The 72,089-nt window shown below is 40.8% G+C and overlaps 1 long non-coding RNA gene across 2 annotated transcripts; it reads right to left on the bottom strand.

The window, feature by feature from the left end:
• Positions 1 to 15,205: 15,205 nt before the first annotated feature.
• LOC142358878 (uncharacterized) lies at positions 15,206 to 50,743 on the bottom strand. 2 transcript variants are annotated; one of them, XR_012761917.1, is made up of 7 exons: positions 50,550 to 50,743; positions 45,371 to 45,454; positions 43,113 to 43,243; positions 37,414 to 37,461; positions 36,430 to 36,512; positions 35,271 to 35,447; positions 15,206 to 15,798 (listed from the first exon to the last, which is right to left on the bottom strand). It is a non-coding gene; the product is annotated as an uncharacterized LOC142358878 (long non-coding RNA). The 2 variants fall into 2 exon arrangements; XR_012761916.1 differs by lacking the exon at positions 50,550 to 50,743 and adding an exon at positions 46,788 to 47,624.
• Positions 50,744 to 72,089: the final 21,346 nt, after the last annotated feature.

Here is a 72,089-nt window from a genome sequence, read left to right as displayed (position 1 = left end):
GTCCACCCCTCGGTCACGAGCCCATCTGTATGTCGCGTCTCTTCCTTGGTGGCCCGAGGTGTCATGGGTCCACCGAGCTATAAATAGTTCACCCTTATGTTGCCAGTCCAGATCCACCTGAGCCACTTCAATCTTAGCAGCCTGATCTACCTGGTGGTTGTTTTGAAGTTCCTCAGTGGCCCGACTATTAGGGACGTGGGCGTCCACGTGACGGACATTTACAACCAACTGCTCCAGACGGGCAGCAATATCTTGCCACAGTGGCACAGCCCAGATAGGTTTGCCTCTGCGCTACCAGTTGTTCTTCTTCCATTGCTGCAGCCACCCCCACAAGGCATTGGCCACCATCCAGGAGTCAGTGTAAAGATAGAGCACTGGCCACTTCTCTCGACTGGCAATGTCTAAAGCCAGCTGGATGGCTTTCACCTCTGCAAACTGGCTGGACTCACCTTCTCCCTCGGCAGTTTCCGCGACTTGTCGTGTAGGGCTCCACACACGGAGGGCATACTGTTTATTATCTTCTGGCAGCTTGTTACACAGTGTGGCCTCTTCAGCACATGTCACCTCCTCCTCTGGCGATGCTCCAAAATCTTTGCCTTCTGGCCAGTCCATGATTGCCTCCAGAATTCCTGGGCGACTGGGGTTTCCCATTCGGGCACGCTGGGTGATCAGAGCGACCCACTTACTCCACGTAGCATCGGTGGCATGATGCGTAGAGGGGACCCTCTCTTTGAACATCCAGCCCAGGACCGGCAATCGTGCTGCTAGGAGGAGCTGTGATTCAGTGCCAACCACTTCTGAAGCAGCTCGAATGCCTTCACATGCTGCCAGAATCTCTTTTTCAGTGGGAGTATGGCGGGCCTCGGATCCTTTCTATCCCTGGCTCCAAAACCCCAGGGGTCGACCTCGAGTCTCCCCTGGTGCTTTCTGCCAGAGACTCCAGGTTGGGCCATTCTCCCTGGCTGCGGTGTAGAGGACGTTTTTAACATCTTGCCCTGACCGGACTGGACCAAGGGCTGTGGCATTAACTATCTCCCGTTTAATTTGTTCAAATGCCTGTCGTTTCTCAGGGCCCCATTCAAAATCCTTCTCCCGGGTCACGTGGGACAGAGGACTTACAACTTGGCTGTCATTTGGGATGTGCATCCTCCAAAAACCCACAACACCTATAGAAGGCCTGTGCTTCCTTTTTGCTGGTTGGTGGAGCTGCTATTTTGTTGATGACATCCATTGGGATTTGACGGCGCCCATCCTGCCATTTTATTTCCAAAAACTGGATCTCTTGTGCAGGTCCCTTGACTTTACTTCGCTTAATGGCGAAACCGTCTTTCAGAAGGATCTGAACTATTTTCTGCTCTTTCTTTCTCAAAAACTTCCTCCACTGTGTCACCCCATCCAATGATGTCATTGATGTACTGCAGATGTTCTGGAGCTTCACCCTTTTCCAGTGCAGTCTGGATTAGTCCATGGCAAATGGTGGGACTGTGTTTCCACCCCTGGGGCAGTCGATTCCAGGTGTACTGGACGCCCCTCCAGGTGAAAGCAAACTGTGGCCTGCACTCTGCTGCCAAAGGGATGGAGAAGAATGCATTAGCGATGTCAATTGTCACATACCACTTGTCTGCCTTTGACTCCAGCTGATATTGAAGTTCTAGCATGTCTGGCACGGCAGCACTCAGCAGTGGTGTGACTTCATTCAGGCCACGGTAGTCTATTGTCAGTCTCCACTCTCCACTAGATTTTCTCACTGGCCATATGGGACTATTAAAGGGTGAGCGAGTTTTGCTGATCACTCCTTGACTCTCCAGCTGGCGGATCAGCTGATGAATGGGGAGAAGGGAGTCTCGGTTGGTACGAGACTGTCGCCAGCGCACCGTTGTGGTCGCGATTGGCACCTGTTGTTCTTCAGCCCTCAGCAACCCCACAACGGAAGGATCCTCCGAGAGACCAGGCAAAATGGACAGCTGTTTAATTTCTTCTGTCTCCAAAGCAGCTATTCCAAAATCCCACCGATACCCCTTTGGGTCCTTGAAATACCCTCTCCTAAGACAGTCTATGCCAAGGATGCACGGAGCCTCGGGGCCAGTTACAATGCGGTGCTTCTGCCACTCCTGCCCAGTGAGGCTCACTTCAGCCTCCAATACACTCAGCTCTTGGGACCCCCCTGTACTCCAGAAATGCAAATGGACTCTGACCCTTTGAACTCTGATGGCATTAAAGTACACTGTGCACCAGTGTCCACTAAAGCTTTGTACTCTTGTGGATCTGACGTGCCAGGCCACTGAATCCACACCGTCCAATAAACGTGGTTGTCCCTTTCCTCCACCTGGCTGGAGGCAGGGCCCCTCTAATCCTGGTCAGAGAATTTGCTGCTCACCTGCTGTAAAAATGACTTGGAGGTCCCCTCCAGAGGATTGGAATCAAGATCAAACTGCCTAGCTGGTCTGGAGAGCTGATTGCTGGAAACTGGAGCAGCATTTTTCCTAACAGAATCCCCTTTCGTAGCTGTTTTACCTCGCAACTCACGCACTCGTGCCTCTAGACTTGAGGTGGGTTTTCCATCCCACTTCCTCATGTCCTCTCCATGGTCACGTGGTATATAGCCTCTGTATTCCCTCTCCTGAGCAGAGAAACACTTACCCCTAATAGCTGAGACACTGGCCCGTACAGGTGGGGAGGAGGACATATTCTTCTCTAGTTGCTTGACCAGTTTCTCCACAGCTGAGACAAGGGAGGAAGAGAGACTTTCCTCATATTGCCGGAGCCTGACAGCCACCTCATCCTCTGTTGGTGCCTCTTTACCTTTCCAGTTTACAACTGCCAGTGAGTTGGCATATGAGGATGGTGCGCTCCACACAAACTTCCTCCGCATAGATGCTGAGCACCAGACTTCATCTGGGTCTGTGGGTACCTGCTCATCGTCTGGTTCATAGTAAACCAGCTTCCGCACAGCTAATTCCCTCAAGTACTGAATACCCCTTTCCATATTGGTCCACTTGCCAGAATAACATACAAAATCATCACTGAAGGGGTACCTCTCCCTCACGCCTGAGAGAAGTCTCCTCCAGAGGCTCAGGACTTGTTCCTTTTTCCCAACGGCCTTGTCAATGCCCCCTTCCCTGGCCAGGGATCCCAGCTGCTTGGCTTCCTTGCCCTCTAACTCCAAGCTGCTGGCCCCGTTATCCCACCACCGCAGCAGCCAGGTGACAATGTGCTCGTCAGGGTGGCAGCTGAAATCTTTCCGCATGTCTAGCAGCTCGCTCAGGGACAGGGATCGGGTGATCATCTCTGTCTCTATCTCCTGCGATGACCCTGGCTCATTGTCGTCCCTTCCTGAGTGATCTGCTCTCTTTGCGTCTTTCTTTAGTTTTACAGGGGCGACTGCTACTGGCACAGGTTGGTCATTGGGCTCAGCTGCGATGCCTGTGGCTGGAGCTGGGGCTGAAGCAGCTGCCGTGCCTGCTGGGGAAACCGAGGCAGACCCTGCAGCTGTGGCAGCGGCATTGGTGGTGCTGGTCGGGGGGGCTGTGACTGCCTGTTGGGCTGGAGGTGTTGCAGGGCCGGCCGGGGGGGCAGCGCCAGTCGCAGTGCCAGCCACTTCACTTCCCACCCCCTTCCCCTTTAGGGCACTGAATCAGGTTGAACAGGGCTCGGTAGGTGTGGGCCAGATCCCAGCACGTTGCGGTGATTTGTGTCTCTCTCGAGTTCCCAGGGTGGCAGCACACTTTTTGCAGAGATTTTACGAGATTGTCCAGATTCTTCACTTGCTCAGGGGTGAGTTTAATACACATCGGGGGTGCCCACTGCTCTAGACACCTGCCCATGCTGTCCCACACACCCAGCCACTCACAGCTATCCAGCCCTGGGGCAGGTCTCTGCATGATGTTCTTAACTACTTGTTTAACCCTAAACAAGACCGAAAACCCATTCAGGAGGCAGAACAATAGGACCGTGCTGGCCTGAGCATTCCAGGGGTACCAAAATCCGTTAGGACCAGCCTGAAGGAGAGAGGGGGAGCAAAAGAGTGGGGGGAGGTATCCCCTTCGGTTTTCCCCACAGATTGGGTTTGATTATTAACAAATTCTAAGACATAAGATCCGAGGTATGGAAATGACCGCAGTGCCGCATGCAAATACAAGCCTAATTTCATGCACATTGATGTTATCATGTCATAAGTCGATATCGTACAGTAGAGCAAAATCATCATCCTGGTCCTCTTCCCCAAGGTAAGGAACATCATGGCAGTGAACAGATACAGCAAATAAGGGTTCATACACCACAACTATCTGATCAAACACAGAAACATTTTTACCGGTGACTACTTAACTAGCACAGTAAATGTGTATTAAAAAAAAATTAATATACATCTAAGAAAGCCATTTTTACACACGTTGTTCAGCCCTGCTGTTATCCCTGCCCCACACTTGGGCGCCAAATGAAATGTTCTGGTTTGGCTGCGGCCGGCAACAAAAGTGCCACGTGGCCGCCCCTCCCCCCGCTGCAGTGCGGAGGAGAATGGAAAGAAAGAGGCAGAGACTGGTGGGTCGGGATAAGGGCAATTTAACAGAACAGTAAACAAAGGGAACAGGAACAACAACGATACAGATAAGGCAAAAACACAACACAAACCGCACGACCCACAGAGCCATTCTCACGGACCGGACCAGTGCCGCGTGCTCCTGAGCCGCGAGTGAGTTCCCCCTGCCCAGCTCCCCCCCCACCGGAACCCATCGTGACAGCACATGGTATGGAATACCCTGCTCTGTTTGGCTAGTTTGGATCAGCCCACCCGGCTGTGCCCCTTTCTGGATTCTGGTGAAAATTAACCCTGTCCTGGCCAAACCCAGGACAATCACCCACCCTCTCCGTGCACCACTGATTTTCAGAAGCATTTCACATTTCCTTAAGTAAAGATCATAAGTGATAAAGTGCTGTTATTTCTAGGCTGCGTTTCCTCACACCACTTCTCCACCCATTTTTAATGAACCACTGCCATCTAACTTTTCAGCTTGCATTCCTTCCTCACACCTTTTAGCAACTTGAGGCTGCAGCCCGAAACTACTTGTGGAACAGTAAAAGTATTAATATAGTCTTCTGTCTATGAATATACTCAGATGAGAAAGCCATACCCCCTGACCACTCAGCATTGTATCTCAGCCTGTGGAATTTCCTTTCACTACTTCTTCACCCGTTGGTTCTTGCCACCTGTGTCAATATGTTCACATATTCATAAATGGTAGAGTCCTAATTTAATATCACTTCATAAAAAGCACTTTACTTATGGAAATTTGAGCTGTCACACAAAGAAATAGCATATACTGCTTATCAGCTAATTGTTAGCTAACTTAAACTTTGTGATAACACTACACATAATGAAAATAGTTCAGAGAATGTTACTTAAAAGCACTGGGAGTTGGGGGACTGTTTTACAGACATCTGCTATTTACAAACAGTTCTGCCCTGTTAGTCTGAATTTTTTTTTGCACTCATAACCAGTAACTGATGCAGGGCACATGTCTTCAGTAGTCTAAAAAAATGCCTGCAGTTCTGGCAGATGTATCCAGCATTGTACACTAGGTAGCTATGGTCCTGATAGCAGGAGAGCCACCACAGAATGGACCTTAGGACAGACTATGCAGCCTCAAAGCCTCAGAATAATTTTGCAGTCCATTTCACCACAGACTGAAGAGCTATTATCAGAGTCAGAATAAGCTCATTCAAAATTAGATGAATTAATTTTCCACAAGCCACAGAGATTCTTCTGGACTGTAGGGCAGAAATATCCTGAACAGCTACCAAAATTTACTTGTAATGGCTTTTGACAAATTCTTCACTTTTGAGCAAGAACATTTTGAGCCACCATGATTGTTACTTCAAGGTTCAGAACAATGTGCCTGGGGAGCTGGTCAATGAGGAAGAGAGATCTGTTTCAGGCAGGTAGTGTGAGGAAATCTTTATTTCTGGGTTTGCTCTTGCTGGCAAAGACAAATAGCATATGCTGGTCACTTCTTCTGCTGGTGAAGAATTAACCTTTTGAAGGTTTTGTTTCTTTTTTCCCCAAAGTATTTGCTTAGCAAAGAAAAAATCATCAGAATTGACAACGATGTTTAGTCAAGTCCTACCACAGATTCTTGGGCAGTAATGAATAGAAATAAAAATATTTCCTTTGTTTGGAATCGGGAAATTTAAAAAGAACTGAGCAAACTGCTTGACTTCTTATGAAAGAGGGAGGGTGGGATGAAGGAAGAATGGGAATGACTGCTTCATAAATTCTTCCTTTAGAAAGAAGCTATGCCAGATTCAAAAGCATGACGACACAAGGCTGTTTAACACAATAACGTAACATACTTAAAAAAAACAAAAACATTGAAATACATTGTTGGATGCAACAGGTAAGGTTTATGAATGTTACAAATATTTCACATAAATAATTTTCAATAGTGGCCTTAGTTGACTAAACTTACCTTTACAAACAAATGACAATTTATTTTGTGTGTGGATTTATTCCTTCTGTGGCATATATTTTTAACTGAGAGGTGCTTCCCTTTTTTTACTATCTATTCTCTTACTTAACCTCTTGCAAGGATTTAGTGCATTGGCAAAAAAGTTTCCATATGTTTTGTTAATATTCTTATATTTTGTGATTTGCTAAATCCTACACTAACGGAAGAGGAGGCATTCAATTTGATCATTCCAATAATGTATCTGTTCTATGCAGCTTTTCTCAGCACAGGTCTTTATATGCCATTTTAATCAGCTTGGATTATCCAGGTGCTTCTGAATCTTCAGATACATTATGTCTGGAGATCTCCAAACCCTGACATTTGCATAGAAAATCAATTTGATAGTAAGAGCTTAACCGAAATCTGTGTAAAAGAAAGACCAGTTATGTTATGAATTCCCCTTGGTCCATTTTTTGACTTATAAAATATGACAGGGAATATAACACCTAGTTTGCTATAAAGTAATATATTAAATAATTGTTGTCTTTAATTACATCACTGTTTTCTGAGACGCAATCTCTTTTCAATGATTAAGAAAAGGCATAGACAAAACTAACGACAGAGTGACAAAAGCTGGAGAAGAAATTCATATACACAACAAAATATATGGCCTGAAATTCCTACTAGGTTGTGCTATGTAGTAGGTGAGTAAATTATAACCATCAGTGCCTTCATTTTGAAGTATGTGTCTAGTTTGGCATTTATACTATCTGAGTTCATTGAAAACAAATATTATGCAAATCTTATTAGAGTACTATTTTGAATATTTGGGGGTAAAGTGTCCCCATCACCAATACAGTTCAAGAAATATGGAACTTGTGTGCCTTTTGATGAATCTATGAAGTTCTTTGGATGCAGTATAGCCTTTAAGTTCCAATATTTGTAAGCAGTATTCTAACTTTTGCAAATTCTGAACCTCCATTGAACAACTTTGCTGTAAATGGCCAAGAACCAGCGTACTGTTATACTAAGCAAGATGACAACTTCTTAGGCTTTAACCTTCCAAACATTTTCCTTGGTTTTTATTCTACTTATTAAGGTAAAATGGCACTGGAAACCTAGCAATAGTATTAATAACTTTTAAAAAATGAATGCCATCTTATTTTCTCTCACAAAATGCTGTTTGTATTATCAAGATCAAACATTTTAAGTTTAAGCAAGATATCTTTAACATTATTTACAGTGTATCTAAGAATCAGGTGAAAAATGTTTGATAGTTAATGGAAATACATCCCTGAGACTCCTACATATTTTGTGTCAGGTCACTGCAGTGCAATTTGTCATGCTGTTCATTTACAGCAGTGAATCAGAAGTAAAGATAATATTTAAAAGTGTGACGTTATTTAATTGTTACGTTTTAATGGCTTGTCAGTTTAATAATAGTTTTTGATAAGTAACTTTAAGACAAGGAATGCTTTGTAAAATTGCAAAACCTGAAAGGTTATCATGACAATCATTCCACATAGTTCCTACACAGCTGACTCCGAGGATGCTTCCTGTAGTTTACTGGTAGTTATCATATGAGAATCTCAAAGCTGTGGAGGGGCTGTGCATCAGATGTTTGTCTATATTTCTTTGCTGTATGCTGCAGCAAACTTTCTGGGTATAAAAAAAAGATTTGGTAGCTGCTCCACATCTAAGGAAGGATTTACATATCTACTGTGCTTTGAAAACAGTTGTGCTGATATCTGCTTATGCTTATATATATATTATTTTTCAGCAAGCAGCACGGCAAGTCTTGCAGTGATTTAATTCTGTAAGGTTTTTTTTTATTAAATTAGTGGGCAGAGTAGATCAGCAAAGATTCTGGAATCTGTGCACAAGGTTACAACAGGTTATGCCAGGCTGCTGCGCTGCTACTAAATGAAGGCTTCTGATATGGCGATCTGAGAACTCTGAGTCTGAGTTTATAACTGTAATGGGATGAATTAGCAAGTGTTAGAAGAAAAGTGTTAGAAGGGAAGGAGAAAGATTTGTATGTCATTGTTAGGGTTTTAGCCAGCTACTACAGACACTGCTCTTAATCAATGTGTTCCAAAGCTTGTTACATTTCAGCCCAATCCTCCTAAAGAAAATTTTCTTAAACCCATATAGATATGTGGTTTATAATAGCGATCAATTCTTCAAGTACTGGGTTTCTAGAAAAGATTTCACAAAGACCAACAGCAACAGTTAAAAAGAATGAAGCAATTTATGGTAAAATATGAATAACAGGATTTCTTGACAAGATCATGAAGACTTATTTTTTTCTTTTTGGTATCTGAAAAAATCAGAATTCTTATTTTGTATTTTTCTTAAGTTTTTGAGCCAGAAAATAATTATTTCATACAGATTCTTGACTCCAGTATTATCCAATGAAAAGGAGGGAATATAATTTTCCAAAGTGGGATTTTTCCAGGCTAATTTTCATGACAGATTCTTGCTGAAAAATATGGAAGTCTTCAAGATATGCATTTCTGTTTGTAACTTCTGTTGCATTATTCAGTCAGAAGTTTTTAAATGGCAGTAAGTACAACTGTTTTCACTATAAATACTGCATCAACAAGAGCTGTTCCTGTAACTCAGGGTTACATATTTTAAATTGCTATAAAAAGAAATATAACACAAACCTTTAAAGACTCCTATTCTTTTTTGAAATGTCCCTGAAGCTGCAGCAGCAGCACATAGAACAATAATTTTTTTACTGTCTCGCACCAGAAGCAGTACGAGTTGAAGTGCTTTCCGAATGTGTGTATTTGGTCCCATGTCAATATCTACAGGTTATCTTCTAAGCCTGGGAAAAGTACTGGTGAAAAATCAGACGTGCAGCGGTTGAGATCATGAGATAATTCTTGTCGGGTTCATTCAGTGGTTTCTTGCACTTGATTTTGTTTGGGAGGGCAGCCAGTGAAGCAGTTAGCAACCTAGAACATTGCATGTTTTATTTCAACTACTTCTTTTACAAGGCAGAAAGAAATTCCTCAACATGGTGGACACATTAGCTTTGAACTGCAGGAGACCTCTAGCACAAGGTTAGCTAAATATGCTTCAGTAGAGGCACTAATGTTGGTGATCCTGTTTCCAGGCAAAGGAACTGCACAAAAAAATCTCTTGATTTGCCTGTTCCAGTATTGGCCACCACCCAGATTATTTAAAATAAAGACATACAGTGGCATCTGCTCCCCAGACTCTTTCTACCACAAGGGAATTGTAGCACAGGTACCTCTCATGCAGAAGCTGAGTGACTGCAGATGATGCAGAAGCACAAGGTCTAATTAGAATGCTAATCCTCCAGCAGGGTGTTTCCCTGATGTCCCCCCTGAACATCTGAATTTGTGCTCCAGCAGCTGAGAACCCGTACTAGCACCTACTGAGCATTTTTGGACTGTGTTTGTTATAGGTAGCTGTAATACACTACGTATACAAACAACAATAATTGTTAATTCCACAGTATAATGCGGCATAGAAATTTCAGATGAGAAATCCCTCAACTTAAATGAGAAATTAATCTTGTTCTGTTTTCTGATTATCACTCAAATACACTGGAGGCCTTCTTGTACATCATATTGGTGCCATCTGAGTGAAGCCACCGAGGCGAAAGGCTCCGGAGTGGACAACCGCGCAGGGGGACCCTTTCCCACAGCGGCAGTATCGTGCAGTCAAAAGCGCAGGGAGGGAGAAGGCACCCCAGCCCCCCCTCCCCCTCAGAGCAGGCAGGAGTCAGCTGCTAACGAGCGGGCAGCTCTGACTCAGCGGGGGCAGAGTCATCGGTGACGGAGGCGTGACCCTCCTGAGTACAACAGCAACCCCTAGGGAGCGCGAGCGACCAGGAGAGCGGCGAACAGGGCGGGCAAACAGGGTGTGGCGCGTCAGAAGGGAGTGGCGCGGCAGTTTACGCGGCAGTTTGCGCAGGCTGGGCGTGCAGGGAAGGAGGAGGCTCCCGAGGCAAGCTCAGGCAACTCATCTGCAGGAAGGAAGCCCAGCCATGGCACCCCGCCGTCAGAAGGCTGCTTCTTCCCTGCTTGTCAGAAAGGAAGCTGCAACCCAGACTGAGGTCCCTAGGAAGCACACAGCTGTCCAGGTCTCTGGCTGCAGCGAGTGCCACCAGCTAGCGCTGGAAACGGACAGTAGCAAAGGGAATATGTGCATAAGGTGTGACCAGGTGGACTATCTACTCTGCCTGGTGGCAGAGCTAAGAGAAGAGGTAGATAGGCTATGGAGCATCAGGGAGGCCGAGCAGGAGGTCGACTGGTGGAGCTGTGCCCTGACAACCCAGGAGTGTACCCATGAACAACCTGTAAAAACGGCCTGGGACCAAAGGGCACTAGTAACATCCCCCCATCGGGCTGAAGGAAGGGACGCAAAGGACAACAGCAAGTGGAAGCGGGTCCACAATCAGGGCAGGAGGTGAACCCTTCCCTTGCCCACCACATCTCCACAGGTGCCTCTGCATAATAGGTATGAGGCTCTAGATGTGGAGGACAAGGTGGTGGATGGTGCAGCGGTTGACCCATCCACATCAGAGGAGGCACAAAGATCAGAAGGACCTCCCTCTCGTATTACTACCAGCTCCACAAGGAAGAAGAGAAGAGTCATAGTTGTAGGAGACTCCCAGCTGAGGGGAACAGAGGGTCCGATATGCCGGGCAGACCCTGCTCTCAGGGAAGTCTGTTGCGTCCTGGGAGCACGGGTCAAGGACATTGCTAGCAAACTTCCTAGACTGGTCCAATCCTCAGACTATTATCCTCTACTGCTCTTCCATGTGGGTGCGGACGAAGTTGCAGTAAGTAGCCCGAAGGCAACTAAAAAAGAATTCAAAGCCCTAGGACGATTAGTAAAGGAATCTGGAGCACAGGTTATCTTCTCATCGCTCCTTCCAGTGGTAGGCAGAGATGTTGAGCGACATAGGCAGACTCAGTCTATTAACACATGGCTCCGTGACTGGTGTCACTGCCGCAACGTTGGGTTCTGTGACCATGGGACAACATACACAGCACCAAGCTTGCTGGCGTGAAATGGGGACCAGCTTTCTCAAAGGGGGAAGAGGATCTTTGCCCAAAAGCTTGAGGGGCTCATTGACAGGGCTTTAAACTAGAGGTGAAGGGGGAAGGGGAACATATCAGGCTTGCCAGCAACAGGCTAGGGGAGGATACACAATGGTTAGAGGGATGGGGGGCTAGTAGGAGCCCTCAACCCGTTGCCCAGCAGCAGATGAGGGACACTGCAGCAATGTGGAAGTCTTGCCGAGGGGAGCTGGAGGTGTCTGAGGTATCAGGTGCCAACAAGAAAATACCCATGAAGCACCTCAAGGGAAAAAAGGAGTGCTCTGCTATGAAGGTAATAAGGCCGACAGCTCAGACGAAATGTCTCTATACAAATGCACGCAGCATGGGAAACAAACAGGAGGAGCTGGAAGCAGTCGTGCTGCTGGAAAGCTACAACCTGATTGCCATCATGGAAACTTGGTGGGATGAACCCACGACTGGAATGTGGCTCTTGATGGCTACAGGCTGTTCAGAAGGGACAGGCGAGGAAGGAAGGGCAGGGGTGTTGCCCTTTACATCAAGAAAACACTACAGAGTGAAGAGCTGTCCCTGAAGAATAGCCACGAGCAGGTCGAAAGCTTATGGGTAAGAATTGGAGAGAGAGACAACAAAGGGAACCTAGTGGTTGGTGTCTACTACAGGCCGCCAGATCAAGAGGAGCTGATAGACGAAGCGTTCTTCCGCCAGCTCCAGGAGGCTTCGCGCTCGCAGGCTCTCGTCCTACTGGGGGACTTCAACCACCCCGACATCTGCTGGAAAAGCAACACGGCAAGCTGTAGGCAATCCAGCAGGTTCCTAGAATGCATTGAAGACAACTTCTTAAGCCAGATAATAAGCACGCCTACCCGAGGGGATGCGATACTAGACCTGGTAGTCACCAATGCGAGTGAGCTCGTTGGGGATGTCAAGATCGGAGGCAGCCTGGGCTGCAGTGACCATGCGCTGGTGGAACTAATGCTACGGAGGGAAATGTGAATAACAAAGAGCATAGTCAGGACCCTAAATTTTAGGAGGGCAAAATTCCAGCTCTTCAAGGAGATAGATAGTCAGAAGGACTCCCTGGGAAACGGTCCTCAGGGACAGGGGAACAGAACAGAGCTGGCAGGTCTTTAAGGATGTATTCCACAGAGCGCAAGAGCTCTTGATCCCCAAGTGTAAGAAGTCGGGCAGAGAAGGGAAGAGACCGGCATGGCTGAGGCAAGAGATGCTGGTCAAACTAAGGAAGAAGAGGGAACTGCACAGGCAGTGGAAGCAGGGACTGACTTCCTGGGAAGAGTATACGGAAGCTGCCCGGTTGTGTAGGGATGGGGTCAGGAAGGCCAAGGCACAGCTGGAGCTGAACTTGGCAAGGGAAGTGAAAAATAAGAAGAAGGGCTTCTACAGGTATGTCAGCCGGAAAAAGATGGTCAAAGAAAGCATACCCCCGCTCATGAGTGAGACCGGCGAACTGGCAACAGCAGATGAGGAGAAAGCTGAGGTACTCAACAACTTTTTTGCCTCAGTCTTCACTGGCAACCTCTCTCCTCACCCCTCCCGAGTCAATGAATGGCATGAAGGAGACCAGGAGGGTAAAATCCCTCCAGCTGTAAGTGAAGATCAGGTTCAGGATCTCCTGAGGAACATAAATGTTCAGAAGTCCATGGGACCTGATGAGATGCATCCCACAGTCCTGAGGGAACTGGCTGACATAGTTGCCAAGCCACTCTCCATGATATTTGAAAAGTCATGGCAGTCAGGGGAAGTTAGCCAGTGACTGGAAAAAGGGAAACATTGTGCCCCTTTTCAAAAAGGGTAGAAAGGAAGACCCTGGGAACTACCAGCCTGTCAGCCTCACCTCTGTGCCTGGGAAGATCATGGAACAGATCCTCCTAGAAGATATGCTAAGGCACATGGAGGCCAGGGAGGTGACTGGAGACAGCCAGCCAGCATGGCTTCACCAAGGGCAAGTCCTGCCTGACCAACCTAGTGGCTTTCTATGATGGTGTAACAACAAGAGTGGACAAGGGAAAACCAATGGATGTCATCTATCTGGATTTTTGTAAAGCCTTTGACACAGTCCCCCACAACATCCTTCTCTCTAAATTGGAGAGCCATGGATTTGATGGGTGGACCGTTTGGTGGATAAGGAATTGTTTGGATGGTCGCAGCCAAAGGGTAGTGGTCAATGGCTCAATGTCCAGGTGGAGACCAGTGACGAGTGGAGTCCATCAGGGGTCCGTACTGGGACCGGTGCTGTTTAATATGTTCATCAAAGACATGGACAGCGACATTGAGTGTACCCTCCGCAAGTTTGCAGATGACACCAAGCTGACTGGTACGGTCGAGAGACCAGAAGGATGGGATGCCATCCAGAGAGACCTGGACAAGCCGGAGAGGTGGGCCTGTGTGAACCTCATGAGGTTCAACACGGCCAAGTGCAAGGTCCTACACCTGGGTCGGGGTAATCCCCGGTATCAATACAGGCTGGGGGATGAAAGGATCGAGAGTAGCTCTGCTGAGAGGGACTTGGGGGTACTGATAGACAAAAGGCTGGACATGAGCCGGCAATGTGCGCTGGCAGCCCAGAGGGCCAACCGTGTCCTGGGCTACATCAGGAGAAGCGTGGCCAGCAGGTCAAGAGAGGTGATTCTGCCCCTCTACTCTGCTCTGGTGAGACCTCACCTGGAGTACTGCCTGCAGCTCTGGAGCCCTCAGCACAAGAAGGACATGGAACTGTTGGAGCGGGTCCAAAGGAGGGCTACAAAAATGATCCGAGGGCTGGAGCACCTCTCCTATGAGGACAGGCTGAGAGAGCTGGGCTTGTTCAGCCTGGAGAAGAGAAGGCTGCGGGGACACCTGATTGCAGCCTTTCAGTACTTAAAGGGAGCCTATAGGAAAGATGGGGACAATCTTTTTGGTAGAGACAACAGTGACAGGACGAGGGGTAATGGTTTTAAACTAAAACAGGGTAGGTTTAGGCTAGATATAAGGAAGAAATTCTTTACAATGAGGGTGGTGAAACACTGGAACGGGTTGCCCAGAGAGGTAGTGGAGGCCCCATCCCTGTAAACATTCAAGACCAGGCTGGACAGGGCTCTGAGCAACCTTATCTAGTTAGTGGTGTCCCTGCTCGCTGTGGGGGGGTTGGACTAGATGACCTCTAGGGGTCCCTTCCAACCTAAAACTTTCTATGATTCTATGATTCTGGTACAGACCATCTTTCTTCCTTTCTAGTAGGAAGAGATTGGAAAAGATCTATGACAAACAGTATTTTATCTAAGTTACAAAAGATCATAAGGCTTCTAAAAGCATATTTGGGTGGAAGGAATGAAACAGCATTTATATGACCTTTTGTTAAATACTAGGCCTATTTGCAGTGTAACACCTAGTCACGTTAAAGGGAGTAAGGGAGTCTGATAAGCGGCAAAAGGAGAGCCCTCCCATTGAGTCACGAGGTTCAGAGCAGACCCCTTTGCTTTCTAAACTCTCTCTCAGAGAGGAGTCTAGGTGTGGCTGGATCTACTCCTAGTCCCAGACTTGGTCGACGGTGTATGTCTAAAGGGTTAAGTGTGTAGCCACTTCTCAGATTCAACTTGCCTGCCAGAGCCCCTCCAAGGACTTTCACTGAAACAGTTTCGCAAAGTTGAAGCAATAGTAATTTATTCAAGTGACAGGTATCACAGATTTGAGATTGCCGTTGATAAATGCACTGTCTACAAAAGTTGAGCTCAAGGTAATGGTTTAGCACTTTAGTTAACAATGTGTTCCCAGGGATACATCTGACAAAGTCAGAGGTGTGACTCTTACCAAAAAGACGTCCCTTCTTGAGGCGGGAAGAGAGGTTCAGGCCTGTTGACCCGTCTGTCAGGTAAAGTCCTCGCTTGGCTCCTCCTCCCAAAGAGAGTTTTCAAGTGCCTATTTTTATAGGTTTGGAAAATCTGTTTGCGAGGTGGGACTGAGTCAATTATTGTGTGTCGGCTGGCTCTTGGCATGGAATGTCGTGTCGTCAGAAGCGGGACTCAGCAGTTCAACACGCCTATGGAGCGGGCATCTTGGTATGTGTATTCGGGGGCCATCTGTGCTTTATCCAAAGCAATCTCTGGCTGCGCAGCCTCCACAATGCCCCACAGATCACTTGGTTTACAGTGATGGGCTATCCCCCCTTACTTCTGTCTGATAAGATAACCACAATTTAATTGCTCCCTTTGTTAACTCTTCGGATCTTGACGCTTCAGTCCGAGTATGTCTTTCGTCTGGCATTGACAAGTCCAGCAAGGCCATCGATTACACACCTACAGGTTTAGAATCCAATAGTTAAAATAAAATGTAATAACATAGTGTTTCCTCTTATTTAACTAACTAACTTTTGATGCATATTTTCCTCTACGAACTAAGCAACATCTTCAAGATTCCTAAGAAAGATCATTACTTGTACATTGCTTTCTGACATACATGTTCTAGGGCTATTATGTTGTCTAAACCTTTTTGAAAAGTCACAATACCAATATTCATCCTTCTCTAAAGGTCTTGACTTTTGTTACTGCTCGACATCATGAGCTAAAATTCTACGAAAATGACATTATAAAGTTAGATATAATATTTATGAAAATCCTATTAAATCTCTCTCAAAACTTTGCTTCACAACTGTATTTTATATAATGGTTTTTTTCCTAGATAAAAGGAAGAAAATTAATTATCTGTGATTAAGACAGTTCATCCTGTATGTGAAAAAAAAGTCATACTTTGCAAATTACGGCTATTGCTATGGGTCACACTGCTTGTTTCTCAGAAGATTATTAAAATGAGGAAAATAAAAAAATAGAAATAATTTTTATATTCTAAAGGAAAAACCTAAGCCCTAATCCTGCAAACTCATTGACACAGAGATAAATTTGATTAGACCTGAGCTAGAGTTTGTTTGGTACATAGATGCTACTAGAGTTATTATAATGGGCAATATTTAAGTCCACAGTTAAAATATAACCTTATATATGTGTGAGGTAATTGCCAGTTCCCAAAACCATTTATATATATCACAGCAGTCTGATAAGAGTAAAAGCTGCTTCCCAACAGTGTTCATGATTGTTATCGAAAAAATGGGTCTCTTTTGTGATCCACAGTAATTTCTCAGTCAACTATTGGTTTCTTTTGTCCATGGGTAGATTATTTATCTCTGTCTTTCCCAGACTTTCCTTATAACTTATATTTTTACTTAAAATGTTTCTATTCGCTTCGCATGGATAGAAAAAGCAATATTTTTAACAAATCATTGTAACAAAAAGATATATGTTACCATTATTATGATTAATTGTACATATATAATATGACATGTAATTGTGATGATGAAAGATTTCATATGGCTATACAAAAATGCAGCATAAAAATAAATGTTGAAATGCTATTGTTCAGCTTCAACTTCGAAGCAGTATGTAGACTCCACCTCTATATGCTGATCTTAGCTGATGCTTTGTTTAGCAAGCCTTTCTTTGGCACAATCTCATGACAAGAAAGCATTTTGTATCCTGTTTTCTTCCGTCTGAAAGAACATTTCCTTAAGCAATGAACACTTCTTCATTGTTGATGAGTAAGATTTCACACCTGATGAGTCTAATCCCATTCAAATGTTCATTATCCCAAACCAGGTGAATTAGAGTCCCAGTTCAAGACACTATGAGTCTGAATTCACCACAGAAGTAAAATAATTATAAAATTATTCATGTTCTTCATTTGGAAAATCTTTAAATTTCACCAATTTATATAAAATTTACTTTGCAGCTTACATTAATTATGGTTTTAGTACACAAACTGGTCCAGTGGTGATGACAATGAAAACTTTTTCGCTTTGATAAAGTGAAGGAAAAAATTCTTAACCTCACACTATATATCACCTTGAAAATGAATATAAAGTTATTATTTAATGTAAATGTACAATGGGAGAAAACAGTTTAACTATTTTTTTCATTTATTAATAGATTTCATGTTTATTTCTATTTCTGCCATTACTTTGAAAGTAGTTAACCTAGGCTAAATGTTTACACTAAAACCAGAACTGTTTGGAAAACTGCACACACAACCTCAACCATTTTGAAAAATTTTAGTGTTTAACTTTGATTTAAAATTGTAATGTAACTTTTTTGGCTAGTATTGACAAGCCAATAGGATGTGGAAACTGTTAGTTTCAAACTATTGTGAGTAATAACTACTTGTACTTTGTAGTGCCAAAACTAGTTGAATGAATTAATGTCAAAGTCAACGGTGTGACTCTAATCCTCCTTAATTCTCAGTCTATAAGCCAGCCACAACATGCAAACCAGAGGGAAGAGGTTTAAAATTTATTAGATGTTCAGTCATTAGTCCTTAAAACCTTAGTTGCCATTCTGTTGCTGCAGCTCTGCAAAACATTCAGCTTAAAAACTACTCAAAAACTGATTTTTGATCATCCTTCAAACTGCGTTATTCTATATGAAAGCTTACAGCTACAATTATCAAAATGATACTGTCTATAATGTTCATTCTGGTAAATATTACTGCTTTATGTAATCAAAGAAGATTATAAAGTCTGTCTTCAGAAATGGCTCCAATCTACATTTAAGAATATATTTCTTTTATAAGTACCTCTTATAACAGAGGTTTGAAATACAACAGATGAATTTTTAGACATGTGAATACATGACCCTCGTTTTCTTTGTAATTCAACCACCTAGTGTTGTAATTATATGAAATTAGTAAAAAATCCATAACATTAACCAGTATTTAGCATTAAGTATACCTATGCACCTGGGTAGGAACAACCTCATGCACCAGTACAGGCTTGGGGTGGATCTGCTGGAGTGCAGCTCTGTGAAAAGGGACCTGGGAGTGCTGGTGGACAACAGGTTGACCATGAGCGAGCAGTGTGCCCTGGTTGCCAAGAAGGCCAATGAGATCCTGGGGTGCATCAAGAAGAGTGTGGCCAGTAGGTCGAGGGAGGTTCTCCTTTCCCTCTACACTGCCTTAGTGAGGCCCCATCTGGAGTACTGTGTCCATTTCTGGGCTCCCCAGTTCAAGAAAGATGAGGAGCTACTGGAGTGAGTCCAGCAGACGGCTACAAGCATGATGAGGGGACTGGAGCATCTCTCCTATGAGGAAAGGCTGAGGGAGCTGGGCTTGTTCAGCCTGAAGAAGAGAAGGTTACGAGGGGACCTAATAAATGCTTATAAATATCTCCAGGGTGGGTATCAGGAGGATGGGGCCAAACTCTTTTCAGTGGTGCCCAGTGACAGGACAAGGGGCAATGGGCACAAACTGAAGCAGAGGAAGTTCCGTCTCAACATAAGGAAGAACTTCTTCCCTCTGAGGGTGATGGAGCACTGGAACAGGCTGCCCAGGGAGGCTGTGGATTCTCCTTCTCTGGAGATATTCAAGACCCGCCTAGACAAGGTCCTGTGCAGCCTGCTGTAGGCGACCCTGCTTCGGCACGGGGGTTGGACTAGATGACCCACAGAGGTCCCTTCCAACCCTGAACATTCTGTGATTCTGTCCAAGTATGTTTAAAGTTTTATTCAGCTAGCCTATCATGGAGCATTTTGTGATAAGTTACTTAGGGTGCGTACTTACATGAAAGCAAATAAGTGATATCAGAAGGATAACTCCTTTTATAGTTGCACTTCTACAGCATGAACTGCATGCCCATACAAAAATATTGCAGTTTTTATTGTTATCCCTCATTAAAAGCAGTTCACAGAATATACAGTTTGTACCTGCATTTTCAACATCAGGAGGAGATTCTGAATAAGAACTACTTTGAGGTCACTGCCTCCATCACCTTAGATAAGGATCAGTATTATCACCTCCATAATGATATAGGTGTTTCTGACCTGAGCAAAGTTGCCACTGAAACTGATGTAACTACTTAGTAATTCACACGACTGTCTGGGACCTGAGTAAGCTTGTTTACTTCAAAGCTTCCTACATTCCCATGTTTTTCAAAACAAGCAAACAATCCCTCATCCTATTTAACTAGTCATTTCAGAGAGAAGTCAAAATACCTGCTCAGCTGGTTTATAGTGATAATGGTTTCTCAAGAAATACCGATTTAAAATATGTGCATCTCAGTTTCTTCTCTCCTGGAATTTCTGGCAAGAAAAACTATCCAGAGCTTTATATGGCTCTTAATAAATTGTAAGTTTTCTTTATGCAAATTTTTAGAGGGGTTTTCAGTTGGCTAGCCATGTTTGACAGACTTATTAGCAAAACTAGTCTGTCATTCCTCAGTGAGTATGAAAGTTTAGTTAAGTGTAAAAGTACTTTGGTCTTGAAAGCATTTTCCACATTTTTTTTCATTAAATAGTTACAAAATCACTCCCAGTAACCATGTAATGTGGATATCACATATATTTAAAAATCCTGTTTCAGCTAGCATAATTCTATTTTTCCCTTGTGTTCATGGATTAGTATAATAAATATTTGCTTGCCTTGAATTACTTTCCTAAAGACTTATTAAAAAGGACAAAAATATATCCCTTGTCTATGTCTGATATATGATGTAGGAATTAGCATTACATTTCACAGCAATTTGAATTTGTTGAAGTTGTTTAGCGAGATATACCTGAATATGAACTTGAGTTTTTAAGGCAGATAATAGAGAGGTAGTATCCATTGAAATAAAGGGAAAACATGCATGTACATTCTCTGGAATGCTTTGAAAAGCTCAGCGGTAATAATTTTTATTAAACCATTATTTGTTAGCAGATAGTAGTGTTTTGTTATTGAGTCGTAGCCAATATAGTCCTCTTATGGGATACAAAAGCTGCTTTTTATCCTTAAGGTGGACTTCTTGAGAAACTTAGCTTCAAACAACATTTCCAAAAGGCACAAGTGGATATTTCATTGCTGTTTCTGTATTTATACCTGTGTTACGAGAACTTCTTTATGAACCTGCAGCTCTGAGTTGGATCAAAGCAGCTAGAGAGTGCCCTTGCCAATCTGAACATTGTTTAGCGTTGCTTTGAAGCAGGAGCAATATCAGGCCTCACTGCTGAATTAGGACTGTTATTTTCTTTTTTGTTTGCTTGCAAAAGAAAAATGGCAGCAATTTTATTTTTCTCTGAAGGCAAATATTGCAAGGTTTCTACAGTAATACAGGCAGGCTGAGTAGTCTCAAAGGTCTGTGAAGGAAGGAAGGGATTTTGCTATTCATTTAACATTTCATATTTTTTAAAACCTAATTACCTGCAGAACCACAAAACCACAAAACTAGCACAAGCTTGGAGACCAACTAATGACTATAAACTCACATAAAGAATGACCCCATTGCACAGACTTTTTTAAAGTGCATTAAAGAAATAATAACAGAGGAATTGAGTCTCTCCTCCACCAGTGTGCAGAACCCACTGAGAACTGGACAATCGCAACTGACCCGTGGGACATAACCCTCCAGTGACACCACACGAAGACAAGATTTCCAGGCTCTACCAATATAGCAGTTCAATTAGCTGAATCCTAGCGATTTCAGCAGCATCTTTTCAAGTTGCCTGTACCTGATCACCCACAGGCAAATCCATGCACTATGCAGCACAAAGTTAAATGTTAAACTGTCCACAACATCTTTCTACCATTGCTTACACTCTGAAACTTGAGGCAAGATACATTTATCTATTTATTCTGAAAATGCAACTTTAAAAAAATCCTAACTGTAGCAACAGACACTGAGACACACAAAGCCTCATTACATATATTCCACTGATGGATGTGTTCTGCAAGTCAAAATGAATTTCTGTCCCACTGGAATTAAGACACCTTCAGGATTTTAAGCAACGTGAAAACTGAAATATTACATGTTTCTGAAAAATGACTGATGCTCTATTATAATAAGGCTGAGTTAAAGCTTATGTGGTTCAAGTCAAATGTTACAAACCAAAGGTGTAAGGTGAGTCTTTTGTAGTATATAGGAAGCACTGAAATAGAGAGGAAAACATGACATATGGAAAAAGTGTTGCAATGTAGGCAGCTAAGTAGAAGAATAACCTATTTTAAACAACTCTTTCCTTGCAAATTCCCTGACGTGGACAGGCACTGCTGTGATCACTGACGACACATTCTTCTGTACTGTCATCCCACACTGGCACCCATTCAGCTTTCCCAGTGAAACATTATAGCATCACAGTCCCCAGTTTTCTCATAATTAAGACAGTAGTCAGGATGTCACTCATACAACATCACTACCTGCTTCAGGTTAAACGACAAGCCTTATAATGCTCTGTTCAGAAATGTCAGAATCGAGTTATTAGCCATACAAAATAACTACAGCATCTTGTCTGAATCTTTGCACACAGCTGTGCACACTTTTATCACAGCTACACAATGGCAGAGGCAACATCCCTACATCCTCTCAATGCGTATAGACAGACTTGCAAAATTAACTGATGCAGACCTGCTTGTGCAGGAGGTGGGATTGTCTCGATCATATTTTTTTACTGCTATAGTAATAGATAAACCCACTAGAGTCAATAGAAACAGCCCCCTTAAAGATGGATTGTGCTGTTACATTACAATGCTGAGTAGGAATGGCAGTGCGGTGGGAGTGCATGTTCCCATCCCCTTGAACATCCAGTCTCCAATGACCTAATTCTGCTCTGCACCTCACTCAGTGCTGGAGGAGAAGGGAAGCGTAATGGGAAGCATACCAGTGGCAGTGATAGTTGTATATATTCAATTCTGATCATTATAGCTGATCTGGAAGACAAAGTTAGCTGAAGTATTTCTAAAATTCCTATTCTTTGCAGAGTAATTTTTTAAAAGACTAATCCCAGAAAGAACAGAATCAACATGAACTTCTAAAGGTAAGGAACCCAGTCATTTCTATTGGTTATTATGGTAACTAGCTCAAGCTACAGCATAACTATTATCAATCTTGACTGTCATTATTTTTTATAGCCTGTATTTGGCTCAGGAGTTTCAACATAAAATGGCTCCTGGTTCCAGTACTTCCCTGACATTACACTGAAAAATTCAGAACAGATTTTATCTCAAGACTTTCTTCAGAGAGTATTCCTGGAACAAGAACTTGACTTTACATCCTGTTGCAGAAAAAATATGCTCTTAAGACATCTGTGAGAAACACATGCTTGCTTAAGTCCATCTTTGTTCATTTGCCACCCTTTAACATGACTTCTAATTAAGTGAAATCACGACTAGATTTCCTTTTCATGAAGCAAGGCTGTTTTCTGATAAGAACAATATGGGAAGAATTATTGACATAGATTAAGTGTATCTTGTGAAACTCACTTTGCTTTAATTTAAATTTAATGCTTTACCATTTATTACTATTGTTTGATCTCTTAATCAAGGCACTACCAGATTAAAAAAATTCAAATAATGTTCCTTTTCTCTTGCCTCTCTTATCTTTAATCATATGTGAACAATAGTACTAATTTTCTGCACGTTCTTTTCCATTTCTTCATCCAAGAGTTTTAAGCCACATTGTTTAGGAAAGACAATGCATTTGACTCTGAAGTTTGCTAATCAGATTGTTATGAATCCCATAGCTTGTCAAGAATTACCACTCCAAATATTCACTTGAAACAAAATCGTATGATCTCACAAATGCAGGCTGATTGCACCATCATCTACAAATCTTCTAGACACCTGGTCTTGATTCTCCATCACTTTGTACCTTGAGTCATCATCCCCAGTGACACTGAAATCAAAGCGCATGTTAATACACAGCAATGGAGAACTGACCCTGAACTTCCATTATTGCCTCTTCTAAAGTATAAACAGGAATCATAACAAGTGGCCTGCCAATCACATTGATCTGGAACTAGGGAGAAGGGATCAAAAGACAAAGTGGAGAGACATTTTCAAGAGAAACCTTTCACAGAATGTATCTGCATGGACTGTTTCTCACAATGAGTACAAAAATGTACAGGTTTTTGTTAGGAATGAATGGCAGCATGCTTACACAAACACACCACGAACATTGATTCACCTCTGAAGAGTATTTCATGACTTGTTTCTCTGCTTTTGATGGAAACATCATTGGTCCTCTATCCATTATCATCACATATGATAAGGTAAATTAAGTTTCTTTGTATTAGAAGCAAAGACAGTACAGACCAGAAAGATCAAAAGATAAAATGTGTATATATGGTAACTACGCTGCAACTTTTGCAGGCACTTCTACATGTGCATGATTTGAATTCGTATTTCTATATATATAAACTTTAGTGAACTATTCAGTAAATAGGATTACGCAATTCTTTAAACATCTGCTTTTTCAGTTCAGGTATGCATAAGTGTTTTTGTGTATGTGTCTAAACAGAATTTAATTTATTTGATTTGGTTAAGTATATGTAATATATATAGCTCATATTACTGGTGTCTATGCATATTTAAATATATGATATATAAATATATATTAATGATAAGGTAATAAACAGTGCAAATATTATTTGTGTATATAATTTCTCTTTCAGTGAATAAACATTTTTTCTGTTGCCCATTGTGCTATAAAGTTTTGCTTTGCTTTTTAAGCAGAGGAGTCAGAGATACTATTGCTCACAGAATTCCTCATTAGGCCCACCAGAAGCACAGAATTTACAGCCTAACTTAACTCTTGTCATGACTCTATGAACTGAAGCTCCACTCTGCCAGAAAGGAAAAAGAGACTGAAAAGAAAGAATCGCTGTACAGTGCTGCCTCTTGCCTGAGAGACTGTCACATTGGAAGTGGATTTGTCTACTCCTCTTCAATGTCCTTACAGCAAGCTAATTCTACAACAAGCCCCTGCACATATCTGTAGACTCACAGGCCAAGAGGATAATACTCCAATTTTTGTGTGGCAGCAGTTTTATCTTGACGTTTCACCCCTATGGCTTTCTGGGAAGAAGTTAAATTTGCCCTAGCATTTAAGATAAGAAAATGATTGGCTCTGGTTTTCCAGCAATGTTATAGCAAGTCTTTTGTTAACAAGAGGGAGAAATGCACTCTTTCATACTAGTTAATAGGTCACATTTCATCATCCGTTAGGATATTTTATTCAGTCCATTAAACATTTCCAGTTTTATTCTGGTCCAGTGTAACAACAAAAAGCCCTTTCTTTTATCACTCCCTTACTTTTGTGGACTGTTTTGTACCAGCAAAGCATTCAGCATGATAACTATTGAACACTCTGGAAAATGAGGTATCGGAAATATTGTCATTGCTTTAAGCTCTCAGAATTGAGGCAAAGCTTGATTTGGGAGAATACCTTCTGTTGGGTTATCATGTACCTTCTTACAAGGGCCAGTTTTAACAATATTTGCTTTAACTATAACTAACTGTGTTTACATATATAGTATAGTATGAAGATACTACACCTGGGGGGTGTGTGCGTAGATGTGTATATGTTTACATGTGAATGAAAGTAGATACAAATACACTTGAAAAGCAGTACACTTTAGAAACAAAAGCTATTGATCCAGTATCTGTTAACTTTAATCTTTCTTTTTTATGTACCAAGTATGTAGTATAGGCTTTACTATTAGATGGGAAAAACAAAAGGAATAGAGAATAATATAGTAGAATTTGTAACAAAACTTGAAGCAAAGATGGCTGTATGAGTGTGATGGAGACAACAAATTGTGCTGGGATTTAGATCAACTTTTTGTGGAGCTTACTGCATACACATGCATATACATGCTTGCAGTGTATAAGCAGAGGCTGGAATGTTTTTCTTTTCTTTTTCTTGGATGTGGACTTAATACTTTTAACTGTTATGCTGCTAGGAAGTACATTATGTTAAGAACTCATAGTTAACAAAAGCTTTCTCAGGTGGGTTGATGACAAACATGCCTGTCTGCATTTTACACTCTATTTAAATGAGTAAACATTTGTGGCAAGTATATTGCTAGAGTAAATCAGGGAAAGTAAATGTGGTCATAGGAGTTCTAAAATCTGAACCTTCTCAGGCAGAACAGGCCTGCATCTCACATTAGTGACACTTCCCTGCTGTTACTTTTTATCATATTTGGATGTAAATTTGAAACACTGGAGTCAATCCCTTGGATGCCAATTTAAACTATACCAGGGTGTTTTTTCTTTAATATGAATATAAGAAAACATATTTGTAGTGGAGCTTGGAGCAGAAACTTGGGGGTCTTTCTTCCTGATGCAAGATGCCTTTTCTTTTTGCCATTTCCCTCCAACAGCATCACATTTCTTTCAGAGCCACAGAAATGGCTTGTTTTACACGGCTGGAGGGTAGTCTCAAATGATTGATTCCAAAGCACCAATGTTTACCTTTTCTTATTACCTCCAAAGCCACTCACAACGTTCAGACTGAAGTAAAAAGTCTGGTTCATCACTGTCATAAATACAATTTTCTAGAGCCTTGAAACACACGGACTCATAAAGAGCGTGTTTTCAAAACTGTTATTCTGACAACTGGAAAATGAAACTTCCAGAAATGTTGCTGCCTAAGCATTTGTAGCTTAGGGATTCTGCTGAAAGAAGAAGATTTTTACAGGTACATATATGAAAATGCAACGCTGTTTGAAGCATTACTTGCTGTACACTGGCATAGGAACGCTGAAGTTGATTAAACTATGACATTTGCTGAGCCACTCTCCATCATCTTTGAGAGGTCCTGGAGGACAGGAGAGGTGCCCGAGGACTGGAGAAAGGCCAATGTCACTCCAATCTTCAAAAAGGGCAAGAAGGAGGACCCAGGGATCTACAGGCCGGTCAGCCTCACCTCCATCCTGGGAAAGGTGATGGAGCATCTTATCCTGGAGGCCATCATCAAGCAAGTGGAAGAAAAGAAGGTTATCAGGAGTAGTCAGCATGGATTCACCAAGGGGAAATCATGCCTGACTAATCTAATAGCTTTCTACGATGACATGACTGGCTGGGTAGACAAAGGGAGAGCCGTGGATGTTGTCTACCTCGACTTCAGCAAGGCTTTCGAAACAGTCTCCCATGATATCCTCCTAGGGAAGCTCAGGAAGTGTGGGCTGGATGAGTGGTCGGTGAAGTGGATAGAGAACTGGCTGAATGGCAGAACTCAGAGTGTTGTCATCAGCGGCGCTGAGTCTAGTTGGAGGCTGGTAACTAGTGGTGTCCCTCAGGGGTCAGTACTGGGCCCAGTCTTAACTTCTTCATCAACGACCTGGATGAAGAGTTAGAATGTACCCTCAGCAAGTTTGCTGATGACACAAAACTGGGAGGAGTGGTAGATACACCAGAAGGCTGTGCTGCCATTCAGCGTGACCTGGATAGGCTGGAAATTTGGGCAGAGAGGAACCTGATGAGGTTTAACAAAGGCAAATGCAGGGTCCTGCACCTGGGGAGGAACAACCTCATGCATCAGTACAGGCTTGGGGTGGACCTGCTGAAGAGCAGCTCTGCAGAGAGGGACCTGGGTGTCCTGGTGGACGACAGATTAACCATGATCCAGCAGTGTGCCCTGGCTGCCAAGAAGGCCAATGGGATCCTGGGGTGCATGAAGAAGAGTGTGGCCAGCAGGACGAGGGAGGTTCTCCTTCCCCTCTACACTGCCCTGGTGAGGCCTCATCCAGAGTACTCTGTCCAGTTCTGGGCTCCCCAGTTCAAGAAAGATGAAGAGCTACTGGAAAGAGTCCAGCAGAGGGCTACAAGGATGGTGAGGGGACTGGAACATCTCCCCTACGAGGAGAGGCTGAGGGAGCTGGGCTTTTTCAGCCTGAAGAAGAGAAGGCTGCGAGGGGACCTAATAAATGGTTATAAATATCTGAAGGGTGGGTGTCAGGAGGATGGTGCCAAGCTCTTTTCAGTGGTGCCCAGTGACAGGACAAGGGGCAATGGGCACAAACTGAGGCACAGGAAGTTCTGTCTGAACATGAGGAAGAACTTCTTCCCTCTGAGGCTGACGGAGCACTGGAACAGGCTGCCCAGGGAGGCTGTGGAGTCTCCTTCTCTGGAGATATTCAAGACCCGCCTGGACAAGGTCCTGTGCAGCCTGCTGTAGATGATTCTGCTTCAGCAGGGGGGTTGGACTAGATGACCCACAGAGGTCCCTTCCAACCCCTACCATTCTGTGATTCTGTGATTCTGTGATTGAGACCACTTCAGCATCTGATCAGTAGGAAATCTACTGTACTGGAAGCTATTGATAGACAGCCACTGATGTATTTGCATCATGGCAAATCCCAATGGTACTGTAATCAAGCATTTTGATTATAATCAGCTGTTCACGAGCTGAGCTTTTCCCTACTTGAATCCCAAATGGATTTCAAAGAAGGTCCTAAGGAATGTATCTCCGCATTTCCATTTGTGGCACACACGCAGACACATACACCACAGAATATGGTGGTCATAGACATATGGGTTTGGAAGCTGTTGTCTTTTGCGACCCATACTGCAAGCAAATTACTTCCTTTTAATCAACAGCTGTGCAGTATTACACATCATTATTATATGAGCAACTCATCATCTACCCCAAGTGGATCACATCATTAGATTACCAATAGACTGTTCTTGGCCTCTTTTGATTCTTTTTTCTTCTATATTTTGATTCAATACAAAGCTTGCATTAGTGGAACTCTTAAAAACAGTTAAAAACAGTTAGAACTGTTAAAAATTATTAAAACCTTGTCAAAAACAAGTTATCAGAAAACAGAAATGAACTTATCACCGAAGAGAAAGTGGCTTATTTGCAGCTTTTTTCCATACACCAAACTTTACCTGTATTCACCCATGTGCACATATAAATATATGATAGAAATTAAATCGTGTACAAGGAAACAAGCAAGGATAATTCTTTATCTGAAAGTTTTCTTCATAAAATTTCTTAGCTTTTAGTATAATCAAACACAAGAAGAGGCACAATGCTCCCGAAACACAGGATGTTCCTTGTGAGTATAAAGTGACCCTTCATACTGTGAGGGTGACTGAGCACTGGCACAGGTCTCCCAGAGAGTCTGTGGAGTCTCCATCCCTGGAGATATTTAAAAGCCTTCTGGACATGGTCCTGGGTAATCAGCTCTAGGTGGCCCTTCTTCAACTGGGACATTGTACAAGTTGACCTCCAGAGATCCCTTCCATCCTCAACCATTCTGTGATACTTTAATTCTATGCACGCCCATCCCAGCCCCTTTAGCTTATAATAACATGTATAATTGATTCCAGAAGCACGTTTCACTGTTAATTAAATGTTACAGTCTTAACTGCATCGCATTAATACATCACTGTTCTGCTACCTATGTCTTTCTCACATACATATGTAACAAAGTTTGTGTCGGCAAATCCTTCTGATATTCCCTTCCTTCCATCTGCCAGTGCCCTTTGGCTTCGAAAGTGCTGGTTGGAGTTGTTGTGTTATATCTATCTCTCCATTACTTTTAAGAATAATTCTCTGGCTGCTCTGAGAGGAAACTAATACACATATCTCCTTCACTGCACAAAACATCAGACCAGGAAGGCAGAAGACGAATACAGGTAGGGCAGCCATTGATATATAAAAAAGCCATCAACAAAGCAGAATTCTTCTGTGATTGACTGGCAGATGGACAAAACTTTCAGGTGCAAGAACTGGGATGTTGTTTGTGAAAAATAATATATTAGGATCACAAGTTTAAAACACCTGGCATTACAGGCAAGTAAAGATACTGCAGTGATTAAGAATTGTCTAAAGAGATCTTAGATGTGTGGACAAACACGCTCTTCGTGTAGATCTGAAACTGTATTTAACAATGAGCTATCAATGCTGCTGTCATGTGAAAATAACACCTCAGAACATTAGCTTGAGATTTAGTTGAGTTTTAAGATTTTAATCCTGCAAAATGATTAAGAAATGCTAATGGCAAAGAGTAAGCAAAACTTTGGAGTAGAAGCTTGTTAGTTTGGAAACAGACAAAGACAGAAAAGTCAGATAGGTGGCATACAGAATGTATGACAGTGTTGGAGCCAAAGCCTGTTGAAGTATATGGAAAAAAAAATTCTTCTTAATCAATTTTGTATTAGACTGCTGTTGGCTCAGTATGTCCTGGTAAAAAATTCAATGTCAGCCCTTACTCCTCCTGAAACTGAAGTACCCCTCACACACTTACAAGTGGACCTTACAGGCTAAAGCTGTAAGTGGCCCTTAAGGACTGCAGATAATCTTGTGTCACCTCACTCTCTGTACTACATTTTTTCCCAGTGGCAATCCAGCACTTGTTCTGTGGTTTCACATTCGTATGTAATTTGCACTCTCCGAGAGGGTTTGGAATAGCAAACAGCAAATTGGAGCACCAGAACTTGTGTGCGCTTTGCTCAGCTGTAAATGATGACATGAGGAAGTAAAGACTTAAAATCTTTGTTTGAATACTGCTGGGAAAAGGAGGAAAGGAATACAATCCTGAGTTTTGTGTATGACAAGTGTAAATGAAGTATTATGTAAATAAAACCTTGCTTCCCTAATCTACAAAAAGTAAGCAGATTACATTTGCTACTTCAAGTTACTAAAAAGTCTTCTCACCTCTGGCAGGCACGGAATTCCCAGTTCAAATCTAAAGGCTTTTTATTGAAAGCTTTTTGTTTCACTGTAGTTAAGGATGCGAGCGATCAGGTGAAAGTGTTTCTCTTGCATTTTCTAGAGGCAAAGACCATTGTCTCAACTGACACAACAGGACACAGAGAGAGAGGGTTCAGTGTATTTTTCTGCAGTGGAAGCTACCCTGTTCATCTCTTAGTACTGAGCATTATCATCAGTTTTGCAAGGATGACAGATGTAACAGATTGAGAGGCAGAATAAATAAATCTAAACCAGTGTCCAGATTGCTATATCTGGCTTAATTAATTATCTCAGGGAAATGGATATCTCTGCACTACATCACAGATGTGGCAGTAGCTGGAAAATTAACAAAGCCCTTCTATTGCTCACAGCAAGTCTAGGAGTCCCTTGTATGTTTGTATTTATTCATTTATTAGTTAGAGAATGGTCATACCATTCACTAAGAGAAAATATCATAACTCATTATTTGTATTCAAACTGCAATGTTTTATGGTGACTGTGGTTCATTTTCTCACAGCACCATTCTGACTGAGATTTCTCTCCACATTATGTTTGCCATAGCACAAGTCTTTCTTCCTTCTCAGTATAGCAAGGACTGTTTGCTCAATTACAATAGGCGTTTCCACAGACAGTCCAAAAGAAGAAGATGGTTGACTAAAATTCATGGACCCTGCAGCACTATTTTGAAGTAAAACACATGGGTTTATGGGGTAATGTTTAGATTAGGATTTCAGTTATTCAGTGGTATACTAGAACATGTTCGTATAAAATAGATATATTGTAGAAACAGTGTATAGTCTGTTGTTCAAACAGCAATTTTTCCTCAAAACATTGTTGATGAAAAAAAGACAACCTAACCTACTATTGCACACTGTTCAATCATTGCTTTTCAGCTATTTTGAAAAAAATCCACCCTATTTTAGCAAAAATGTATAAAACAGATACAGGTTTTCTTTTTAAATTTTGTCTTTACTAGTAAGAAGTCAGATAGCACATAATTTGCTTTTAAAGGGAGACAGAAATAATAATAATATTCTTTTAAAGTCTGTGTCCACAACTGGCTGAAGATAAAAGTCAAACTCATAGTTTTGGGGGATTTATTTTGTTTTCCACACATAATGTCAGGCCATCTGTCAGACATGTTAAATGGAATATTAGCATGAGTTGTTTACATCCAGAAGGGATACTTTTCATAGCATTCGGTCTTTCTTAAAGGGCAGAATGACATGGTTACTGTGGTCAGAAAAGTACCAATGACACTTCTGTGCAGAACAGATTGACTCTCCTGGTTAGATCTTCCTCTGGGGAAAATTTATGTAGTTAACTTGACTTAAATTGAGTTATATTGATTTACAACAGTATTAGGCTCTGTGTATTCAAGTTATATCATTTTCTTTTACTGATAAAATGAAGTGTAGTTCATACACCACAAAATAAAGCTGGGCACAAAATCATGTGAGAATGATGCTGAAAATCATTACAGATTTTGTAATTAACCTACTTTTCTTCAGCAAGATAAGACTGAAAGATCTTGAATTTATTTTCTGAGGAGACAGAAAAAGAAAAGTGCCAGACTCTTCTACAGCTGAAACAATAACTGTTGCATCAAAAGGGTAGCATGGGGTTTTCTGAATGGGATTTAAATTGCCTTGCTTATTGAACAGTGTTGTGGTGGGTTTTTTTAAACTGATATTGATGCAATTAGAATATTCCAGCTACCAAAGATAGTTCTTGGCTGATCTGAGTATATGCATACACATACATAGAGATATGTATAGCAATATCATCTGCACAGCAATAGCATTATACACAGAGGAAAAATGTACAACTAGGAGTAATCAAGTCAGATGCTTAAAATTTTATTGGGAATCACTATTAAGCATATAATATTTTAAAATTTTTGTATCTATAAGTATTTGTATATGCCAGTATAAATGAAGTAGTATGTAATTACTTTAATACATTTTAGCATTTTTCTAGAATCCATACATGTTTATATGGAAAAGGTTATCTCAGCTTCACTGTGGAAGAGTATATTAGTATTTTAACTCCAGCTGATTTTCGGAGTCTTTCCTCACCTTTGTATTAGAAAACTTTCTTCTTTCATCTAGCAGAAAATACACCTTCAAATAAAAAAAGATAACTGTGACAATAAATTAATCTGCTATTCCCTTAATTTTATATCAACAACCACAATCCAGTAGGCAGTGGAGTTGTGCTATGGTAAAACAAATGTTGTCCCACGGACTATATTACAATCACTTCCTAATGAACACGTAAAAGTTAGTGTGCAAGCAGTTTTGTTAAGAGATGCTTCTTAATGCAAGTGGACACTTGATAGTGCCAAATGCCTAAAGAGCTTTGTATGAAAGTCAGAAACTGTAGATGTGGAAGGTGGTTTTTTTCAACTAAAAAAAAATTTAATAAGTGAGGCAGACATCTAAAAAGTGTAAGTTTAAATTCCCAAGGGATAACATAAGCAGTTGTTTCCAAATTCCTGACTAATTTAGAATTCATCATTAAGTTATCATTCTATCCAGTTTACCTTACTTGACTGTTCATATATCCACTCAACCACTTGATTCCTAAACAGCCTCCAGCATTGCCATGGTTTCTTCATGATCAAGATCTGTATTGTCCAGAAATCCTTCCCTGGAAGCTAGCCAAGCAAAGACAGGCAGCTGGCAAGGAGCAGGGCGGCCCATTTACCTTCACAGTTATTAGGAACCACAGAACTGATTTAGATCTTCCTTCCTACAAATGGATCACTGTTTGCTTGGTTGTTGAAGTTTCTTCCCCTCGGTTTGACACCACACATTTCATTTTTTAGAAATGAAAATATTGTCTTACTTAGCCAATCTGGGTAAAAGTTCTAATAAATCCACTAAAAAATGCTGTCTACATTCAACAGAATTCAGCACAAAGAGGTACAGTTTTATTCAGAGACTCCCCAGCAGATAGTACAATGCCCTCAGAAAGAAGCTGAGAAGGACACTAGCAGCGATAAAAGAAATGTTGCATAAGCCCTGTCATCTGTGCAAAACTGTGGATAATTCAGTTTATCACTCCTCTGTAGCAAAAAGGAAACAGAAGGGGAAAAGCAGCATCCAGACTATAAACTGAGAGAATATGGGGAGAGAAAAAACTACCCATGATTTGAGACTTATACAAGCCTGAGATAGAGATGTTGGATCCACTTTTCTCTCATGCTATGCATGATCTTGCTTGGGAAGTAAAATCAGTTTCATGTATTTTTAAGACCTTAAATGTTTTTAAGATCTTCTACCATGGGATTCCTTTACATTACGATGAAATACATGTCTTCAGTCCCAAAGGGATTTGCTTGCTGTAAACTTTGAAACCAAGTGTCATTTAGGTGCAAAATTCTCAAAAAGATCTTAATGAATGCTGTTCATACCATCTGCTTCTGAGAAAAAGTAGAAGCCAGTGTTTTTTCTAAGTTGCACAAATGTAGTTTTGGAGATAACTCCTCACTTGTCCATTCTAACTCTGTCTTTCTTCTTGCAAAGTTCTTAGTTAATTTCTTCATTCCCCTCCCGAGCCCTTTTATGCAAGATGGGCATAAAAGCCTCCTTTTTCTACCACTCTTTTTGTGGAAATGGAAAGCCTTTGTGCGTGGGAAATACATATTGTCGACTCTGGCTTTTAGTGAATGCATACTATAATGAGGTATTTGCTATAGTTTCTGGTGGACTAGAAGCAGTAAAACATTGGTATCCAAAACTACAGTCACCTGAAGTGTCTTCTGCAGGAAAGAGCAGAAGCATAGCAGATTACAGACGGAGACGAAAAAACTCAAGCTTTGGAAGAGCAAATACCTTTGCCCCTCTTTTCACAGTTTCAGTTTTGAAAGCCTTACCACTCTTGTTTATTTTGGATTTAGTTGGTGCAGTGCATCCATCAGTTTTGTGATAACACTTTTTTGGCTGCCTATATCAGGGAGTACTATTGTTATGGCAACATGTTTGTCAACACCCTACACTTATAGCATACTCACAATGGTAAAATACTGATAATGCACTGTGCAGATAACACAGCAGTATCTCCACTTGGTTATCAGTTAGAATCATAACTAATATTAGTCAGATTTATCCACAAATAATGAACCATGCCTAATCATCCTTGTCAAAATAAACACATATGAATCCTGATGTTCTCACAGTTAAACCAAGACTACACTTCCACCAGCTTTTTTTTTTTTTTGGTGTATGAATAATGGTTGTTAAATACAAATATTCAAAGGTCTACTTGCATTCTGACACATCTTTATTTTAGCAAGCAATACTAAATGTACAAAATTTTTCTATTAAGTTTCTATATAGATGCTGAAGAAAAGTTTTTCTTTTTCTTGGTTAATATACTTGCTGGATTTGTACTATTTTTTGCAATCAGGTGCCATTTTGCAGGATTGCTTGGAAGAACAGCATATAGCAGCAAACAGCCAAGGAGATTTCTAGGTCAGTAGAAGACAAATTCAGTCATTTATTCAACTGTTATGATCTGACAATTGCAGTCAGGTTTTTTCGCTGTCATGGAAATGAATCACAAAGTATGCTTCTCTAAGCAGGTACCATGTGTGATGTAGCATCTGCTATGCTAAACATGTTTTTTATTGACTAGAGAAACTAATACACTTGGTACATAAAATACACATAAAATGACTGTGTCTGTACTCCCAATGATGCCCATGGGCTGCAATAGCACCTCATTGCCTCCATTTTCCAAAGTATTGCTAGATCTTTTGCTTTGTTTTTTGATTTTTATTCTTTTTTCTTTAAAGATGTACATGTTAAAATAAATGGTTTACACAATACTGGTAACTCATAAGCTGATCAGCTGTGAAATTCTACATACGCCATTTTTCTTAATCTCTCACAAGTTTTTATAGCAGCATTCTGGGATACTGAGAAGATACTGTTCTCTTGCTGGTTTTAATTTTAACGTGTCAGCCGAAGACTTTCCTCCAGATATTAAAGTCCTTTTAGGACTTGAGAAAATTAAACAGCTGTGCTTTGTGGAAAAACAGTAATCAGGAGTTGCTAGTTAGGCCAAAGGTAAAAGTCCTACACAAAGATCTGGGAACACATGCAACGCTGGTAAAATTGAAATTACCTAGTAGGAGACGTCAAGATGAACTGAATAAGTGAATTATCCTTAGAACAGATGTGGCAGAAAGACTCATTGCTTTAGATTCAGAGGAGCTTTTTTTTTGTTTGATATATTTTGATTAATTTTTTATTTTTGTTTATTTACCTGCAATAGCTTTATACTAAAAGATCATTAACCTTTGTTAGTTTATTACTTTGTCTTCAGATAGAAAGTATGAGGAGCACAGAAGGTGTAAACACTATAGCCATGTCAGCTCCCTTCATCCCTTGGTTGGCCTCTAGTACTTCATTAATTCCCATTGGACACTGAACGGGTCTACTGCTAAAAAAACAGACGACAAAGGGAAGGTTAGACATAAACTACAAGTTTCAATGGAAGTTTCAGATGAAGTTACTTCATTACTAACACAGGTTGAACTATGACAAGTTAAATCTAGTCTGGACTTGTTTCATTTAATTTTGCTAAGTGTAAAACAAATTATCATTATACATTTTTTCTAGCACATTTTAGCAGCTCAGTGAAAATTGTTCTAGACAGTGTTTAGTTTAACAACAAACATGAACTTTCTGTTCAAGTTGTATCAGGATCACAGTATCCCTGCTGTTTATTTGAGAGATCAAGCTGAGGTTAACCCTCGTTTTCTTTAAATGACACACTTCATATGATGCACATTTTCAGCGAATTTCTCCAGAATGGAAGATTTTACAATAGAGTGCACCACAGTACTTCGACAGAGTGGATGCAGGGGAATATTTATAATTTGTCTCTAAAAAAGAGCAAACTAAAGACGATAAGCGAGCAAGCTGCTGTGCAGAGCATGGAGGCTACAGAAAAGATAGGAAGAGTTGGACAGATTCTCAGATGTGATATCAATCCATTCTTAGTTGGATGAGAAGAATATATATCTTGTTTATTTTCAAAAATATTTGACACAACTGTTTTTTGAAAATTTCACCATCGTCTACTGAACATTTCAACATCTCCTTGTTTTTATAAAAATAGGATAGAGCCATCTAGAGAAACTTTGTGGCAGAAATTCAGCAGTTAAAAAATGATTTTTTATGTCAGCAAACTATAATTTCTTGGCCAAAATTAGTCTCATGTTGTGTGCTTAAGCACAGCCACAAACCATGGAGTGGAAATAAGCTGTCATGGTACCAAAGTTAGCTTTGGAGGTCATAAAGCCTTGGAAGTATCCCCATGGTTCACTTGCTATTCCGTTCTGAGCAAGCAATGCCTCAGCAGACGCCAAAGAGCATCCAGTGCCTTTCCCTTTCCAGCTATACGGTCCAATGCTACTTACCAGTGCGTGATCAAATTTGTAGTCTGTAGTCGCCTTCAAGATCTTTGATAGATCACCGATAGCTTAGCATTTGCAATGGAAATCTTGAAAAGATAAGCAAATATGGCACTTTAGAAACATGGAAACATCATACGCAACACCGCAGCGTACAAGACAATAACATATACCTGCTTCTGATCCTGTTGTGGATAATTCTGATTGAATTTACCTGGCTTGTGGCCAAGGAGGAGAAACCATATTCCAGAGGTTGTTTTCTGCTAGCTTTTTGCTTCCCAATCTTATTAAAATTTCTCTCGTAAGATCAAATTATTTCTAAATGTATGCATGAAGAACTCTTCAGCGATGGATAAAAGTATCCATATAAGTACCAGGCACTTAATTGAGACAAGGATTTTATTTGTTTGTTAGCATTTTTGTTTATTTTTCTAAAGAGAGATCTACTTTGAATGCAAAAAAAAAAAAAAGGAGAATACTAAATACATATACACAAGGTGGAATAAATAGAGTGACACCTTCAGTGATATGGATAGATTTTTCTCTTTTGCATATGAGGAAACACATGCATCAAGGCAGAGATTTTGACTGATACTAGATATGTATGTGCATGTGCATGCAGGGTAGGGGAAGGCAATTAGCAAAGAACTTTAGACTCTTATTTGTCCTGCAGTAATTGATAATTAGTGGCATGGTTTCCTAATTAATTCAGTCATGACATTAGCACTTACCTTTCATTGGCCAGCCAAGGAAATTATAATAGGTTTCATTTCATCGTTCTGCAGATTATTGAAACCTATATTATCCCTTCATACCTACTTTTCAGTGACATACAAGAAAAAATTCCATGTCTCAATACAGAGGGGAAGCCAGGGTAGTAAACCATACTCACCACAAAACAATTCAAAGTATTTTGATTGTAGTTGAAAGAAGAACATGAGACACCACTATACTGATCTGTTAGAAAAAGTTTTTTAGACCATGACTCACCAATGAAGCAATATTTATGCCCTTTGTGTCAAAGACCTGGAAGGAAATCTGAAATAACATGCAAAATAATATTAATTAAATAATATTAGCAAAATCGCCCCAGTGTGAACTTTATATTTTAAAAGAAGAATTTTTAAGTAAGTGAGTTTGTGAGTTTCATTACCTTTGTGTCTGAACCAAGAGCTGAGCTAAAGTGGAACATTTGTGCACCATGTATGACAACAACTTCTCATCTTCCTTGCAAGATAAAATGTATGAGCATTCTTCAACCAGATTTCAATGCTATCTATGCTATGTGGTCCCCATGTAATCGATAGCCTTGCTGGACTTGTCAATGCCAGACGAAAGACATACTCGGACTGAGGCATCAAGAGCCGAAGAGCTAACAAAGGAAGTAAATAACTGGTGCTTATCTTATCAGACAAAAGTAAGGGGGGATAGCCCATCACTGTAAACTCAGCGATCTGTGGGGCGCAGCGGAGGCTGTGCAGCCAGAGATTGCTTCAGAGATTGCTTTGGATAAAGCACAGATGGCCCCCGAATACACATACCAAGATGCCCACTCCGAAGGCGTGTCACACTGCTGAGTCCCGCTTCTGACGACACGACATTCCATGCCAAGAGCCAATCGATACACAATAATTGACTTAGTCCCACCTCGCAAAAAGATTTCCAAACATATAAAAATTGGCACTTGAAAACTCCCTTTGGGAGGAGGAGCCAAGCGAGAATTTTACCTGACGGATGGGTCGACGCGCCTGAACCTCTCTTCCCCCCCCAAGAAGGGACGCCTTTTTGGTAAGAGTCGCGCCTCTGACTTTGTTCCCTGGGAACACATCGTTAACTAAAGCGCTAAACTATTACTTTGAGCTCAACTTTTGTAGACAGTGAATTTATCAACGGCAATTCCGAATCTGTGATAACTGTCGCTTGAATAAATTACCTACTGCTTCAACTTTGCGAAACTGTTTCAGTGAAAGTCCTTGAAAGGGCTTTGGCAGGCTAGTTGAATATCAGACTCCCCTTACCCTCCCTTTTAACGCGACACCCCACCATCTGTAATCTTGGGTAAGGCCTGTTAGAGGTACATTCCTGTCTATTCCTTTTAGTATTTGCTTATGAGTATTATGAACTTGTGTAATCCTTTCCAAAGTTTCTGATGCTGTCTCTCTCACAAAAGCACAAGTCACTGAATATTTCATATGACATAAACATCATAATTGGACAATCTGGATGTTGAACTCATTTTAGCTGCCTGAACGAGAATCCAAGTCTTTAGAGGGAAAAAAATATACAAACTTGATTACATCATGCACATGTGTGTACACATACACACACACACATATATATATAGTTAGATACATACATACAAATATGGATTCTTGTCACAATAAATTTATCATCTGCAAGGGAAAACCTTTACTGTTTGCAGTAGATTTATGCAAGATGTACAGACTGGAGAAGCAACAAAATTGTTTTACTTTCATTTTCTGTTCTGAACATTATCCTCAAGTTCTGAATTCTACAGCTAATGTTATTAGAGTTTCTTCTTTCAGTTTTGTACCTTGTTAACCTAAAAGTTGGCCTGAAATTCTCTAAATTCAGGTTTTTTCTTGTGAGATTTCAAGTGTCTCCTGATTATCATGTATTTATTTTATCTAAAAATGGAAAAAAGGCTAAATATTCTTAAGATACAACCTTATGAAATATCATTCCTGAATGATTATAATCCCAATAAAAAGAAGTATGACTAAGTGTTCTATTCCTGCTTTCATTAGGGTTCTTTTAAAATACAATCTTTTTCGCTGTAAGCTTTTCAAACTAGTGTCTGTAAACTAACTTCTGCTTTATCTACGTGATATTTGTACCACAGCTAACTTCTCCTTTGTTCTACTCTTCAGGCTATGTATTCAAGGTAATCCCTGTAATTACTCTTCTTTTAACTAAATCACTGACAATACACAAAGAAACCTGAGATTTAGCTCAAGATATTCACAGTCATGTATGGCTGAGAGTGGTATACTTTTGTTCTTCCTCCTCTGCTAATGCAAAGCTGTGGTTAGTCCTAGCATGCCACATATTGAGAAAAGGGAAGATTAAATTACTTGAAGAATGCACAGCACTGTTATAAACTACTTTAACTTCACCTTTTCAAGTATGTCTTGACCTGTCCAGCCAATTGCCAAGGACTGGTATAAGCACGACAGCATATGTGCTGAGTTTGAGCATGTGTTTTCTCTGCGAGTTCTCTGCATTTCCCTCTTCCAGTGTGATCTGCTGCACTTCATAAAAACTGAACTGGAATTTGAATTTTGTCTGACTAGTTGCTCCCTTGGGGCTTAGATTAATTTTGAGAAGCTATGCTTCTCCTTTGAGAGTCTCATAGCACAGGAAGCACACTGAAGCTTTTTTTAAAAATCTGAGTTAATATAAACCTTAAGTCAGGATTCAAACTGCATCTGCCTTTCTCTTTCTTTTTTTAATCTAGAAAAGGTTTACATATCTCAGTTGAAATTCTGGTGTATGTACAGTTTTGCTACATTTTGGTTTCTTTTTTAAATTCTATAATCTGCTGGCTTCTAAAACCCTGTGTGGATACTTCGAATATTCCACTGCATTTTTGTGTGCCCTTGCACAATTTGAGGGCTATCCTCAGTGCCACCAATAACAGACAAATCCACGAATTTGTTGGTTTCAGAGAAATCAGTCATTCACAAGGCATCATGTTCTGTTACTCCCAAGATTCCTGAGTTTTAATCCTTCCTCAAAACGTAAATATTTGCTTTCAGAGTGCATGCTTTGTGCCCTCTGCATGTGGATTAAGTCCAATTGATGAGTAGGTAGAAATGTATGTAATTTAAAAACTCCAATGATTAAACTGTAATATAAATTACATAAAATGAAAATTTTAAATGGAGTCATCTTCCATTTGACCGCTTAAAATCAGCTACCACAGGTCATCTGGAAAGATTTTTTTTCCCTCTTTAGGTCATGCAGAATGTGTTTTTATTGTCTGAATTTGGATAATATATTTTGTCATTTCACCTGGAGAAATTTTTCTTTCTCAGAAGACTAGAAACGCTTGGCTGTTGGCGTGTCCAGATAATATTATTGTTATTGTTTTGTAAGAAAGAGCTTAAAGAATTAGATATTTGTTTATCTTCTGAAGTCTTCAAAACTATATTGTTGCTAGATCATCATTTCCCACTGACTATTCTTATTCTAACACCATTTAATTTTAAAGCTATACTTTCATCAAATTGAATTGCATTGCAGGCATAAAAGTCCTTGTGTAACTGTATGAAGTGCTAGATATCTAGTTTAAAAAAAATGTTTGACTTGTTTCTCCTGATTTATAACATGTGTACTTTATCATGTCTTAAGCACAACTAGGCAATATTTCATTGACATCATGTTTGTTCTGCCAGTAAGCTTACTGTCAAACATTTGTAAAGAGACACTTGCAAGTAATGAGATTTCGTTATTAAAGCTCTAATTTTTTTGTGCTGAGAGGTATTGTCTCTGATATGCGGAAACCTGAATATGCTTATGTATGCATGAGGTAATTATATTCATGTCAGCAGTCCCATTGAGTTAATGAGATTATTAACATGAGAAAAGTTGCTTCTATTTAGATGTTTTCAGAATTAGATCATATTCTCTGTTTCTGTGTTTTCAAAATCTTAGAAGCTGTTTAAGCAGCTCTTTGCCCCCTGGATTTTCTCATTCCTAACTGTTAGACCTATATGTCACTGAGAAGTGGTATCCAAGTCCTTTAAGCAGCTTTAAAGATCTAAGCCTAATATACTTGCTACATGCCTATGCTAATGTCATCACTTTCCCTGTCTCTGTGCTGATTTTCATAAGCATTGCTAATCAGTACGACAGAAGAATGATTTTTTTTTTTAATCTCAGGAGTTCTTAGCCTGTCTTATACGTGGTCCCACATTGTAAAACAAAAAATCCCACCACGATTAAGTCCTTTCACAAAGAGTGTTTCTTATAAATATGTGATTTTTTTTTCACATGCATCTGCTGCTGGCAGAAGAGGGACTGTATGGCTCCTGCTGTGATTCAGTGTAGGGATTTTTCTGCCCTTACTTTTTAAGGAGGCCTTCCATTTCCAAATTGTTCTGAAATTCTGTGTTCCTTTTGCTGTCTGGATACTCATTCAGCATAATACACCCTAATTATGAATTCAAGGTGAAAGTACTTCATGATGAATTTGCAAACTGGAAATAATATCCAGTATTCTGCAATTACTGCATTGTGGAAGATCTATGCTTCAAATACCCATCAATATACTGAAAATCATACTTTTATTATTGGTGATAAAATAGTAAATTTTTTCCCATGGAGAAATTGTGCTCATTATTGCAACTTAGACAACAGATAAGAAAATGATGTCTCACCATGATACGCTAGCTTGCATCCCTCAATGGTCTGAAGATCAATGTTGGCTACTCTCTTATTTACTGCTTACAGATAGACAATTTGGTTCAATTTTATTTTCTTCTGCCTAGAGACAGCACAAAACTCCTTTTACCGTTTTCCCTTCATCAGCAAGGTCTCCCAGGTCTTTTTCTAGAGCCAAGGTTCAATAAGAAGAATTGCTCATAATGGAGGAGACACTGGTGAGGAATCACTTGCGAAAACTCAACGCACGCAGTTTCATGGGCCCTGATGGGCTATATCTGAGGGTACACAGAGAATTGGCCAATGTCCTTGCAAGGCTGCACTCTATTGTCTTTGAAAAGTCATGGAGATTGGGGGAAATCTGTAAAAACTGGAGAAAGGGAAATGTCACATCCATGTTCAAAAAAGTTCAAACGGATCATGCAGGGAAGTGCAGACCAGTGAGCCTCTTAGAAGCCTGGGAAAATCATTGACCAAGTCCTCTTGGATCATATTTCTGGGCACATGAGGAACAAGAAGGTGATAAGAAACAGTCAGCGTGAATTTACCAATGGCGTATCATGCTTGACTCTGTGACAAAATGGCTGAATTTCTGAATGAAACCAGTGGATATAATCTATTGCTATCAGTTTGGGATGTTATGTTACAGATGTGTGAATAAAGAGAAGAGTCAAATTTAGCTTGATCATTATAGCAGTTACTGGTTCATATTTTGCCTGGGGGTAGCTGAAAGTGAGATTCCTCAGATCTCTGTCCCGGAATATCTGCTGTTTAAAAAAAAAATTAATTAATGTGAACGAGCTGATAAGAGTACACACTCACCAAGTTCATGTATGACCTCAACCTGGGGGAATGAGTCAACACACGGGAGGGCAGGGCTGCTATGCAGAGGGATCTGACAGGCAGGAGGAACAGGTCAACAGGGAGCCCACGGAATTCATCAAAGACAAATACAAAATCATGTACTTAAGATGGATTAGCCTCCTGAAATATTACAGACTAGGGGCTCACCAGCCAGGGACCAGCTCTGCAGCTCTGGGTGTGAGAAAGTATCAGCCAGCAGTGTCTCTGGACAGCAATAAAGGTTATCATTGTGTTGGGCTGTATGAAGAAGGACGACACAAGGAGGAGACTGAGGGAAGTGATTATACCCCATTGCTCAGTATTTGATAGACCCTACCTGGTTACTAAATTCAGTTTTCAGTCTCTCAGCATGGAAAAAATTGTTTACAAACTTGAGGGGTTCAGGGAATGTCACTGGACAGTGGGGCTGGGGAACTCACCATGTGAGGAGAGGCTGTGGGGCCAGGACTGGTTCAGCCCAGAGCAGAGATAACTTCAGAGCACCTGACAGCAACCCAGTGCCTATGGGAACGGGATCGAGGGGACAGGGACGGTATCTTCACAGAGGTGCCTGTGGGGAGGAATAGAGACAGTGAAAAAACCAAAAATGGACAAGATCCCAAGTGGACATACAGAAAAAAATCACTCTAAATATAATTACATTTGAGGCGGTTTTCCAGGAGGGGTGGCAAACTGTCTGTTCTTGAGGATTTTCAGGAGTGGATGTACCTTGATACCCTGAGTACCTTGGTCTGGATTTTCAATGTTGACTCTTTAAGCTATAGAAGTTGTAGAAATCAGAAGCTGACTCTTCTGATTCTCAGATTAAAAAAAATTGTGGGGTGAAGAGAGGAGGGAGTAGATTGTTCTTAGTGGAAAAAAACACATGGCAGAGCATAGTATTCTGGGTTAGTGTTGGCTGATTCATTGACGTATAATGAGAATACCATAAAATAGAATAGTGTAAGTTGGGATGGACTTCTGGAGTTCACACAGTTCAATCCTCAGCTCAAAGCATGTCCAGTTAGATCAAGTTGTTTAGGACATTTCTGAGTCATAAAATTGACTAAGACAAGATGCCAAATACATAGTTTAAGGCATGAACACTGTACCGCTACCTACCAATGTTCAATAATAAATAAGAGTTCTGACTGCAGATGATGACAGTGAGTCATCATGGCCCAGTTTTGGATATCTATGTTGAGAATTAGCATTTGTGATCATACTGAGTCTGCATGGGACCCCACTGAAATCAATTCATCAATCAAAACTTCTTTGCAGGTTGGAAATACTTTATTAGACAAGGGCCTTTAGTCATAGATAAAGAAGTCAAATAAGCAGTTCCTGTCTCTGAAACACAACTTCTCTCTTACTGAAATGCAGCAGCAATTCTGATGCTTTATAGCTTCTTGTCAAACTTTTAAAATGTATCCTTTCAAATTTTGGTTATGCTTTTTGTATGTTTTTCTTCCTAAGAAGCTCCTGGACTAAAATTTTGTTCAGTGAAAAGGTGGCGGGCACAATTTATTCTACCAATAGTAGTGAATATATTCTATATTCCTCTGGGAGATTTTAAAGCCAACAGAAGAAATTACAGAAAAGATCTTTATTGGCCTTTGCAATACATCAGATCTACCGATTAAAACAACAAAAGAGATACAGAGCTGGAGTGAAAACCAGCATTGAAGGATACCTTTCCTTTCCGCTCAGGAAAGAAATGAGCTTTAGGAGAGTGCAGGGAAAGATACATTCTAGACCTCCTGCAAGAGCCAGGCAAAGGAACTTACTTGAACAGCTGCATTAGGAAAGCAATTAGGTCCAAGAAAAGTGAGGAAGAAGTCATGCTGTCAAGGTCATGCAAGAAAAGAGCAATTCAAGGCACATTTACACTGTGCAGTAAGATACTTGCACTTCTTCCTGGATAAAAACTAGTATCTTTATGGTGTTTAGCATGCATTCTGAGATAGCTTGGATATCTTTAATACTGTACTGCATTGCACGTTTTAACATTAGCCTCTGTTATTTAGAATTGATCTGCTGAGATCAGACTATATTGTCTGGCTACCTTCCATCTCTGCCTTTTAGTTTACACAGTTATCCTGAAATATCTGTAAGGGGTTAATTGAGTCAACACTGTGCAGCACTACAGGAACTGATTGCTTGGGCTGCTTTAGAGGCAATATATGAAAGATTTCCCCAAAGGCTGTGGCTTTCAGTTCGAAGCCCAGAAGAATGGAACTGCTGCTGTGAAGCAAAGAGGACTGTGTGAAAAGACACTCTAGAAGTGCCAGTCCCTCTTGAAACAGCTTCTTATTCCTGCTCAACAAACACATTTTTCAGCCTGCATACGTCTGGAAATTGCAGCATTATCACTCTGTCTGATTTGCCAGCTACTTGGGAAATAGAGGAATTAGAAATATTATTAAAAATTTTTTTTTTTCAATTGGAGGTCTGAATCTCATTAAATAGCATTTAAATCTACCTCTGCTATTATATTACCATTGCTTTATATGTAATTTGGGGAAAACAAAGAAAAAACAAAACTGAACAGAAAGGGATCTTTTCAGAAAGGGACCTTTTGATAATTTACCCTGAACAGTAAAAGTCCTAAGTGCTTTATGCTATTCACTAGTCAAAAATCAAGCATTTCTGCAGTTTACTTCTTTAGCTTCATGGATACTTCAATTCCTGGTCTTACCTTGTCTAAACATTGCAGACGATGGATGCATAGCAAGCAGATTTTTCCACATAGTAGTATCCATTTCTAAGTGACCATTATCATCTGTGTCAAAGATTAATAATTATGTGAAGGAAAATAGAAAATAAGTCAGATATCTTCAATCTAGACTTTCCTAATGAAAGTAATTTTTTTTTTTATCCTCCCCTCCCAGAATAAAAATATTTTGGCTAACTATTAAAAAAAAAATAAAGTGAAAGTACCTTCTTGGCCTGAAGCTGTTCCTGAAGATTGAGGTATAGTCCAAATTCATTACCTTGCCTTTCCCCTAACATCTCTCCAAGCTCAGCTCACCAATAAAATGATCTGACTTTGGTAAACTAGGGAGTCAAAGTCCTAGTTTAATGGAAACAGTGACTTGTCTTGCAATAGTCTGTAATGGATGACCAACATTACCAGCAATTTATGCCAGTTTAGGGATGGCGTGTGATGAAGGGCCCAAACCAATAATAATTACCAGTCTGGTTCACACTGATGCTATCAGCATGAGGCATGAGGAGAATCAAAAGGCTGCAGCAGAAGTAAGAAAAGAAATAGCAGTAGAGGGCTAGGGAGCAAGCCTTCAGAAACTGGGGAAGAAGGTACAGAAGATAAAAGGGCAAAGAGGAGCACAGTAAAGCTGTAGCTGCAGATGCAGCTTTCAAACCTGTAGGAAGTTTGGGATCGCTGATTTAAGAGAACTTAGAAACATGTGTCAAAGGATTTTACCATTTATTGTGGCTGCATGACTTGCAAAGATTAATGTGCTTTTAGTAGTCATGGCTAAATGTAGCTCAGGTAGTCGACTGGATTTTAAAATCTCTGCTACCAGTGATACAATGATGAGTGAAAATTCAAGATCTACAGGCATCTCATGAGTTTGCTCTATTTTCAAGGGTGACAAGAGAGTCATGTCTCACATCAGTTTTGTCTTTCAGAGGATTTAATGGGATTTCAAGCATGTACCTTAAACACTGATGTAAAAACTGGATGTTTCACTGACCATTTTCAGTTTTGTGTTATAGTCGGGCCTTGCTTTTAAAAAAAAAAAGCTCACGCAGACTTCTAACATCATGTTCCTAAATGTTGTGGATCATCACAAAAATCTGACATCTGCCCTGCAGAGTTTCACTTGCAAGAGATTTGCGGCAAATTATCCCTTTTAAATTTCTCTGGACCTGTTTTTTTGTGCACTCAAGGAAATACACCTTCCTTTCTTTGCAGCCACAGTAGCACAGAGCTAAGAAGCGTCTTCAGAAAACCTCAAGGACTGGTCTCTCTATCATTACTAGTGTTAAGGCAGGAGGTTCTTTTTAGCAAAAAGCAAGGGACCAACAGAGAAACTGTGTCTTCTTCATGACCTGGTAAGGGGAAGTCACTGAAATGAAGGAAAAGATACAATTGGACTAATTAATTTCCTTTGGTGTATTTGGCAAGATTTTCCTTCCTTTCCTTTTGCAGCAGCTGTACCACCTGCCACAGATAGAGACAGTACATGCAGACTAAGGAACCACTGAAATTTCTTTAGCAATATGGTATGAATAACAAGGTTTTCTTTCTTCAGCCTTTCCTTCATATTCACCAATAACAGCTTGCCGCGCCAAGCTGTGCTCTCTGCTCTCCTGCTCCCACTGATTTCCAGCACTCTGCTCGCCACTGCAACTGCAAGTTCAAGCCTGGGATGCTTCTGCTGTGGTTCTCTTTGCTTCTTGACTGGGACAGACAAAGGAGCTCATTAAGACTGCCATGCAATATATTAAAAAGTAAAAGCACTTCCAGTGTCTCTTTGCAATATTGTGAGGGATGACTCCTAGAGCTGAAGAATCCAAATAAAGTTAATATGGCTGCAAAACTGCAGTCCAGCTTTCTCTTCCTTTTTCTTCCCTCGCAGTCACATCAGGTGAAATTCTCCACTATCATGCATGCAGTAGGTTGAACTTGGAAAGAAAAATGTCCTTTCTAGAAGAATTTAGAAATGGAATGAAAATAAGTCTGCCATCATTGTATCATCCATCATCTACGTGCCCTTGGCGATTTTGTTTAGTCGTATGTCAAAACTAAGTGAACCAGAAGCAAACTGAGCTGAGCGAATAACAAACTGGAGTGAGAACAACAAAACAAAAGGAAGAAGAAAAAAGCCAGAAAGCTCAGAAAAACTTGCATGGGACTTCTTTTTCCACAATAAATTGTTCCAGTGTCACTCTACTGTTTCTAATCTGATTTGTTTTTCTGTTCAGTTCTTTTACCTCTGTTTGCTATTGAAATACTCGGAAAATGTCTAGATCACAGCACCATCCCTAGTCTCATTTTCATAGTTGTTAACACAGGAGATTGTAGATGCACTGAATTTATCCACTACAAGACTCAGTACTGTAAATGAGCTTTCAGAATCCTATCATGTGTAATTACAGGTTGTATCAATTCAAATGTTGCTTTGCCCTCACTCTGAATGCATACATGGTGAAGGTTTGAAAGTACAAAAGAGACATTTTCCCCAGATTTTTTTTCTTTTCCCCGGCATCGCTAGACTTCTCATGGAGAAGAAACTGTAAAGGGAAGTCTCTGAATCCCTCAACATTTTGTATACCTGTTCTTAAATACTAGAATTCCAGAGCCTCTTTTTTCTTCCTGCTGTTATCTTGACAGCTGACCTAGGGAACCAGATCAGTGCAGCTATCTAAAGGCACATGATCTTAAGGATGGCCAGTTCCCTTAAAGATCACTTCTTCTTGGAAAGTTTCATGCATTCTGCTTACTACCACCTCTTTGCTGCTGTCAACATCAATTCTGTTTTGTGGGAGCAATCCCAGTACTGCCCATCACAGTCTTCTGGTGCGCAGGCCAGACTCTCACTATTGTGTCCTACCCCAGGCAGGTTCTTGGTTAAAGAGTGAGGGCCTTCAAAGCCTCTTAGACTGCAAGAGAAAAAGCTCCCTGAGAGCAAAAGGTGTGTGCCTACCCTTTCCTGGTAGTGAGCAACATATTTGCCAGGGTACAGCCTACCCACTAGCCACCGACCAGGGAGAGCAGGTAGGGCTGCCATCCTGCCTTGCAATGACCTGAAATGAAAAACAGTCTTCCTAGTCTGCTGCCTTCACTGCTTTTGGCAAGAGCTGTGTTCTTCCTAGGCTGTCCTCTCTCTGAGGTCCTTTAATAGTAGGTGAGGGATCTTGACAATGAAGGCTCTTCTGAAGAAGTTTAAATTTGGAAAATGCAATATTTTCACTCTGGCTTTCCTGTGACGTTTGGTTTTTGTTGCTGTGAGGCTGCGAGTCCAGTGAGTGGGCTGAAAGGTAGTCATACTGAAATCTCTCACTAACTCCTCAAAACTTTCCTTTAAAATCTTCAGCAAAAACATCTAATTTCACGCAAGTGTGCGCATGTGTGTGTGCATTGCAGAAATATGCTGCTGGCCTGAGGGTGTTCAGATGGTTAATTAGAGGTCTTTTTTGAGTGACATTTGGTACCCCACTGCACAGACACCTGATGTATCCTTCTGTTAGTGTACCAACAGAAATACATAAATAAATATCTGAGTATAGTACTTAAAAGCAGTAACTGAATAATGCAAGAACTGGTATTAAAAGTGCTAGAAGTGCAACACGTGTGAAATCTCTTCCAGACAAGGCAGTGGAGGACTGGGAACCTAGTTTTAGTCCCTAATTCTGACAGAGAACCCATAGCAATCTGCACACGCCATGGGCCACTAGGCCCAACCTTTGTTATTTCTAATGGAAAAAGAGGTTTTGCATTTTTCCACCTGTATTGTTCTCTCCTATGTAATTTCAAATTCTCTGGGACAAGGGCTTGCATTTACCATATGTCTGTATGCTGCCTAGAACAATTGGATCCTGGTCTAGATTTGCCCTGTAGACATTCCCATCTTATGAACAATTCAAGTGTTGCTATTTTTTTAATAATTATTTTAATGTGATGTGTTCCCTTTAGGGAATTTATACTGTTCTTGCATTTCTCCTTCCTATCGTGGCTCATTCTTAATCCACTTGAGTTTCCCTCCCATGAGCAGAACATTCAAAGCCACAAATAATTACACCTAACAATGACATCCTCTTTTGCCTGCTGTATTCCTGTTTGTTCATTTTTGGGTTTTTAAGACTGTATGATCATGTCAAAAAAACTAATAGGTAGAAGTCAGTGGTTGCTAGCAGGAGATATGTACCTACTCTTGTCTGCAATGGATGAAAACAATTTATCTGTGTTAACTGTTGCTTAGTGACTTTTATGCTCATAGCAGAGAAAAATGCAGCACTCTGGAGCCTGCAAGTAAATAGATTTACATATTGTAGTGTCAGGTTACAGGGTTTTCAGGCTGCAGCTGGAATCAGTTCCTAAGTAAGAAATAACTACTTGGCCATTAAGCCTTAAAACATATGTCATCCTTGCATAGCAAATACCTTTTCCTTCAAATATAGAAAAAGGTACTCCCTATAATGAGGACATGTTCTGAACGAAATTATATATGGTTTGCATCGAGATCTTTAAGCAACAGCAAACCTGCTTTGCCTCTGGAGCACCAGAAGGGGCTGAACTCCGTATCAGTAGCTAAGTAAGTCAACAGGTTCTGGTATGGTGCTTTCACCTCCTGGGTTAACACAAACCTTGAGCAAGGGGGCAGTCATTTGCTGAGATCAACAGCTTACAAAGGGTCATAGATGGTCAGTCATCCATACATGATCTGGTATGTTTTTAAAGCCCACAGATTTTTCTTGCATAGCCCCAAACAGTAAATTCTCAGCATTGCTCAGAGAATGAGTGTGTAGACTTCAGTGCAGACTAGCAGAAAACTCAGAGAACAATACTTCAAAACCAGCACTATTCCTTAGATGAAATCTCTTTCTGAGGTGTCAGGAGCATTTCTGTCTCCTACAAACAGATGAATAAACACAAATAGCATCAACTAGGCTTCAGTGATGGTGCTTGTATTTCCAGTTGGTCTGTTTTTAACCAAGTGCCTGACGTGGCAGTCTGGTCCATGCAGAGGACATGGTACCACGTGTCGGTCAGCTTGCATTTGTGAGGCAGGACTATTTCTTGGTTCCAGCGGGATGTTATAGGTGAGAACATGGGGTCAGGGTCACTGTTTCAGACCCTTCCTAACTAATTTAAAAGTTCACAAGCAGGAGACTTTCTGCAAGGTTACTTTCCTTGAGCAAATGCAGAAATTTTCTCAAGATTTTCCTACAGGAGATCAGGATGAAGGCGACAGTTCCCAGGATCTTTCCTGTGAAAACAGAAGCTGGCCGTGATGATGGGGATCACTTTCCATTATGTTTGATTTCCTTGTTATATTATGGGTTGTAGATGTGTTTGAACTCCTGTGAAGAGAATAAGGCTAGACATTGCACAGGTTCCAAATGCTAAAGCAGGCACTAGAAACAAAAAAGAAAAGCATTTGTTTTCAGTATATGATGCAATATTTCACCTGAATATTTCTGTTATTTGTCTTCCCAGTAAAATATATTACCTGCTTGTCTGTTCTAGGAGAAATAATGTAATGTTGTCTTTTTTTCCCCATTTCATAAACTATTAGTTTTCAGTCGTTCAGAAAGATCCCTGTATACAATTTCACCTGGCTGCCACATATAGATAGAACCTATTGTTTAAAACGAAACAGGTGGTGATTACTTTCCACCCTGCTTATCTGAAATTTTCATACGCTATCACAAGCCACCAGATAATTCAGACTCCATGGTACTTATGAGGAGACAAATATCCCACTTCCATGACACATATGCTATTAGTTCTTTAGCAGCCTTGTGTATTTTTTTCCTTGATATTTGCTATTAGCATGCTTACTCCAAATGAGCAGCAGTCAGTTACCAGACTAATATTGTTGGTACTGACGTATAATTTGTAACACATTGATGACAACTTTGTTTGAAGAGGTAGGATAAATCAGCCAAAGGGGTGAAGTCAATACGCCTAAGTTACAGCCTATTAAGGCTCCATATGGATTCTCTCATTCAGAAGGAAAGCAACCGTCACTATAGCCTAATCCCTGAGAGATTTCAGCTCTACTGAACTGAAGCCATGCAACTTCCAAATTAAAGCATCTATACAGGGATTCAATAAATGCCTTACAGTGGAATTAACCTCTGGTGAAATAAAGTATTAACTTCAGTCTTTTCCAGAGGATCTTCATGTAGAAAAACACTATTGTAATTGTAGACGAAACCAAAAACAGCAGCAGAATTAGGCTTTCAAATGACTGCTGACATAAATGTGGTCAGAACCTGTCAGTCAGCAAATTCACAGTGAATACCATTGCTCCATTTTTAATGTTCTAAATTTGAAGTTTCCACAGAAAATGAAACTCAGCAAAGAGTGCTTTGCATTGCTTAAAATGATGAAGTTTAAGTAGGCTGAAACCAGTCATTCTGAAAATGTTTTTGACACTTCTTGTGTATCCTTATGGAATGAGGCTATGAGTGGTGGCAGAGGCACAGTCTTTAACACACCAGAATAAAAATCACACAACTACAGGGATAAGGACAAAAAAGTATTAATTCTGTGACTTGTAAAAGCTGTAGGGAATAAGTGCAATATTGTAAGCATTTGCCACCACAATTTAAAATGTAAACTACAAGCAATGCACGTAGTTAAACACATTAGATATTGCTACTCACTGACTGAGGTTTGAAGTTACTGAATTTTGTGTCAAGTCACTATAGCTTCCATTTAATTACAAATCTGCACATCCTAAAGTAACTTTTACTAGAAAAAGTCTAGAGGTGTGAAGCCATCAACAGGAGTTGGTTTTAAAAGTTAAATAGCTACATTCCAAGCTAAATAAAAAATAAATACACTTTCAAACAAGATGCAGTGTAATCTTTATTCAGACCCATTGCCAATGTGCAGTACTTTGGCACTTGTTTAGAGAGGATGATTTTTACGTCATCATGAGTGCAATTCAAAATGTGTCTATGCATATAAATAAATAATCTATCTGAAGTTCAAACTCTTCAAAGCAATAGAAGCTTTCGTGTTGCATCCAGGTGCATGCTCTACAAAAATAAAAATAAATTAAAAAACAACACCAAACAAAAACCTGTGTGAAGTAACATGGATTATACAAGGTCTTCCTCATATCACAGAAAATCATGTTTAAGTATTCTGAATTCTGACCTAACAAAATAAACTTACTTTTGCCTCCTTTGTCTACTAATGTATGATATTGGGATATTGTTGTAATTTTGCCTCAATTTGCAACAAAGAACCATGCAGTTACTCTCTCACTCCTTCCCCCTCCACGGTGGGATGGGGAAGAGAATCAGAAGGAAAGAAACAGGCAAAAATCTCATGGGTTGGGATGCGAACAGTTTAACAGAATGGCAAAGGGAGAAAAAAAACGACAATCAATAATACTGAGAAAAAGCATATACATCATGCAATGTTCTCACCACCCAATGCTCAACTTGCTCCTGAGTAGCAAAAATCCCCTCCCTCAGCCAGTTCATCATTTAAACACTGAGCATGACATCACATGGTATAGAATAGCCCATTTGATTGGCTGTTTGGGTCAGCCCAACCAGCTCGTTGTGAAAATTAAGTCTGTTCCAGCTGAATCCAGGACAGATAACCTAGGGTGGTTTTTTTCCATTGTAAAAATGGCAATAGGTTTTGTATGTTTTAGAACTAATTGAGCTACAAAGTGCTAGCAGCACTGTGTTCCAAAAAGTGATTAAGTGCCAGGAAGAGTCATTTTAACCACAGTCTGGTTCATTGCGGTTGCTAGCATTGTTGAGTCTTTATATGAGCTATACAGTGCCTCAACTTTGTTTAAGATATGTTTTGGGCAGATCACTTTCTAAACTCAGGAGACAAATGTGTTGTCTCAATTTATGTATATTAGAATTGGAGCTGAACTGCCCTGTAAAGTTGTAAAGACTTACTAGTCTTGCTGACACCCTTCAGAGCAGCTGGAGCTCAAGATGTGAAATTTGTGAGTATTCCAGAAAAAATACAATTTCTTTGTCAGAAGTCCTTTACGCTACCACACCGGGAATAAGTTACTGTGGGTGTCCAAGCAGGGATCTGCAGTGATTTGCATACAGCTCTGCTATCTCAGCCAGTTCAGACACCAGGGGAAATAATCAGCCATTGGCAGGCCATGGGACCTGGTGGTCTGTGATAGAGATGCCAGTCAATCAGTCCCACATGCCTGTGTGTTGAAACTGCAGCATGCCAGGAGCAGAGAGAGTGGCTACAGCTATGAAATCACTCACCATGAACTGTGTGAGGTGTTACAAGAATCCTGCAATTCATTTTGGTGGAAAAAAATTTGCACCATCAGTTGACCATATTGAACTTGAGTATAATCAGCTAAAAGCATTTTTGCGCTGCCCATCACTGCTCCATGGAGGGGATCCTCTGCTCAGCTGGGGCCAAGCTGGTGGCAGGAGCAAGAGTCTAGCACCCTAACGCATTGTTCCCATGATAACCAGTGCTCAGATGCTACACCAACACAGCTGCTCTGCCTCCGCAGACCAGGGCTGGGCTTTCCATGTGGTACCTACCAGCCACGCATGGCATATGTCTTGCCTAGAGATAGCTGCAGGATTTCTGCATGAAATCCCATCTTCCAGGTGGCATCTGAGAGCGCTTCTCAGGGCCTTCTAACTCCTGCAGACATGGATGACACCAGCCAGGCTGATAGCCCAAAGTCTGCCTCCAGCTATTCTTGAAGCAAGGCTTGGCTGAGGAGTTCTGGGCACCAGCAGCACCGTTGACTGACCTGTGCATTGTTGAGAGGGGAAGGTTATCACAGTCTTCCCGTAACCTCTGTGATGCTCTTTGTCCTGCCAGATTTTAACTTCGGAAGTAATGAGTTTTCATAACACTTTCTCTGTCACAAACAGGCTCTGCCTAACCTGTGACAATGCCTTTCTTTGACAGTAACACTCTCCTGCAAAGTTAATAGGAAAAGGTAACATGAACTGCTGAACTACACGCTAAAAATATGTGAAAATGCAGATTGTCATAGTCAAGGGGGAAAAATGCATGTGGTCTTATTCAAATGCATGTGTAGGCCTATTTTTCAGCCAATTTACTGGGTTGTATGGAAATGAACAAATAGGAAATTTGGATGTAACTAAACACCTTACATATGGCCAGAATTGTTGAGTCTATATTACTAATATTTAAATGATTCCTTTAATCATAAAAATATTTAAATTTCAGAACTATTGAGCGTTTTACTGACTGTTCTGCTGACTGAATTCTGCAACATGTTTAAAATTTATATATCTGAAAGCTGACTGGATAGAAGTATGAAAGAATGAACATTCAGGTCAATCTTTTAGGAAAAAAGATTGGAAATTTAAAAGCACACTGACAGGCACTATTGACTTTATCCAACGAGAGTACCAAGCAGGTAAAGCATGTCCACACAAAGAAATAAGAGCTGGTTTCATTCTGCAAAGTTGACCTAATGTTATAAACCTCATAACACTGTAATATTGTTGGAAGTTAATATTGAAATGTACAGCAGAATGTGTTTCCCTAGAAGTTAACAGACATATAGACTATAAGAAAGATGTGTATTCAAGCAGATTTTTGCTATTTATGTGGTAGCTCTGAAGAGGTTCTTCAATTTTTCATTGTTTATTTTTGGATAATGTGTCAAGTCCCTTGAAATTGGGTCATTAATGCTATTGAACATGTTGTGATAAATATTTCCTTTAGTAAGGGTTTTTTCTGTAACATATCGTAAATAGTTGAATGTCTGTCCGTTTGAGCATAGAATTACGTGGCTTAGCATTGCAAGGATTAAATATAATGAGCCTTGAAATCTGAGGACAGTAGCAGAAATAAACTGCTTTAGGCACAGTTTCCATGATAAATTGAGGCTAAACTGGGTTTGTTGGAGAAGCAACCAAGCTACAAGGAGATGAATTATCTATTAACACTCTCACAAGAAAAACTGCTTGGGGCAGAAGATTAAATACAATGTAATATATGATACGACAACAATTCGTAACACAAATGGAAAGGCTGATAACTATTGTTGCATTGGCATTTAGCAGTTTCCATTAGATAAATACTATTAATTGACTTGGATTTGATATGGTCATTAGCATATAGCCTGGCTCTACTTTTACAATCTTATTCATCAGGATTAAATCCAGTCAAGCCAGTAGCAGCACAGATTCACAAAATCACAGAATGGTAGTCATTGGAAGGGACCTCTGGGGATCATCTAGTCCAACCCCCCTACCAATGTAGGGTCACCTATAGCAGGCTGCACAGGACCTCGTCCAGGTGGGTCTTGAATATCTCCAGAGAAGGAGAATCCACAACTTCCCTGGGCAACCTGTTCCAGTGCTCCGTGACTCTCAGAGTGAAGAAATTCTTCCTCATCTTCAGGTGGAACTTCCTATGCTTCAGTTTGTGTTCATTGCCCCTTGTCCTGGCACTGGTCACCACTGAAAAGAGTCTGGCCCCATCCTCCTGACACCCACCCTTTAGATATTTATAAACATTCATAAGGTCCCCTCTCAGTCTTCTCTTCTTCAGGCTGACCAAGCCCAGCTCCCTCACCTGTCCCTCGTAGGAGAGATGCTCCAGTCCCCTCACCATCCTTGTAGCCCTCCGCTGGACTCTCTCCAGTAGCTCCTCATCTTTCTTGAAGTGAGGAGCCCACACCTGGACACAGTACTCCCCATGGGGCCTCCCTAGGGCAGAGTAGAGGGGAAGCAGAACCTTCCTCAACATGCTGGCCACACTCTTGTTGATGCACCACAGGATGCCATTGGCCTTCTTGGCAGCCAGGGCACACAGCTAGCTCATGGCTAACCTGTCATCCACTAGGACACTCAGGTCCCTCTCCACAGAGTTGCTCTCCGACAGGTCCGCCCCAAGCCTGTACTGGTGCATGGGGTTGTTTCTCCCCAGGTGCAGGACACTGCACCTGCTCTTGTTGAATTTCATCAAGTTCCTCTCTGCCCAAGTCTCCAATCTGTCCAGGTCTTGCTGAATGGCAGTACAGCCTTCTGGTGTATCCACCACTCCTTCCAGTTTTGTGTCATCAGCAAACTTGTTGAGGGTATACTCTGTCTCTTCATCCAGGTCATTGCTGAAGAAGTTGAACAAGACTGGGCCAAGTAGTGACCCCTGGGGAACACCACTAGTTACAGGCCTCCAACTAGACTCAGTGCCACTGATGACAATCCTCTGAGCTCTGCCATTCAGCCAGTTTTCAACCCACCTCACTGACGACTCCTCCAGCCCACACTTCCTGAGCTTGCCTATGAGGATGTTATGGGAGATAGTGTCAAAAGCCTTGCTGAAGTCAAGGTAGACAACATCCACTGCTCTCCCTTCATCTACGGCATACCACATTTTCAGGCCCCCAAATGTCAAATTGGAAAAGGTGAGTTATTAATTGGAAAGAAAGCAAATTATTCATTTTTACTACTGGAGCCTCTGTCCTGAAGAGCATAAATGTGAGAAAAACCTTTTGCGTACGGGCTCTCCAAGAAAAGGGTTAGACATTTGCCATTGAAAGCTGAAGAAGTGAAACCTTCTGCAGAGACTGCCATGGACTGGACCTTAGTTCTGAAGCCAAGATTGTGATTCTTGTAGTATGACTTGTGTCACCAGAGACAACTGATGCAAAATGCATGAAATTAAGATGATGTGATTTTAACAGAAGTCTTTATCAAATTAATATGAAGTTATTTTAAGGTTTTTCTGTTTTGGAATAGCTCTAGGTTCTGGTTTTCACAATATATCATTGTTTTCTAAAGCTAGCAGAGTGGGGACGACATATGCAAGGGTAAGATTTGATTTCCTTGTGAGTAATGGAGTTGTCTGCTATTTTAAGGAGAAATCTGTTATCTTGATAATGGGGATAAGGGGGAGGAAATTAGAATAAATATTAGAAATCACTATCACTATGTTTCAGAGTTAACAAATCATATGAATGGATAAAATAGCTGAATTGTTCAAGGTTTCAGGCTGTGTACAGACTCTGGAAGTCTGGTTATGCTGTTTTGTTTATTTCGTGACTCATGAAGAAACACCTGTGAAACTAGAAACAAGTTTTTACTGAAAGATTTTGCACAAAACTAATGCCTTCCAAGAAGAGGATGACAGAATATATAAGTCACTAAAAGAATACAGGTCTGCTTCCCATTGTTTCAGAACAGGTCTTTCAGCAGGGTGCTTGCCAAAATATAATTCTACAGGTAATTACATAGTTATTGCCAGAACCTGGCCACCATCTCTCACCGTGTAGTTGCTTTACACAAGGAATACACCTTCTGTTGATGCTCATTGTTGCTGAGGGTCAGTAGCAGAACCCGGATGTAATTAACATGAGGCAAAATCCTAGTGGGAGCGGGAAAAGTCAGTAAATCAGTGCATAAAGTATGTAACTTTAAAAACAGATGCAATTTGAGGATTATTAGAAATCTTCATTTCACCAGCATGGTAAAGACTGCTGAATAGTCCATGTTCCTGTCCCGGTTTTGGCTCGGGTAGAGTCAATTCTCCTCTCAGTAGCATCTGTGTTTTGGATTTAGTACAACAAGAATTTTGAAAACACTGATGTTTTCAGTTGTTGCTGTGATGTCAATGACTTTTTCCATTTTCCCATGTTCAGCTAATGAGCGGGTGTGCAGGAGCTGGGAGGGAGCACAGCCAGGCAGCCAGCCCAGGCTGGCCAGTGGAAATATTCCATACCATAGACATCATGCTCAGCTGATGAATGGGGGTTGGCCAGGGGGTAGGAATCTGTTGTGCTTTTTTCTGTGAGTTTCAATTCTGTCTTGGCTGGGAGTTCAAAATTTTCTGGGAGTTTGGTCTTTTTCAAGAGTTTTATTCATTAAATTTGTGATTTTATGGGTTCCATGATTATTGTTTGAGGACTGGCTGGGAACTGGTCATCAGATTGTGAGAAAATTTTACTGTATATAGTTTCTTTTGCAAATTCATTTTTAGAATAATTATTATCATTAGTAGTAGTATTAGTATTTCCCTTGTTGCCCTGTTAAACTGTCTTTATCTCAAGCCATGAGATTTCCTTTTGTCCACTTGTCCTCTCCATCCCGCTGGTGGGGAAGGGAAGGGTAAGCAAGCAGCTGTCTGGTGCACGGTTGCCAACTGCCAGATTAAAACAAGACAGTTCCACTAGTAAACTGTAAATAAGTACAAAATAAAAAGTCAAGCCCACACCATGCAAAGAGATTGTAGACTGCTTCGCAGCGCCTGCCATTCTGTGCTTCCTGTGATAGCCAGAAAATAAATATCCCTGAAGACTTTACGAATAATGCTACAAATATAAATCCCTGATGATAATACAATGTAACTGTCTCCAGTCTTTCTTCTCCTCTTTTTTTCCCCCACTAATTTGCAATATTTTCACCAAACAAGTCCACAATGAGACATATGATCTCAGTATACCTGTGTTTTCTAAACCCTATAGTTTCAAAGCAACAAAATATTGCAGTATTTAGGAAAAATGCATGCTGGGTTTTTTTCATTATTTTATAACTTCTTCCAAAGACTTTTTACTGGATTTGACACACTGGGGCAAGCAGCATTGTGATTTTCCTCTGCTAATAGACTAACTGTTTTCTTTCTCATTTTTAAAAATATTATTTATATTTCAATAGCTGCCTGATAGGAGGGCAGCCAGAGAGATATTATGGCTCTAGACCTATAAAAGGCTTCTATTACCTTTTTGAAGAGTACATGGGATATTTGTAAATTCCCCATGGGGCAGCCTGTTGCATAGTCTGGTATTGCATTAATGCTCAGCTTTCCTGGCCTGCTTGCAGCTTGTCAGCTATGTGTGTAGTTGCACCTCGAGTCACTGTAGGACTATTTGGCTATAGTCTTGTGAAACACAGAAGTGGTGGCTGATGTCTGCATCCAGGTTTGAAAGTATCTGGATGAGTCTGGTGAATATCTGGGGTCATTTGACATGGTGGGGTAGTTTCGGGAAAGAAGCAGTGTGGAAGCATGCTATCCACCCCTCCCACCCCCCCTTCCCAAGTTTCTTTCCGTTACCGAGCTAAGAAATGCTTTGGTTGTGTGCAGCTCATTTTCACTGGTGCTTGTGACGTGGCACTTCAGTTGTCATGTTGCTGTGGGGTCGTTGTGAAGCACAGTTTCGTGACCACCCACACTTGCCTTCACCTTTAATCTTAGAGACACTGTGAAAGTCTCAGCAAGAGACTGGGGAATGGGGAGGTATCTCAGCTTCAGATGATGCTTCCAGGACCCTCCAGTACCTGTGCATGAGTAGCTCTGGGCTCCTCACATAGGACAGTAGCACTTTTCCAACACACAGCTGCTGTCACACACAGTCTCCTGGTGAGTTACATTTCTGCCTTGTACTCTTCAGCCTATGCACCCTTCACACATCTCAGGAGCTGGTGGGTTAACATGACAGTTACCAAATAGTACACCCCCAGGGCTGCAGAGGGATCCTCTGCAGAGGGTGATTACACAGAAGTCATTAGGGACTGTCTCATCTGTTTAGTCTTGAGCTTGGATGAGTCCCTGTTTTCTGCTCTTCTCTCCTACCAGACCCGAATAGCCCATCCCTCCTTCTACACTGCTACTGACTAGCAGAAATGAACCTACAGCTAATGAATGAGCTGGTGATGTAAGTGCCTGGCCACGCATAGCTCTTCAGGGTGCTTAGATGTGCTACGTCACATGCAAATGTGCTTAATCTTCCCTCTCCGCTGCAGGTGACACCTGATTGTGTGTACTTCGCTTTTCTGCAGCTAGCAGCTTGTCACCTGTTCAACCACCGTTTTTCCTAACAAGCAACAGAACCTACAGCCAGAACGTGCAGGTACACAGGTGCATGTAGAAGAGGAGAAAGTTAAACAGAAAGATTTTCATTTGTATGCATTGCGGTAACCTGGAGTGTGGCCATACACAGTCCATACACATCTCTTCAAGCAGTGCCTTGTTGCAGGGACTCAGCAGTGTGTGAATAGTCACAGGGTGACTTGGCTGATTTCTGGAAGAAAAAACAGTAAAAAACATTGGTCACATTTAGTCCCATGAATGCAGATGGCCCTTATATTCCTCACATATTTCACTGCTTCTTTACTGGTAAAGTGTCATGTTGCCTATATTTGATCTTCTTGCTGTCTAGTTTGGCTCTTGTATTTTCGTGCAAAGGCAGCTTCTCAGGACAGGGGAGCTGCTCGGGAAAACATCTCATTGTCCAATGCTTTTGCACACTAAACTTTGAAGAGTGTTCTGCAAAGGAAAACCAAGGAGAAATTAGAAAAGAGGACAGGCTTGGTCCTCATCACACACTCTAAATGACTTTTTCATTGTCCCCCATGAAGATCAATGTCAGCACTTGGACTTAAGTGTTCTTGCTGTTTGCTTTTCATTGTGTGGTTCTGCTGTAAAATACGTTTCCTTCCATTGTGAGAGCTGCCTGTTTGAGTCCTAGGGTAAGCACAGCCTTCTCAGCCCAGCCCTGACACTTTGGGGGAGCACCGGGTGCCAGAGATGCACTGCTGCACCAGAGTGGCTGCAGCAAGTTATCACCTGCCTCCCTGCCACTTGGTTACTTGGAGACATTTAAAAAAATGTATCTTACGTCTGAAGGGAAGAAGAGATCTCCTCCAGTCCTGGCTTTCTGAGTTTTTTCCCTCAATCATATACTTTTTCTTAATCAAATACCAAAGTTTTGCTTTGGAGGCTGAAGTGGCAGAACATTGTAGTAATGTGTCTTGTCCTCTGTGAGACTGTGATGTTAATGACCAAATACAACTGGTATGAACAACTAAATGGTATCTGTCAAAGACCCTGGGCAGACACTTTTCTCTTGAACTTGCTTGTCTTTCGAAGAAACAGTATCTGAGGTTTGGCCCACCTGGCTTCAGAGTCGTGCAGGAGACAGCATCCCCTTAGCCCAGGGTTTGCATGGCTTTCAGATCTACTGTGGTTGCAGGGACTGGATCATCACTCATGTCACATGCAAGCATTTTGCTTGAGTAGCTATACGGACATTCAGCCCTTACCATGGGCATATGGGTTTTCTTCTGATGATCTATTTTACTTCTTCATCTGGCATTTGAAGGAAAACCCTCCTCTGTGTGGTTTATGCTTTGTTTTTTTCCATTACATAAGAATGTGCTAATGTTTGCACTGAACATGGACACAGGCAGGTGATTTGTGTAAGTACTAGAAAATGATAAACTTAAAAATAGTACAAGTTGACTGAAGTGTTCCTTAACACAATTCTGTCTGAAATTGACATGAATTACTTGAAGCTACTGCCATCATACTCTGTATATGGAATTTTTACTTCAGAATTTTAAAAAAATATTTGGAAAGAGTTACCTTTTCAACGTTCAGCTCTTTAGATTGCTGCCTGGATTACACAATGCAGCTTGAGCTACATTGAAAATAATGTTTTGATGCATGAAAACTGGAAAATGTAAAAAGAGCTTCATCTTTTATTTCTCCCTCTGAATAAAGGCAACATGTAATCCTGTCTTTGTGTAACAGTGAAGCAAATAATTGGGCATCTGCCAACACACAGAAGGGAACAAAACCAGTATTGCTATTTTACACTGACCAGAAACAATCTTGTATTTGTAACAGCTAGGCTGTATTTTAAATTCATTAAACGAAACTTCATCTATGCAAAATTAGGATTTGTGATTATGTCTTTTGCAACAACTAAGTAAACCCATGATTTGTCACTTCACCTTCCTGCACAACTTTTACATGCTCTACTCCTAACAACTTTATTTTTAAACTTCAAGGTACATGGGGTTAACCCACTAAAGGGACTGCAGAACTTCTGCTTCCAAGGAACTAATGATTATTGCTCCACACAGGCAAAACATTTCAGAAAATACGTGCTTTAAACACAAAATAAATGTCTGTCCTCATAAATAAATAAAGGTTGCTCTCACTTAAGTAATTGCTGAACTGTTTTGTTGGACTGGGACTCTAAATGCTAGTTTCTCTGAATGATTTAAGTTTCACCATGTCACCACAAATGTTCTACTTTCATTTGCTACTGAATACAATGCAATTGGCCAATTTGACAGCGACAGGCACTTCTGTGAGATTACAGAAAAGATATCAGGATTTTCCATAGTTTGTGATGTCCCAAGAGAACAGGAGTTTTAAATCTGTTTGGTCAAGTGACTAATTAGGCTAATTGATTTTTTTTAAAAAAAGTCAGAGGCTTTCAAACAGTCAGGAAAAAGACGTATGTGTGGAACAGAACAAGTTCAAAATCACATTGTATATCAGAGGAGGAAGTGGGTATTGATCCCATGCCAGATGTACTAAATAGGCAGGCAGGTATCCTTGTCTCAGCTAGAACATGAGACAGAATATTGTGGAAGTAAATGTACAATTTTACCAAAAGGTGTAAGTAGTCCTCAGGGAGATAGCCAGAAACGAAGGCTTTGAAAACCCATGGAAAAATAATTCTAATACCTTAGACTGATAAGATTGATACAGGATTCTTTAACTATGTACACTTTAAAACTATTTTTCTTAAATGAGCTTGCCTTCCATTTTTTAAAATGTTGCATAGAAAAGTATGTAAGCATAGCTTATACTCTCCATTTGAATAAAGCCACAATGTAATAAATTTCAATTAATAAGATACTTGGCTAGCAAAACGTACATCAATCTTAAGGATTTATGTTTGTCCAAAGATTTATAAATTGCATTTACCATATGCCCATTAAATAGTTTGTCTTTTGCTACAAATAATTCCAAAGATTTGCCAGAGTACTAAAACCATGTGTCATTCTGGTAAGGCTTCTGTGCAGCTCATTCAAGGACTTTCATCATTCTACAGAGTAAAGTACTGTTCATCAAAACTTGAACTTCTAAAACAATATGCATTTATTCAGTTACTTTGAGAGGGGAAATGCAATTTACATTTCTATTAATCAGTTAATCTGCCTTCTAAATAAAATGATGAAAAATATAGTGTGGAGCCAGGTTGTTTTTTTTTTAATATTCAGACATTAGCTTTAAATCTGTGACTGGAATAAAAAAACAATGTGCTTATTCTGAAATATGTTAACATACAGTGCTCATGAAACTGTGATGAACACAAACCATAGCTCTTGTCACTCTCAGAGTTACTTATTTGACAGGGAAGAGATGTAACTGATGAAAACAGGTTTATTTCAGTAGATTTCTGATTGCAAATCTAAACATATGATTCTGTTTCCAATTAAGGGCCTAATCTCAAAACAGTGAGAATATTTCTGTCCTGAGTTTAAGACCTGATGCAACTCAGAAAACCAAATCCTTGCACATGAAATACCTCAACTTTCTTTGTCGAGCAAAGGACTGAGGATTGGCAGAGCAAAAGAGTGCAGGATTACCCTAAGCGCAAGCCCCTGTCAGCAGTCAATTTTCAGAGACCAAGTGCCTTCCAGTGATCCTCCTGGCAATTATTTATCAGGCAAGAGGAAAACACTTGAACTGGCTTTGCTGTGAGTAGTATAGGTGAAGGCCAAACTTGCATTTATCAGTGTAGTTAATAAATTTAACCTGTTCTTGTTCAGCATAAAGACAGCTGAAATGGCGCTGGCTTTGACTGAGATCATAGAATCACAGAATCATTTTAAAAAAAGTCTTTAACTATCTCCCAACCCTCATTTGCTCCTTTGCCTCTGAGGGCAGTTTCCCGATGGATCCCACACACTAGGACCCTGAGCAGCTGAAAGTTTGCCCTTCTGAGGTTTGGGGTATTGACTCTAGTTTTCACTCATCCTGTACCCCTCAAGGTTGAGAATTCCACCAGGGCACGAGCACTGCAGCCCAGGCTACCTCCCGTCTTGACCTCTCCAATAAAATTTCTGCATTAGTGAGCAACAGGTCCAGCACTCCTTCTCCTCTCCTCAGGCTCTCCATCACCTGTACTAGCAAGTTGTATTCAATGCACTCCAGCAGTTTCCTGGACTGCTGGCAGTTTGCTGTTCTTTTCCAGCAGGTGGCCAGGTGGCTGAAGTCCTCTCTCAGGGTCATGGCCTGCAAGCATGATGCTTCCTGTAGTTGCAGAAAGAACTCTTCATCAGCTTCCTCTTCTTGATTGGGTGGCCTGTTGTAGACACCAACCACAAAGCTTCCTTTGTTGGCTTGGTCTCTGATTTTCACCCATAAGCTCTTGACCTAAGCATTGCTGTTCTTCAAAGATAGCTTTGTGCAATCAATACCAATTTTGACATAGAGGGCAGCTCCCTCACCTCTCCTTCTTTGCCTTTCCCTTCTGAAGAGTTTATAGTCGTCAGTCACAGAGTGGGGTCTTCATTCTGATCCCCATCTCTGTCTTCCAGTTCAGCAGGCTGGGTATCCCAAGAGCAATTGGTCCTACTATTAAAGATTGAAGCAAAGAAGGCATTAAGTACCTCAGCCTTCTCATCACCTTATGTCACTCTGTGTCTCACCCCGCATCCAACAAATGATGGAGATTGTCCTTAGGCCTCCTTTTGTCGTTAATGTATTTATAGAAACATTTTGTATTGTCTTTTACGGCAGTAGCCAGATTAAGCTCTAGATGAGCTTTTAGCAGGACTGACTCCCAAGGGACTCTGCCAACCAGGCCCCTAAACAGGCCAAAGTCTGCCCCCCAGAAGTCCACAGAACTTTAATGAAAGCATCATAGGAGTAGAAATTATTTTGTCAGCTGTCCTGTGAAGGACCACTCCTAATGGCAGCAATGGGTTCAATCTATAATTCTGTCTGTCTGACACTTTCAACTTACTCCACATTTTTATACTTTCCTCTTCATTGGCTACTTCATGTGCACTTCCCTCAGATTTTAATATAGCTTTTATAGGTAAAAGAGCTGAAGAAATGCTATTGCTGAGGGGTTTCTCTTCCCTTGGACAAGTTTCATGCCTGAACAACAGAATTAATTTATTCTATCTGTAGAACTCTTTTTACCCATAGGAAGAAAAATAACAATTAAAAAAGAATAGGACCATTAAGGTTTGCAGCAGAGTCAAGAGAGTGGCTCACTGACCTTTGGAAGAAATACCTAACTCAAATTTGAAGGAAAAAATAAAACGCAAAATAAAAAATCAGAGCATCATACAGCTGCTTCAAGTAAGAGGTTTCTTGCAGTAAATGAGGTAAACAGTTGTGGCATAAAAGTAAAAACACTTAATTTCAACAGACAGTCCTTTCTTAACTAGCTGCAGGTAGATATTTGATCCTCATGAAAGGAAACTATTTTTTGAAACAGGGAGTGAAACAGAGTTACATAATCTGTCAGTTCTTTGAATTTGTCTTTTTAAACAAAAGCTTTTGCTCTTCATAATGTGGGAAGCAGCTTTATAAAATTCAAAAGTACATATATAGATTTAAATGTCTGAGATATCTGCGTTTTAATAACAAGTCTTGAGTCTGAGTAGCTATCATTAATTTAAAATGGAAGGATGAATCTAGAACTGTTTAACACTGCTGTGCTAATCCATAATTGGGTGTAGAGTATTGCTTCTCTACAAATATGCATTTAAGAATTGTAAACTGCAAACATTCCTGCAAGACAAAAAACTACAAAATACCTAAAAGTGTGCATAGTCAGGTATAGCTTGAGTAATGTAAAAGACAAAAAAATTCTCTTAGAAAAATGTCCTAAAGATATTCTAAATTACTATTTAAATAAGTCTACATTAGCTTTCGAGTCTGTGTGCATAAAATGGGATCGTGACAGATGTCTTGTCTGTTAAAGACTTCTCTCAGGTGCAATGCCATTGATAAGTGATTATATTTGAAATATACTATTTCTTAGTGATATCTTTCTTTGCTACTTTTGTACAAAATGAAAATATTTTCCATACAATGTTAGCTACAGAACTGACAACTGTGTCCACTGTTAAGATCACTGGCATTGCATCTGGCAGGTGTAGGTTTTGGCCTGTATGCTTCTCTCACCCGGTAATCAGTGACAAATCAATACTGACCCTAGTAACTAGGGTGAGTCTCTACATGAGGAATGGGGCACAACGAACTCCTCGGTCTTAAGTTAGAAATCAAATCACTTTCCCTGAGCAGTTCTACCACGACTACAACCTTATTCTGCATTGCTACGTGGCATTCCAATTTATCACTTCTAATGCTGTTCTTCATTAACTGGAGATTTGTAAGCATCTGCTTAAAATCTTGCTGTAGCTATGAAATACCTGGTGGTGATAAGAGTAGCATGTGTTCAGTGTGTGCTTGTTTCGGGTTTTTGCCTCGAGAGAACTATAAAAGCTCAATATATTTGAAAGTTCTAATTTAATTACACTTTGCATAAAGAATTTGTCTGAAATGCTTACATACTAATCTCTTCCTCAATGTCAACAGCACTATTATATTTTTAATTAGCTACTGTATGCAAAATTGCTTATTGGCAAGTCTAATTCTTAGTTTTCAGGTTCTCTGTATCTGATAAGCAGGTCATGTTTTGTCGCTTATGTTTGTGGGGTTTTTTTTGAAAGTCAAATGTGCTTTTTCAAGCTTTAATTTTTCCTCATATGATGTGGAATTAACAAAGCTCAGAAAGTATGTGTGTATTGTGCATTGTATTTGCTGAAAGTTTAAATTCTTGCTTAAATCTAAACTATTACTGAAACCTTAAAGGACAGAAATCCTGTGTGAATATATAGTCTTATTAAAAGTATACCTCATTGTTTTATATTACCAGCTCACAGACAATGCACTTCACCAGACACCTAAACCCATAGATGAGAAAACTGGCAACACCAAATCTTGTATGGGTATCCCTGTCAACAGTTGTGTAACTGTCATCCATTCTCTAAGAGTAGCAGTCTGATACAGCTGATAAGATCACATGCGAACATAATTATCATTTCATCGAGTGTTTGAACTGAAGGAAAACTATTAATGGAAAAGCAAAGTGATTAAACAATTGCAGGATGACGTACAGAGTGAAAGGAAAGCTGTATCTACTGGAGTTATCATATAGGACAAGATTACATATTGGATAAGATTAGATATTCACATAGCCTATGTCATTTCCTTGGACACCTTTTCTCTCTCAGGTTCTTTTGTTCTAGATAAATAATATTGTGCTTGAAGAGGATTTTGCATTTGTTTATTGCACCATTTGTTCCTAGAAGAAAAGAAGCGCAGGTAAGGAAGGTAAGTCAGGCCGCATGAGCTAACTGGTATTGATCTCAGAATATACCCTCAGGCAATCAGAATGGAACAAAAGGACAATTAGCCCAGGAACTCTGGTATACGAACTACGATGATTTGCAGCTTGAGGAGAAAACCGGAAATGAACATCTCCACATTCCAATCTGCAACAGAAAGACAGCACTTTTATATGCCTGCTTCTCTAGGGATATTGCTGAAGGATTATGATAGTATAATTAATTTAAAGCAGTGTACTGCTGTTGTGTGGTATAATTTTTTTTCAGAGGTTTCTAAAAAATATTAGTCAGCCTCTTCTTCATACAAAAAGCTATAGTTAATAAGACCGCGTTATGAGACTTCTCATATGAACAGTCAACTGAAGCTGCAGGCTTGCACAGAAACTTCTATTACAATATTCAGGGCTAGCTGTCATAGGTTTGAGAGTCGTGAGTCTCTTCCATGCTTTAAAGTAGAAATCATAGAAAGTTTTGGGTCGGAAGGGACCCCTAGAGGTCATCTAGTCCAACACCCCCACAGCGAGCAGGGACACCACTAACTAGATCAGGTTGCTCAGAGCCCTGTCCAACCTGATCTTGAATGTCTCCAGGGATGGGGCCTCCAATATCTCTCTGGGCAACCCCGTTCCACTGTTTCACCACCCTCATTGTAAAGAATTTCTTCCTTATACCTAGCCTAAACCTACCCTGTTTTAGTTTAAAACCATTACCCCTCGTCCTGTCACTGTTGTCTCTACCAAAAAGATTGTCCCCATCTTTCCTATAGGCTCCCTTTAAGTACTGAAAGGCTGCAATCAGGTGTCCCCGCAGCCTTCTCTTCTCCAGGCTGAACAAGCCCAACTCTCTCAGCCTGTCCTCATAGGAGAGGTGCTTCAGCCCTCGGATCATTTTTGTAACCCTCCTTTGGACCTGCTCCAACAGTTCCATGTCCTTCTTGTGCTGAGGGCTCCAGAGCTGGAGGCAGTACTCCAGGTGAGGTCTCACCAGAGCAGAGTAGAGGGGCAGAATCACCTCTCTTGACCTGCTGGCCACGCTTCTCTTGATGCAGTCCAGGACACAGTTGGCCCTCTGGGCTGCCAGCGCACATTGCCGGCTCATGTCCAGCCTTTTGTCTATCAGTACCCCCAAGTCCCTCTCAGCAGGGCTGCTCTTGATCCTTTCATCCCCCAGCCTGTATTGATACCGGGGATTACCCCGACCCAGGTGTAGGACCTTGCACTTGGCTGTGTTGAACCTCATGAGGTTCACACAGGCCCACCTCTCCAGCTTGTCCAGGTCCCTCTGGATGGCATCACATCCTTCTGGTGTATCAACAGTACCACTCAGCTTGGTGTCATCTGCAAACTTGCTGAGGGTACACTCGATGTCGCTGTCCATGTCATTGATAAATATATTCAACAGCACCAGTCCCAGTACGGGCCCCTGATGGACTCCACTCGTCACTGGTCTCCATCCGGACACTGAGCCGTTGACCACTACCCTTTGGCTGCGACCATCCAACCAATTCCTTATCCACCAAACAGTCCACCCATCAAATCCATGGCTCTCCAATTTAGAGAGAAGGATGTTGTGGGGGACCGTGTCAAAGGCTCTACAAAAATCCAGATAGATGACATCCATTGGTTTTCCCTTGTCCACCCTTGTTGTTACACCATCATAGAAAGCCACTAGGTTGGTCAGGCAGGACTTGCCCTTGGTGAAGCCATGCTGGCTGTCTCGAATCACCTCCCTGGCCTCCATGTGCCTTAGCATATCTTCTGGGAGGATCCGTGCCATGATCTTCCCAGGCACAGAGGTGAGGCTGACAGGTTGGTAGTTCCCAGGGTCTTCCTTTCTACCCTTTTTGAAAAGGGGCACAATGTTTCCCTTTTTCCTGTCACTGGGGACTTCCCCTGACTGCCATGACTTTTCAAATATCATGGAGAGTGGCTTGGCAACTACATCGGCCAGTTCCCTCAGGACTGTGGGATGCATCTCATCAGGTCCCATGGACTTCTGTACGTTCAGGATCCTCAGGAGGTCCCAAACCTGATCTTCACTTACAGCTGGAGGGATTTTACCCTCCTGGTCTCCTTCATGCCATCCATCAACTCGGGAGGGGTGAGAAGAGAGGCTGCCAGTGAAGACTGAGGCAAAAAAGTTGTTGAGTACCTCAGCTTTCTCCTCATCTGCTGTTACCAGTTTGCTGGTCTTGCTCATGAGCCGGGGTACGCTTTCTTTGACCATCTTTTTCCAGCTGACATACCTGTAGAAGCCCTTCTTGTTATTTTTCGCATCCCTTGCCAAGTTCAGCTCCAGTTGTGCCTTGGCCTTTTTTGAGTGAGAAAGTATATTCAGTATCACATGATCATCTTAGAAAGCAGTGCAGAAATAGTCTTATATTAGAGAATGTTTTTTCTTTGGAGAATCTGTTGCATTACACTTAGCTACTAATTGTTAATCAATCATTAATCATAAAGAAAAGTGCCATTCACTGTATTGAAAAGCCTATTTGTGTAAAAATGTTCCAGAGATGTTCTACGCCTATACTTCTTCATCCACGTCTTATATTAAAAGGTGTATCGAAGTGTTAAAACTGGAATCTTAATATGCACCACAGTTTGTTTTAAGAACTGTGACTGTATTAAGAAATTCTTGTCAGGAGGCAGAAGTAAGAATTAATTATCCGTGCTTGGCAGAGATCCAAAAGGATAAAATTGCCATAGCAAGCGGTGGGATTTTAGCATACTTGCACACAGACATTAGTCTTTGCAAAGTCACGCTTCAAAAAAGGAGACTAATATGACTTCATGCATTAAAGGGGATGCATACTGAACCAGTAAGAATGATGTAGATCCATGGCCTTGATGTCATCACGGTTGTGGAGTTAATGATTACTGCATTTATTTCCTAGAACTTTTCTGCAATTTTATGTAGAGTTTCTGTCCTTGTTGCATTTTAGTCTACTATTTCTGGGAAGCTGAAAATTTTCACTGTGATCAGATCATTTAAGACAATTTTAATGGGATACAAGCATGTGAGAGTGGCAAAACCGCTGGCTCAGAAAACTGTTCTGAGCCTGTTATGACATGATTACAGTCTGAATTAATTTCTACTACACCGTTATTCGACTGGGCCACTTCTTGTCCTACACCTGGCAGCAAAAACTCAACCTCTACAGAATGCTGATATTTCTGCATTTATAGACGCTTCCAAATTAACACTACTTCATAGCAATTTAGTCTTTAGCTACTTTAGACAGGGAAGAGGGCAAGGAACCTTAGGCAAAGACCATTAGAATTTCACCTAAACATGATGAAAGACTGAGTGAAGTAACACAAAATGCGAATTTTAGAAAATTTCTTTCATAAACAAGGAGTTGCCTACATTTTCAGATAAAATATTAGAGGTGAGGTGCCCTTCGCATAGGTTTTAAGTGAAGACAAAATTGCATATAACTACTTTCTGCTTTCTCATGTTCACGTCTGCTTCTTGTACATAGGCTCTGGGCTCAAAAACGTACTGAAGTCAAGAATTTTGCCTTGTGTACTTGCATACATGGTACCTATATTTCACAAATCTTCTTGCATTGACTAACATAGGTCTGTTTTATTTGGATACTGACACCTTGTGAAAACTTAATGTGGTTACCAGTTTATGGCTATTTGCCTGCAGAATACACAAAAGGAGCACTCAATTGGAAAACTTGACAGTACCAGGGTTCCCAAATCTGAATGTGAGAAAATTTATGTTATAACACTGAAACTCAGTGCACCAGTATGCAGCTCAGAGACTAGTGATTTCCTAAATTTGAAACTATTATGCGTGACTTATGATGTATTGCTCTGCGTTCTACAAATCAGTCTTTCATTCACAAGTATGTTTGTATAGCCAGAGCACAGAAGGAAGTCATGAACTAGTAAATTCAAGTCCCACTATATGATGCAAAAGAGTGGAGAAATTTTATTTTTTTTAAACTAGTCCAGACCTCATGTGTTGCCTTGACTAGCATGATTAATTCTTTGCTTTCACAGTACCCATGTATAAAATAATCCTCCCCCACTTCAGAGGGATGCTAGACTGAATTTGTTACATGAGACATTTAGCTAGAACACTTGTGAGTGTGCCCTGTAATGAAATTAAATCTGGATAATGTCTGCTCAAAGTTCTGCAGAGGGTCAGGAAATGCCCTCTGCAACTTAGGCTCCTTATGTCAAGCTGAAAGTAGAATGACAAAAAACTTCTTGAGATTCTGTTCAAAACTCCACCCACAAGAACTGCAATTTAATTTTTAAGCCTTAACCATTAATTAGCTTTTATTTCCTCAGAGTGTTCACGCATTGGGTGAGAACATTTAGAACAACACTGTGCAAAAGTGAGCTTTTCGCAGTCAGAGGCTTAAGATTTGAGGTACTGCCCTTCAGAAAATACTGCTATAGTACATCACACTGGCATAAGTAGAAATAAAAGCCATAAAGAAATAAAATACCCCTTATGTATTACATAGCAAGTAACTGCATTTCTGAAAACAATAAGCAAGAGCAGGGATGACTGGTTTTGCTGGACTGAAA

Source organism: Opisthocomus hoazin, chromosome Z, assembly GCF_030867145.1.
Source record: "Opisthocomus hoazin isolate bOpiHoa1 chromosome Z, bOpiHoa1.hap1, whole genome shotgun sequence".
Taxonomy (NCBI): Eukaryota; Metazoa; Chordata; class Aves; order Opisthocomiformes; family Opisthocomidae; genus Opisthocomus; species Opisthocomus hoazin.
This window is presented reverse-complemented; position numbering and strand designations above follow the sequence as displayed.